This window comes from Rhinopithecus roxellana, chromosome 11, assembly GCF_007565055.1.
Source record: "Rhinopithecus roxellana isolate Shanxi Qingling chromosome 11, ASM756505v1, whole genome shotgun sequence".
NCBI lineage: Eukaryota > Metazoa > Chordata > Mammalia > Primates > Cercopithecidae > Rhinopithecus > Rhinopithecus roxellana.
In genome coordinates, this window is record NC_044559.1 from 85555217 (window position 1) to 85627305 (window position 72089).

A 72089-nucleotide genomic window follows, 5' to 3' on the forward strand; every position below is an offset into this window, starting at 1 on the left:
GTTGTAAAGACCTATAGTATCTGGAAAATTGTTGCCTAATATGATGAACCTGTCAAACAAATAATTTTAATCTAAATTTAGAGTTACAAAGTGTTACCTGCTTGAAAAATTATTCCAAAGCTATTAAAATACTCTAAGGTTGGATAACTGCAGTATTTGTATATACAATCCTTAAAATCCAAAAATTACTGTAGCATCATATTGTCGGGTAGTTCAGAGGAAAAACTTTTAGCTTATTGTAATATTATGTAGTCTCAGAAACAATACCATTATATAAATTAACACAAAGCAGATATTATTTTTACATAGGAACACATTTATCATGAGTTAGAGGGGTGTGGCTTTGTTTTTCTTAAGAATCCATATTTATAAACTATTGAGTCATCAAAGAAAAAAATACAACCATAAACTTTATATTATCCATGATTGCAATATCATTTTCTAAATCTGTAAAAATGTGTGTGCATATACCCCTGCAGTTGTATCGTACTTTACCTATGAAAAAAATGAATGTGCTAAAGATAACAAATCTATAAATAATTGTGCTTGTTTTCTAAGAATTTGGAAAGACTTTAAAAGGATTCTGTTAAAAGTTTAAAAAACGTCGAGGGTGGGTTGATCTGGTTCCTTCTTTTTCTTTCTAATGATTTCCCTTGCGGCATTTCAAAATCCTCCCATTAACATGGAGCAGCACTTTGAAAAATTGCCTGGAGTTTTTCACTTTTGCTTTTAGATGACAGAACTGTGCATCAATAAGCTGTTGAGTGATTGAATAAAGTCTCCAAAAGCTAAAATGGAAGACTAAATGTAGCCATATGGATCTCCTGTAAGGGTGAAATTCAAAGCTGCAAAAGGTAGAAACTGCCTCTGTTTGACAAGTGCTAGGTGAGCTTAAAGAAAGGCACATGTAGAGATATTGCATAATATGTGCATTCTCTCAGCTCTATATTTTTACTCTATGCTGACTGTGTTGCATGCTTGCCTATGGGAAAAACTGGAGCAAGTTATGCAGCATCTTCGACTAGGAGGTAATCTAAGAGGTTATTTAGTTTAACCTTTCTTTGAGTGCAGTAATATCATCTGTAGCAGTGATGCTTAAATGTTTATTTTAATAGCAGACACTTCCTTCAAAAAGAATTCCACTTATAAACAGTATGCTAAATTGAAAAAAAGTTGAGTTACTCTGGCTGGGAACAGCACCCATAAAATTCCTCTTTCCCACAACCTCTTCCATAGAGGTGCAGGGTCCTCAGGTCTCTGTTAAACATAGTCTGAATGACCCTGTTCTCTAACATCCTGGAGAGAGAGCTCATCACATAACGAGCCCACCCACTCTGATTAGGGGCAACTCTTAGTCCTAAATTGTGCTACTTACCTTGAGTCAAAAATATGTTTCCCATTAATTTCCCACTAGTTTTGCCCATCAATGCTATTTATATCAATTCTGTTGACTCTTCCCCACAAGAGCTCTTCAAACATTTAATGCCTGGTATTAAAGCTAATGTAAACTTTTTCTTCTTAGCAACTTTCAGAAAATATTGAAGAGTCTCTTATGTAAAGATGTTTATTTTCCTAACGCATGCCCGGCATATATGCTTTGTATGTGTTAACCTACAACAATCCAATGACTAGATTCTATTATCATTATTTACATCTTTCAGAGTTTACGGGGGTCCAGTAGGTTCCTCAGCATTATATGCCTACTAAGTGGTAAAGTCAGAATTTAAATATTATGTTATGCTTTGTAAATTGAATTATTATGAGTGAAAAAGTTCTTTATATCCAGTATTTTGGAAATAGTCCTTTATCATAAATATGTTCTGCAGATATGTTCTTCCATTTCGTAACCCGCATTTTCATTTTGTGTAGAGCAGATTTTCCTTACTGATATGTGACTCATCTTTTCTTTTATGGTTTTTACTTTTTATTTTAGTTTTTACACTAGAAGTTTTATAGGTTTGGCTCTTGTATTTAGAGCTCTAAGCTAGATTTCTGATATGAGATAAAGATAGAGGTTTTTTGTTTTTCCATATAGATTTTCATATATTCCACCACCATTTGTTGTGTAAAGGAAAGTTGAGTAAAGGAAAACTTATCCTTTACTCTCTGAAGGTCTGCTGAAAATCACTCCTTAGAGGCAGATTAATAGGAGAAAAGGCACATACATTTATGTGATTATGGTTTTACTTGGCACAGGAACCTTCAGAATGAAGATAAAAGATATGGAGGAAATTGTTGATTTCTATGCTTAGATTTAAGAAAATACGGGTAGCTGTGTAGCGATATGATTGGATAAAGAGGGCATAATCTAATGTTGATAGACTTAGTAGGGAAACTCAGCAAGGTTAGTCTGTCTGTATTTTGGGGGGCCTCTCTGAGTACGAATTTGTTTTCCTTTTTGTAGGAGTAGGACACTCTTTGGAATGCGGGATCTTATGATCTATAGTCAAACAGGGTTGGTCAGTTAATGTTTTTATGACCAGTTTTTATACAGAAAGGTGTGGGGAAAGAGTAATATTTTTAGGTTTTATGGCTCACTTTGGGGAAAAGGGTTTCTGGTTTCTTGGACTCACCTTGGGGAAGAAAGTTTCTAGTTTTTCTGGCTAGCCTTGGAGGACAGTGGGACTGAGACAGGAAGACAAGGAAATGTCAGACAAACAATGTGTTTCTCAGACTACTTCTGAGGGCTTAATTTTAGAGTATGACTTTCTGTTCAACAGTTGGCCAAAGTATCTTTTACCTGTCAAATTTTTTGGACACATGTTTTTAAAATAAATTTACCACATACCAATATCTGTGGGCATATTTTTTAGTCTGTTCTGCTCTACTTAATTATACCTACTCTTGTTTATGTATGCTTAACATTGTTTGTGAATTTTTTTATTTCTAATTGATACATAATAATTGTACGTATTAGTATGTTACAATGTGATGTTTCAATGCTGAATTATACCAGCTATTATGCCAATGTAGTAGAGTTCAATTATTTAATACTCATAAGTCTTGGATTCAGGCCATGCAAATCTTCTAACTTCTTTTTTTTTTTTCAAAGCTAGGAGATTTGGATTTTTATTTTAAAAGTTTAAATAAAGTTTTTAAATTCTAAAACTATCAGTTAGGGTATCAATTGCAATTGCGTTGAATCTACAGATACATTTTATTCTTTCAATCCTTGAAAATGGTATTTCTCTCCATTTATTATATCTTCTTTGGTTATTCTCTCCAATGTTTTATAGGTTTCTGTGTACTGATCTACCCCACATTTTGTAAAGTTCATTCCTATGTATTTCCTATTTCTGAAGCTACTTTAAACTACATTTTTGAAAATTCAATGTTCAATTTTTATTTATATTATATAGTAGTACAATTGGTCTGCTTGTATTAACACTGAATTTTGAAACATGCAAAGTCTCGTTATTTGTTTGGATTTTTTTTACATTCTTCAGGATTCCCAACAGTAAATAAAATGGCTTTAGTTCTTCCTTTCTTTTGGTTTGTGTGTGTGCCTTTCTTTTGCTTTGCCTTAAAACAAATCTAAGATCTTCAATGCAATGTTGAATAAGAGTGGTGAGATTAAAGATCCTTACTGTTTTATGATCTTAGGAGAAAAGCATTTAATCTTTCTTTATTAAGTGTGATATTAAGTGTATATTTTTTTCTAAGTGCTTTTTATGAGTTTTAGAAAGTTCCCTAGTTTGCTGAAGGTTTTTGTGATTTATTTTGCTGTTGGATTCAATTTGTTTTAATAGTTTTTAGGATTTTGATTTCTACAGGCTCAACATACAATGTTGGATCAGGAATAGAATAACCACCTGTATTAGTTCATTTCCACAAGGCTGATAAAGACATGGCCGAGACCGGAAGGAAAAAAAGATTTAATTGGACTTACAGCTCCACATGGCTGGGGAGGCCTTATAATCATGGCAGGAGGTGAAAGGCACTTTTTACATTGCAGTGGCAAGAGAAAACGAGGAAGAAGCAAAAGCAGAAACCCCGATAAACCCCTCAGATCTCACGAGACTTACTATTACAGGAATAGCAGGAGAAAGACCAGACCCCATGATTCAGTTACCTCCCCTTGGGTACCACCCACTACATGTGGGAATTCTAGGAAATACAATTCAAGATGAGATTCGGGTGGGGACACAGCCAAACCATATCATTTCAACCCTGGCCCCTCCAAATCTCATGTCCTCACATTTCAAAACCAATAATGCCTTCCCAGCAGTCCCCCAAAGTCTTAATTCATTTCAGCATTAACCGAAAAGTTCAGTTCAAAGTCTCATCTGAGTCAAGGCAAGTCCCTTCTGCCTATGAGCCTGTAAAATCAAAAGCAAGCTAGTTACTTCCTAGATACAATGGGGGTACAGGTATTGGGTAAATACAGCTGTTACAAATGGGAGAAATTGGAAAAAACAAAGGGGCTACAGGGGCCCATGGAAGTTCAAAATCCAGCAGGGCAGTCAAATTGTAAAGCTTCAAAATGATCTCTTTTGACTCCAGGTCTCACACCTAGGTCACACTAATGCAAGAGGTGGGTTCCCATGGTCTTGGGCAGCTCTACCCCTGTGGCTTTGCAGAGTGCAGCCTCCCTCCCCGTTGCTTTCATGGGCTGGTGTTGAGTGTCTGTAGCTTTTCTAGGCACATGGTGCAAGCTGTTAGTGGATCTACCATTACGTGGTCTGGAGCACAGTGGTCCTCTTCTCACAGCTCCACTAGGCAGTGCCCCAGTAGGGACTCTGTGTGGGGGCTCCAACTCCACATTTCCCTTCTGCACTGAAATAGCAGAGGTTCTCCATGAGGGTCCCACCCCTGCAACAAACATTTGCCTGGGCCTCCAGGTGTTTTAGTACATCTTCTGAAGTCTAGGCAGAGATTCCCAAACCTCAATTCTTGACTTCTGTGCACCTGCAGGCTCAACACCACATGGAAGCTGCTAAGGCTTGGGGCTTCCACTCTCTGAAGCCACAGCCCAAGCTGTACATTGGCCCCTTTCAGCCACAGCTGGAGTGGCTGGGACACAGGGCACCAAGTCCCTAGGCTGCACACAGCACAGGGACCCTGGCACTGATCCACAAAAGCACTTTTTCCTCCTGGGCATCTGGGCCTGTGATGGAAGGGGCTGCCATGAAGGTCTCTGACATGACCTGGAGGCATTTTCCCATGATTTTAGGGATTATCACTAGACTCCTTGCAACTTACACAAATTTCTGAAACCAGCTTGAATTTCTCCCCAGAAAATGACTTTTTCTTTTCTATTACATAGGCTGCAAATTTTCCAAACTTGTATGCTCTGCTTCCCTTATAAAATTGAATGCCTTTAACAGAACCCAAGTCATCACTTGAATGCTTTGATGCTTAGAAATTTTTTCTGCCAGATACCCTAAATCATCTCTTTTGAGTTCAAAGTTCCACAGATCTCTAGGGCAGCAGCAAAATGCTACCAGTCTCTTTGCTAAAACATAACAAGAGTCACCTTTGCACCAGTTCCCAACAAGTTCCTCAAATCCACTTGAGACCACCTCAGCCTGAATTTTATTGTCCACATCGTTATCAGCATTTTGGGGAAAGCCATTCAACAAGTGTCTAGGAAGTTCCAAACTTTCCCACATTTTCCTGTCTTCTTCTGAGCCCTTCAAACCTTTCCAATCTCTGCCTTCTACCCAGTTCCAAAGTCACTTCCACATTTTTGGGCATCTTTTCAGCAATGCTTCACTCTACTGGTACCAATTTACTATATTAGTCCGTTTTCATGCTGCTGATAAAGACACACCCAAGCCTGGAAAGAAAAAGAGGTTTAATTGGACTTACAGTTCCACATGGTTGGGGATGCCTCAGAATCATGGTGTGAGGTGAAAAGCACTTCTAACATGGCGGCAGTAAGAGAAAATGAGGAAGAAGCAAAAGCAGAAACTCCTGATAAACCCATCAGATCTCATGAGACTTACTATCCTATGAACAGCATGGGAAACATTGGCTCCCATGATTCAATTGCCTCCCCTGGTCCCACCCACAACATGTGAGAATTCTGGGAGATACAATTCAAGTTGAGATTTGAGTAGGGACACAGCCAAACTATATCACCACTATAGACATTCTTATGCAGAGTGGAAAAAAAATCAATGGAATAAGATATTGTGATCCACAGAATTCTGGATTCCACCTGTATAGATGTTGGACGTTGCTTGATTAGATCTCAGAATGTGTGAATAATTTTCCATGGCTTCCAAATCTTCTTTTGGGCTCCTGGTTCACCTTCTAAGTCATCCTTCCATTTTCACGGAGAGTAGCACTTTACATGCAGCTATTTCCTGGCTTCTTGATTTCAGTAGAATCTTAGAGTCCAAAACCTCTTTTATTTTGTACTCTCTGTGTCTCTTTCAGTCTAAGCTGTTAGAATTCTGCGGATAAAATTCCCACAAAAACTTGTGAGCCTCCTAGCAATCTCATTGGTTCACTTCACTGGACAAATACCACATCCACAGATCTCTTCTAGATAAGACTTCTCTACCTTGGGCTTCTACCAAGACTGCTGAGAGAAAATGGCTTTAATCTTCCTAGAGACACTGTTGTTTGAATGAGAGCAGACATAATATCTTTAAAGAGCCTTTTTTGTGACTGAATAGTACTCTGGAACACTTGATTCACTTTCTTAGATCTTAACAAAATGTTTATAATCACACTCTTTGCTTTATCATTAGACTACATTTTTTCTGGCAGTGACCTGGCTTTGATCTTTAGTCAGAAGCCATTTCTTAATTTTAACTATCTGGATAGGCTGAACATTTTTAAAACCAACGAGTCCACCTGGGATTCTTTCTGTATAAAGTCCTCTCAATGTATCTTTCTCCTCTCACATTTTACTATGAACAACAAAAAGAATCCAGTTGGGCAGGCGCAGTAGCTTATGCCTGTAATCTCAGCACTTTGAGAGGCTGAGGCAAGCAGATCACCTGAGGTCAGAAGTTTGAGACTAGCCTAGCCAACATGGTGAAACCCTGTCTCTACTAAACATACACAATTAGCCAGGTATGGTGGTGGGTGCCTATAATTCCAGCCACTCGGGAGGCTGAGGCAGGAGAATCACTTGAACCTGCGAGGCAGAGGTTGCAGTGAGCCAAGGTCTCGCTATTGTACTCCAGCCTGGGCAAAAAGAGCGAAACTCTGTCTCAAAACAAAACAAACAAACAAACAAAAAAGAACCCAGTTAGCATCTTGAACACTTTACACTGAAATCATAGCTAGATCACCAGTTCATTAGGCACATATCCTACTTTCCACATGATGGCCAATGACAATGTTCACAAGCTTTCTGCCTCTATAGGAAAATAACCCCTTGCTGCTAATTTTCAATAAGATTTTTCTCTCTTCCCTTTAAACTCTCAACAATAACCTCACCAAAGTCCAATATTCTATGTCTTTTCCAGATACTTAAAAGCTTTTACTAACATGCTCCTCAAAATTAATTGCCTGGATCCAAAGACTTTTCTGTAGTTTATAGTTTTATTACGGCAGCATCTACTTCCAAATATCAAAAAACAAAAACAAACAAAAAAATCCAGAAGCGTTTATTTTTCTCACAGTTTCTGTGGACTAGGAATCTTGATGTGTGTGTTTGGGTACCTCCAGTTTGAGTTCTCTAATGACGCTATTGTTTATTTCTCAGCTGGGGCTATGTAGTTCTTGTCTGGGGAGAATCCACCTCCAGGCTCACTCACATAGTTGTTAAGAAAAACAAACTATGTCCTTCCTGGTCTGTGGAACTAAGGGCATCTCTGATTTCTTGGCTACTGGCTGGAAGTCTCACTCATTTCCTTGCCACTTGGCCTCTTCACACGGCAGCTGGCTTCTCTCAGAATGAGCAATAGATAGTGAATAAAAAAGCTTCCTGAGATGGATGGTGCCATGTTTTCTTTTCTTTTCTTTCTTTTTTTTTTTTTTTTTTTTTTTTGTTGTTGTTGTTGATGGAGTCTTGCTCTGTTGCCAGGCTGGAATCCAGTGGCAGGATCTCAGCTCACTGCAACCTCTGCCTCCCTAGTGTAAACGATTCTCCTGCCTCAGCCTCCTGAGTAGCTAGGACTACAGCTGTGTGCCAGCATGCCTGGTTAATTTTTGTATTTATTAGAGGAGGGGTTTCCCCATGTGGGCCAGGATGGTCTCAATCTCCTGACCTCGTGATCCACCTGCCTGGCCCTCCCAAAGTGCTGGGATTACAGGCATAAGCCACCCAGCACAGACACCATGTTTTTGGTTTTGGTTTTTAACCCAGTATCAGAACTGCCATCCTATTGCTTATACCATGTTCTCTATTCTAAATGCAAGTCGCTACATTAAGCACATACCCAAGTGCATGGTATTATGAAAGAGCATAAATTCCAGGTCATAAGCATAAGTTGGGGCCATCTTGGAGGATGCTTTCTGCAATTATCATGGACTACTTGTGTCTGTTTCTGTTCCTGAATTCCATTTAAGTAAAAGCACATGTCGGTCATTATTTTGTGTGTGGTTTATTTTTCTCAACATTAGTTTGTGTTTGTTTGTCTATTGTTTTTAGTTTATCCATGTCACTGTGTGGAATTGATATTTGCTATTTTTAACTGGTATACAACATTCCATTGTATGATTACAAAGAAGCTATTTATCCATTCTACCGTGAATAGATACTTTAGAATTTTTTAAAAGTTTTCTTTCATTAAAAATAATGTTATAATGAACGTTTTAGAATATGTTTATTCTAGAATGTATTTAGAGGAAACAGACACTCATTTTTCTTGGGTATATGCTTAGAATATAGAACTGGAATCACATGTTTGTTAGACAAGTTTATGTTCAGAATTATTACACACTGCCAAAAAAATTTCTGAAATGCTTACATCAATTTGAAATTCCACCAAAATATGCTATTTCCAGTTGTTCAATATGGCTGTCAAAATGTAATATGTTGTTTTTCAAAATATAGCCTCTCCGATGGACATGTCTTCCGTCAACCAGCTCATCCTGAGGCTTTATCCAATGCAGGTAGGTAGGTGCTTGATTATATAAATTGACAAAACATACAAAATATAAAAAAATCATGGCTCATGAAGATTATATTTTTCTGGAGAAAGACAAAAATTTTTTAAATAACAAAAAAAAATGCATTGTCATATAATATGACAGGAGCAGGTCAATCTTACGGAAGAGAAAGGTCAGGGTAAATAAGAACAGGACTTCCAAAGGGGATGGATTTTAACACAGTGACACTTGAACAAAACTTGAAGGTAGTTAGAATTAGTCGGGTGGCTACTTGCAGGAACAACGCTTTATGTGGGGAATGGTGCAGCCAGGGCTAATGCTCTAAGGCAGGAGCCCGCCTATCCTTCTTGAAGATGATCAGAGGATCAGAGAGTATCCTGTAACCACAGCAGAGTAGGCAGCGGAGGGAACAGGGGAGAGATCAGTGAAGTAATGAAGGGCAGGCACATCAGTTTGAGGACATTTCTTTTCCTCTGAATGAAATGGAGGTCATTTGATGGTTTGGAGCTAAGGAATTCACATAACCTCATTCACATTTAAAAGTCATACTCTACAAGTGATGTTGAGAGAATTCAGTTCATAGGCAATAACTTAAAGTCACAGTACTAGATAAGATAGGGTTAAGGAGATCATGTAAATGGAAAAGAACAGATGCCGGGGCATTACTACAGTTAGAAGTCTTTAGTGGAGGAGGAGGAGTCAGCATGGAAGTTCGCAAGATAAACCAATAAGAAGAAAAGAAATCCATGGAGGTGTAATGTCACTAAAGCCTAGAGAAGAAAATATTTCATTCACATATGGTCGCCTTTGTCAAATCCTGCTGAAAGAGAAATACGACAAAGATGAAAATGAAATCTTTTTTGTGTGTATGTGTGTGTGGATGATTCAGGATACTGTAGAGTTTGATCAGAGCCATTTCAATGAAATAGTATTGGCGGAAAACACTACTGAAGTCAACGGAAGAGGCAAGTGAAAGAGAACAGAGACCGAGGCGTAGAGAATCATTTGAGGCGTTTCATTATGAAGAAGAGTGGGAAAACATGAATGTAAATCAAGGAGACAGAAGGACAAGGCTGGCTTAGTATTTTTTAGGGTAGGTAATATTAAGAAATATTTGTACACCGCCGGGCTCGGTGGCTCTCCCCTGTAATCCCAGCACTTTGGGAGGCCGAGATGGGCGGATCACGAGGTCAGGAGATCGAGACCATCCTGGCTAACACGGTGAAACCCCGTCTCTACTAAAAAATACAAAAAACTAGCCGGGCGAGGTGGCGGGCGCCTGTAGTCCCAGCTACTCGGGAGACTGAGGCAGGAGAATGGCGTGAACCCGGGAGGCGGAGCTTGCAGTGAGGTGAGATCCGGCCACTGCACTCCAGCCTGGGCGACAGAGCGAGACTCCGTCTCAAAAAAAAAAAAAAAAAAAAAAAAGAAATATTTGTACACCAATGGATTTAATCAAGTAAGAAAACGAGAAAGGAATCATACATACAGGAGAAAGAGGAAAATGTAAGGAAAAAGTCTGAAAAGATACACACATGCACAAAATTGAAATGAGTGGAGAGGAGAGACTGAAATTTAAACAAAAACATTTATTTGACCATAACAGAAGTGACCACAAAGTACGTGGGTAGTATTGCACTTAGGCTGTAGTTGTTGGTATTTTAAGGTAAGATAATTCTTCTCTGCTGACTCTGTTTTCTCTACGAAGTATGTAGAGAAGTCATTAGCTGTGAAGGATGGGGGATGTAGTGTTTGCAAAGAGAGAAGTGTGAGATGGGTATCCTAGAGGGTGGAGAAGGGAACTTGCTAGTATTATAACTATTTAGTGTGGTGTGCCAAAGTAATATTTGTGTCAGAAAACTTGACCACTTGAAATTTTTGTTCAGAGATTTATCTATTAACAATAGAAACAATATACTCTATAATATTTTTCTGCCATAGACTTCTGCTCATGCAAAGATAAGGTGCAGAGTTGAATTTAACCTGGGATAGAGTTTTGCCAGTGAGTAAGAAGAGTGACACCAGTACACTGAAGTATTGTTGAAGGAGTGTTTTGAATGTTAAGTAATAGATTGTTGTCTATACAACAGAATGCAAGAAGAGTAATGGAGAGTGAAATAGATTTTTGTCTCCATGAAGATGGAGAAATGCTGGCATGGGGGAAATGGAGTCAGTGAGCTAAAGGAAAGGAGATGGTAGATTGGGAGTTGATTATTTGAGACCATTGAATGGCTGAGTGGGGAATGGATGAAAAATCTAACATTGGACTCAAGGAGGGCAAGCAAATAGAAAATCAGAGTTTGGAGAGTTGATGGCTTCATGAATTATGACAGGACTAATACTGGAAGTAATGAGGTTATCAATTAATGAAGGAGTAGTCCTGGAAAACTGATAGATGACAGCAACAATGAATGATAAGAAAAGTCAAGTCTGGCATTGGGGAAGTCAAAGGAGCTGGGCATTTTAAAGAAGAAAAGGATCATTTGTAAGTGGCTTTGGGAAACCAAAAGGAAACATGTCTCATAGTGAAGTCCTGAGCCAGGTGTCATGCTTGAGAAAACAGGTCAATGGTCAGTGAGGGGTGAACATGGGGGGAGATATTTAAAGAAGAGCGAATGAAGAACTAGAGATTTTCAAAACACGGTGGAAGTCCTGAAATGGAGGTAAAGACGAGAAACGGAATCTGATTACAGAATATGCAGAAAAAATGTATGGGAATTAATTGTAATTTTCATGTGTTATCTGAGGGACCTGGATTCTGCCATTGATCAAGATTAGTAAGAATGAATGCAATCATGGCAGTGGTCCTGGAAGCCCAAGCATTCAATAATTGAAAGCTTCACATAGACTGTCTCACCAGTAACCAAGTACATGGTCACTCAGAGCACTGTGCAACTGAAAGCATCTGAGAGGCTGCTTATGTCCCTGAGAGTATTAATTTATTTGGCTCATCCTGGGGTATCTTCGTCCCACCTATGACTATCATGGCTGTGAGTGTTATACCCCTTATCATTCATATATATATATATATATATACACACACACACACACACACACATTTTTTCTTTTTGAGATGGAGTCTCGCTCTGCTGCTCAGGTTGGAGTGCAGTCGTGCCTCTTGCCTCACTGCAACCTCTGCATCTCAGGTTCAAGTGATTCGCTTGCCTCAGCCTCCCAAGTAGTTGGGATTACAGGCATGTGCCACCATGTCCTGCAATGTTTTTTGTTTTTTGTTTTTTTTTTTTTTTTTTTTTGTATTTTCAGTAGAGACATGGTTTCACTATGTTGGCCAGGCTGGTCTTGAACTCCTGGGCTCCAGTGATCCGCCTGCCTCTGCCTCCCAAAGTGCTGGGATTAAAGGCATGAGCCACAGTGCCCGGCCAGATTTTTTCTTTTTAAATACATCCCCTTGTTTTGCTTGCTTGTTCTCCTCTTTTTGCCTTGTACTCTCTCCATTTCTAATTCTCTCTTTGGTGAATTTAAGATCAAACCCAAACATCACCTCCTTGTATGACTTCCAGCCAAGGCTTTCTTGATGTTTATCCCTATCCTCAGAGTGAACTGTCCCATGGCCTGTACACTAAGCCTTTGTCCAAATTGCTCCTTCTTGTGTTGTGATTAGCTGCATATAAATGTTTACCTCACTTATTGTGACTTACCTTTCTATTGTCTTGTTAAGCCTAGGCACTTAAACAGGTACTTACACAGTACCTGTTTCATAAATTGTATAAATGAATAAAGTATACAAGAAGTATCACTGGACTCTATAGCTTACAAAGTGCACACCAGTATCTTTGAGACTCATTTTCTCCTTCTTCTCATTGCTTCTCTACATCCCATACATGCCTATGACTTAACCTAAGCTCCTGCAAAAGTAAAAAGTTCCTGGCACCCCTCCATATAAATAACTTCAAATAATATGGATGTGGAATTCATCAGCTACTTGATTCTGAGTCTACCATAGATCTTTAAGTTTCCACAAATTTATTTTATGTATCCACTGAGTGCTGTAAAAGCAATAGTTAGAATGGAATTAAGATCTGGAAGAAAAAAAATTAAAATATGGGCAATAAATATAATTGGGAATACATGCTTCACTGGAAAGATGCTGCAAATTTATTAATGTTTATTAAAAGTTAATCTACAGGCAAATCATCACTGTGGCATCATTGCACTTTAAAAGAGCTAATGGTTATGGACTAGTAAAAATGCAGTCTGAGCTATTAAATTATAACAAAAATCTAATCTCAGACCTGCTTTTGTGACTCAAAATCTCCATATTTCCCCCCACTCGTTTTTTTCTGTACTCTTCCCAGCAGCAGAGGAAATAACTTACATTACTTGCAAGAGCTAAACCTACATAACAAGATGTCTTAAAGCCAAAAAGCCATCTGGTCAGCACCCTTTACAGTTAGCAATAACTGAATGGTCAGTGCCCAAAGATAGCGCAAAATTCAACATCAATACACTTACTCTGCGCAGGTATTCAAGAAGAACATATGTCTATTGCATTGAGCAAATGCATTTAGAAGAAACTGCTTATGTACGTTTAAAGAGAGGTGAAAATGACTTTGGAGAACCAACATTCTGTTCCACCTCCCTCTCATGTCTATGGTTTCCATATCAACTCTTCAATTCAAAGACTCTATGGAATTCTGGAAGGCAGCAATCCCTCAAATTTTCTTTATGAAAAGGTGTATAGCATAGGGGATGAGAACAATAAAAACAACTGAATATGTTAGCCAATTAACACATTTTTTAAAATTTCGAAGTATTAGAATTTTAAACCATGTTAAGTATATTTGCAGTATGTGAACTATTAAAAGCCAATTATTTTTATTATGGTAATAAGGTGACCTTGCTGCCAAGAATCATCTATCTCTCATCTTGTAATTTCCCCATCATATTTCCTCAACTCCATCTATCAGCCATCATCATCATTCCGAACCCCATTACCACATTTCTTTGCTTTCTTTTATATGTAGTTGTATGCATCAGCATGCCTTCCTACACAGTTTTGTTTTTAATTATTTTTAATTTTACACAGATTGTATTTGTTTGTATAAGATCTTTTAGATCCCATTTTTTTCTTAATATCATATTACTAAGATCTGTCCCTTCTGGTTTTCATTGTAGTATATGTGAACCTACTACAGTTAATAAGTCCAATGTCTATTTTACAGATCTTGGGTTATTTATTTTTTTCTTGCACAATAGCCCATGTTCAATATTTGTCAGTGTTTTTCCTGGATGCATAGAAAGGGAGTGAAATTAGTACTGTCTAAAACATATGAGTATTCAATTAAATAAAAATGAAAGAAACCTACAAAGGAACAAAAGGTGAAAATAGCTTGATCCAAATATTAACATAACTACTACTGCATGCACCTAACTTCCATACAATTTCTGATTTAACCAGTAGCTTTCACTTCCTCTTCCAAAATTAAAATCTTGTTCAACTCCATGAAATATTTACTTGTGTAGAGAAAAAGGTAAAAATCTTTGAATCAGCTTAAGCTGGTTTAGAATCCTATTTTCTTATACGGGTGGAGTGATGGTCGATCTTACTGGATAATGACTTGGCCTCTGGAGTCAGAATTGTTGGGTTTATATCTCAATGTCAACATTTCCTAACTGGGGACTGTTAACAAGCATCTTAACTCCTCTTAATACAGTTACTTTCCCTGTGAAATGGAGATAGAAAATTGGGTTTGGTCCTCAAAAAGTCACTATAATTTTTATTGGTAAAAAACAGTTTAATAGAAGGATTAGATAATGTAAAAATGAGACAAGGTTGGGTAGGGAAGATTGAGATAAGAAGGTGGGAGCTGGAGGACCAGAGAAACAGCCCCAAAAGACTTCAGCTTTATGAACAGAGCAGTTAAAGCACACAAAAAGTCTGAGATTCTGGAGCATCTGGCCCCAAGAAGTGTGAAGAGGGAACTCACAGAAATCTGAGAAAATGCAATGTCTGGCTGCCACAATTGCAAGATAGAAGTTCAGTAGGATTTGATAGGCCAGAGCTTACAAAAATGTCTGAAATTAGACTGTGTTTGTCCACACTCTCTGCCAAGAATAATGGACTCTCTTCCTCTCCTCCTTCTAAGTCTTACTTTTCACTGGCTAACTCTGAGAACCATTTAGAGACAAATATTCCAGGAAATATAGTTCTTGGCTTCTCTTCTATAATGCTAATAAAACCTTAGACGCAGAAGGCAATGTTGCTAAATCACAATTCATTACTTATAATATCTACCTTATAAAGCCAAAAAGACTAAATAAAATAATTACGTGTTGGATTCAGAATAATAACTGGCTCAAATAATGTATTCAATGATATACCCATTATGTCACAAACTCTATTATTTAAAGTTACTTTACATCTCTAAATTTTTTTTTTGTCTTTCTCAACATACCATATGAATAGTGTGAAACTGTTATTTGTTGACAGGGAGTTCATGTCATGTTTATATTTTCAGACTTAGTTGGTATCTAGGACTTGACTGGTTATAGTAGGCCCTTCACATGCTAGTTATCTTCCCTCTCTGTGTTAGCTCGTTTTCTGTTGCTATAACTGAATACCTGAGACTGGATAATTTATACAGAAAAGAAATTTATATTTTACAGTTCTGGAGGCTGGGAAGTCCAAAGTCGAAGGGCTACTTCTGAAGATGATTGTTTTGCTGTTAGGAACTCCTGGCAGAGTCCTGAGGCAGGACAGGGTAGTACATGGTGAGGGGCTGGGAGTGCCAGCTCAGGTCTCTCTTTCTCCTTCTACAAAGCCACTATGCCCCACCCTTGTGACTTCATCTAATCCTAATCACCTCCCAATGGTTCTCACCTCTCAAATACCATAGACAGATTTCCTACCCTCCTAATACACTTACAATGGAGATGAAGTTTCAGCTTGAGTTTTAGCAAGGACAAACGTTTACACCATAGCATCTTCATTCCTCCATAAACTGTTTTCCTTAATTAGCTACATGCATAAGCCATGGTACTGGGCAAGTGGGTATGAAAACAATATAAAACATAGTTATTACCATCCAAGAATTTACAACACAGAAAGATTTTTTTTTTTTTTTTTCTGGAAATGTGTTGTGCCTGTCATGCGCCCAGTGCCATTCTGAGGAAAGCCAGCAGGAAATTAATTCAAGTGCCTCAGTTACAATACATTGTGTGATTTGAAGAGTAATATGTCTATACAGGTCTGAATCTTAAATCTTCATTTTACAGGGAAACAGAAAGATGTCCAGAGAAGCAGTGGTTCAAAGTTAAAACCTGGAGGCAGAACACTGAGCCAACACCCAGGTTTGTCACGTGTTAGTTATGTAAATATGGACAATTTATTTATGCTACCTCTGACTCTGAGAGCTAAATGTATCAATAGCAACCACTCAGTAGCATTATAGTGCAAATTAAATTAAGTAATGTATGTAAAAATCCCTAAAAAGCTCCGGCACATGATATTCTCCAAAAAGCTCTGTTATCGTTATTACTAATTTCCAGAATGAATAATTGGTATAAAAATAAGTACCCTTGTCACAGATTACACAGACTGTGCTACAAAATAGTTATATTCAATAAGGATGATCTATTTTGGAAGCTTTTAATGGTCATTTATTTGTTAAAGAATCTGAATGTAAAGCAAAGAGAAAGATTTGAACAGATGGTACAGGAGGATAAGTAACAAAAGTAGAGAAAAAGGGTAACAGAGATAAAGGGATCGACGGTTGAGTTAGTAAAGTGAAATTGTTCACCCTTCATGGTGGGAAGGGTGGCAGGATGGACAGCTCTGCAGAGCTTTTCATGCGTCACTGATCTTGCCACTTAGTGTTCAATGACAATGACCTCAACCATCAGTGAGGTCTAGATGAGTAATTGATGAAATAATTTCCAATTGTTCCTTATTCCTTATCATCATGAGAATTTCCAATTATTAGTCATCAACTAAGTTCCTAACAACATACCGTATATAAATCATATTAAAAGGGAAAAATACTGCACATTATTTGAAGTACAATGAATAATAGAATAATATAGGAAGAGGGCAGACACAATATATGGAAATAGTTATAATCACAGATGCATATCATTATTCTTCTTCTGCCAGTCCCTTCGTATCACCACCACTCCCTCAACAATAGTTTCATCCAACATATGTTCTGGGACTTTTCCAAGTGTAAAATTTGGCTAGTGGGTGCTATTTTCTGTGATATCTGAATATGCTCAGGAAATGAACACTATCACTAAATGTGCCACATGAAGGCAGAAGAAGAATGGGCAAACAGAGCTTGAGAAAAAGAATGATGATATTTCATGTGTCCAGGACTTCTGTGATTTTATATTAATTACTGTTGAGCTGGTATTAATTATTTGTCTTCATTATTTGTCTAGGCTCTCCATTCTTCAGATCTCAGTGATTATTACAAGATGTTGTAATTGTAAATTATAATCAAGTAGTCATAAACTATAATTATATAAATACAAATATAAAATAAACAAGTCTTTCAGGGATAGCATCTATTTTGGAAAAATAGTGAGAGAAGTGTGGAACTTGGATATCAGATTTAGAATATATTCTGAAGAGGAAACAAAGCCTGTCTTCTTAAACTGAGTTCTTTGAAAAACTAGAGATTTCATCAATAGGAAAAAAATAACACACTAGAGCATAATATACAATTAATAAAGGTAATATTGTTTACAGCTTAAAGTATTTAGCATCCTTCAGGCAATAATGCACTCCTACAAGTCACACATTAGATATAAATTGCAGGCTAACCATTTAAGGTATATGGAGATTTGCATAATTGCAAAGCTATGTTCAAATTATCTTTAAGAATATTTTTGAGTTCTCAGAATTGTAAGTTCCTTCCTAACCGGCCACTTAATGCATTTTCTCTTCTCTGAGTGATTTTAAATGTCAAATTTAAGAAAGAATTATTTGCTCTTATGCTAGTATGCCATTTTTTCCCATATATCTAATCAAAATCTCTCTTTAAGGCAAGTATAAATAAAATAACATGTCACTACTTCCTCTGTGGTGATAAAGGAGAATTATTGGTACTCATGCAGAAGAAAATTAGAGTTACCATTAACACAGCTGGGGTATGAGGAATCAGGTTTCTTCTTCAATGCCTAATAGTTGTGTATGATATTACAGTGCTAATTTATCAGCAATAACAAACTTTTGTTTGTAACTATACCTGAATCAAGTGCTTTTTTTCTATCGTTTATAAATTTTTATACCACTTTAACCATTTTAAATGCACAGTTTAGTGGCATTAAGTATACTCACATTATTGTGCAGAAATACCCTCCATTTCCAGAACATTTTCACATTCTCAAGCTGAAAGTCTCTACCCATTAATTAGTTATTCATTCTGCCCTTCCCCCAGCATTTCATTCATGATTAATAATACAGAATATCTCATCATGTGCTTATTGACCATTTGTATATTGTCTTTGAAAAAATGCCTATGCAAGTTTGAGTGTTGTTTTAAGTGGAACATATACACAACCTTTGATTCCAAACCAAGTCAGTATATTTTACATAAGCAATAAGACTGTAAACATTTCAAAGAAACTTAAAGCTAAAGCAACTATATACCCAAAAGCTTAAATATTTTTTTGTTTTTAAAAACTATACTTTTTTGGTTACTTTTATTTAAAATTACATTTGAAATAAAATATTTTGAAATAAAATTACATTTGAAATAAAATATTTTAATTAAAGCTATTTTGATAAATATTTAGTGGCATGGGAAAATAATCACGTATATTAATAAGAAAAGAACTCATATATAACATATAAGATTCAAATTTTGTAAAAGAGCATTCACAAAAATTAAATGCTCTTAATGCACATAAATTAAAATTAAATCACAAAATAAATTACAAATCATTTTGAACTAAACAATAATGAAAATGGCAAGCGTTAAAATCACGTAATACAAATGAAGTTTAGGTAGAGGAAAATGTGTAGCTTTTAAGGCATTTCTTTTGTAAAATAAAAATGAGCATTGTTTAATTTATCTCTTTTATTTATTAATTGCTACATAACAAGCCACCTACAATTTAGTATCTTAGAAGTGTTTCAGCTTCATCTTAGTTTAGCTGGAAAGTTTTTCTACCTGTTCCTCAGAAAGTGGCAGGTAATCTTCATAATCAATGCCTTTCCATCATAGAACTGAAATGCCGAAGCAACAAAATAATTCCCAATGTAAGGAAAGATTCACCCTCAGTGATACACTGGATGCACGCACCTGCTTACCTGGGGCAGACGCTGGACCCCATACAAGCTTGTGAGAAGAAATCAGTAAAATTTGAAAATCTGTAATGAATTGCTAAGGCCAAGGACCTTCTTGAGTGTGGTACTCGGTGGAGTTAAAGACACGGGAGGAATGTGAACTCACAAATCATTCTACACACAGCTCAAAAGGCTTTCCTGAGAAAGTCTGGCAGCAAGGTTGGCAAGGTTAGGGGAGGGGAGCAGCAGTAACTATAAGAAAGGTACAAAGCTCTGCTTGGGTCCAGATCCTGTCTCTCCCTTACAGAGCAATGACTTCATCACCAGGAAAACAGTAGCACCCCTTGCATCTGATATAGCAATTTAAGACAAAACAAAACTCTAACATGGAAGGAGAAAGAAAACATCATAAGCCTAGACCATGAAAGATTCCCTTCCATTGAGCAAAGAAAAAGTTCAATGGGAAGACTTTACCTCCAAGACCCAGTGACACAGCACCTATGAAGTCTGAGGCGGAATCGGAAAAACAGAAAATCTTCCATCTCTACCATGAGGTTAGCAAGCATTGAGTAGTAACTAACAACAATATACTGTATGGAGAGGAGCAAGAAGATTGGTGGAGACCTTCTCTGAGGTGTAGAAAGAAAAGGAAAACCTAACACAAAGGTGAAACAGATATTAAGAAAAGTCTTTTGTCAAAAGAATCCCACCCTAAAAGCAAGATAATGCTACAGGAACTGAGAATCATTGTTACCTATGGTGCAGGAGAGTAACTACACACAACAATCCCGAAACCCAGCTCAAAAACAGACCATGTTAATTCAATAGTCCAACAAAGGCCTATAAAAAATCAAGGCATGCTCAATCTCAGGTATACATTATTTAAATCAGTCTCTACTGTCATATACAATATATCCAGCTTCAACAAAAAAAATTATGAGACCCACAATAAAGCAAGAAAAAATTTAAAAACTTATGCTCAAGAGACAAAGTATTCAATGAAACCTGTTTTAGAGATGACTCAGATGTTACAACTATCTGACAGGGAGTTTTAAAATAGCGATGAATAAAGTGCAAGAGTCTCTTGACTAAGAAGATAACAATACAGATGCACAGATGGAAAATTGCAGCAGAGAGATAGAAACATAACTAAAAAATTCAATTGAAATGCTAAAATTAAAAACATGATTAAAAAATATATGTTTGACAAACTCCTGGACAGCTTAAGAGAAGAATTAGTAAACTAAAATTAGGTCAGTGGAAACCACCCACAAAAAAAAAAAAAAAAAAAAAAAAAAAAAAAAAAAAAAACAAAAAAAAAAAAAAACCCAGAAAATAAAAGATTTCTGTAACTTTTTTAAAGAATAGAGCAACAACAAGAGATGTGAAGAACACTAAACAGTGCAACATGTGTGTAACTGAAATCCCAAAGGAGAAGAGAGAATGGGACAAAAAAAATTTGACGGGATAGTGTCCAATAGCTTTTCAAAATTAATGAAAGATACTAAATCATATGTCAACAAAGCTCAGAGGACATGAGGCAGGCTAAGTAAAAACAAAGCACACAAAACCCTTTTGACACACCATATCAAAAATGCTGATTATTAGAGAAAAAGTGAGTCTTGAGGTTAGCCAGACAAAAACAAACAACAACAAAAAGATACTTTACATAGGCACAAAGGGAAGATTTTAGCAGACTTATTATCAGAAACTATGCAAGTCATAAGACAATGGAGTAATGTCTTCAAAGCACACACACACCCACATCCACATCCCCCTACACACACACACACACCCCTAAAGTCTTTATGTGCAGATCCATAATCATCCAAAGAATAGAGAAAGATCCATAAGGATTTTTGAGCCATTGTCTCGGGATAACTTTCTGCTTATCAATAATCTGCCTCGTATATCATAGGCACTTAAGTATCCCTGATATCTGATTTCTCCATTCTCAACTAAGCAAGATGGTTGGGCTCTATCTGGGTTCTCTCTGCATTGCACTTCTAGAATAGACCCCAGGCAGAAAGATTTATGAAGCTGGGACTTCATTCGTCTCCCTTTTCTAAGATAGTAGTGCAGTCTAAAAGCCAATGTCTGAAAATACTTGTTTTCTTATTTTTTTCCTATGTTTCTACTTATTTACATCAGGAGGGCAATTTGTTTTTTGTTTTTGACTAGATTTAATTTCCTTTGATTTACTCATCCATGGTAGAAGGGGCTGTCTGCTGATCCTTTCATAATTTATCCTCATTATCAAAATTATTGTCATAATTTAAAATCAATTAAAATAAAAAACACTGTTTTCTACTTTTATCTCATTTTTTTTCTCTAATTTACATGAGTAGTAGTGTTGAAAATATGAGTTTTGGTTGCAAATATGTATAAGAAACTCTTACATCTTTTTTGCTTCTCACAGTTAGGCAACCATGACTTCTCTGCATAGGCAAAGAATGGTGATTTATTAGTCTCCATTATTTCAATGAGAGAGAATATGAAAATTATCTTGGACTTTTCATTGTTCTGTGCATGTTTTACTCTAACCCTTTTTAATTTTTCTACCCTCATCACCTCATCCCATGTGGAAGACATCAACCTCAGTCACTCATCCTGTAATCAGAGTTGTCCTCATAGAGAAACTAATGGGAGGTTAAGTGGGATTTGGGAATTAGTAGATCATAGTACAATGACCAGGTTGGGATTTCTGGTAATCATCCAAAGAGTGGTTTCTTATCAACTTATGTAATTACAGTAGCTTCAATATTTGGAGATTCTAATGAGGCGCTTAGGTTGATTTTTGATGGTATAACGGTTTGCAATGGGAATAGCATAAGATTGATGGCAGACAGACATCGGTCCAACACCAGCTGACATTCATTCGTTCTTCAATTTTTTTTTTTTTTTTACCAGACTATGCATGTTACATTAAAGTCTCTGTCAACAAGCATCTTCATCCAATTGGAGTAATAATTCTATCATGACCATATATTCATATATTTATTAGAAAAACACCTAGCATAATGTCTGGCCCATAATAAGCCAATAAATTAGTTCAAGTCCTTTCACACCCTAAGCAGAAGGTTTATGTTGTCTTGATATAATTCATTCTTGAGATGAATTTTTGTTGAGCAAAAACTCATATATATGAAACAACAATTAAAAAAAAAAGAACTACTAGGTAATCTAGTATGTCCAGCTCTATTGCAAGATTGTACACATGGCATGTTCTCTGTCCAGTTTGGATTTAAGTAACTCAGGTGAAGAAGCATCCCATGGAGACCCATCCACATTCTAACAGATCTCACTACTACACAAGAGCTGCTAACATTCTGCCTGGGTTTCTCTTTGCTCTATTTTGTCTCATCACTTTTCATTAAAACAACAAAATACAAACTATAATAAGAAGGAGAAGGCTGCCTGGTAGTTACTCACCTTAGTTTAGAAATTTCCACATTGTCACCGGTTTCATTTTTATTTTGAATAACACTTTAAAAGACCTTCAAATATTTCACTGATAGAAAATATAAAGGCTTCCAGTGGTTACTTGACCCCAAATTAATTTCCCTCTTCTTCTTTAATAAAAGGAAAAGATTGCCTGAAGCATAATTCTTGGATGCTGACAAATATTATGAACGCTTACCTCAGACTCAGAAACACTGATTTTCTTAGATCCAATAAAAGGTGATCTTCATTTGTGATTTGGCAGATAATATACTATAATTTTATAACTGCTCTGTGTGATCTACATCAGTCATACTATTCAGACTTATTTTGCCAAGCATTTACAAGGTGAAGGTCATTGCTGTCTCTAGGACACAAAGCCCTTGATTCGTGGCTTAGAAACATCAAGGTTTTATTTGTTGCAATCAATTGTTTGCTGCCTTTAGCCTATTCACAACAGCTTCTTTAGTTTATATTGAGGTTGGCATCTTGAATGATGGTTCTTATCAATAGACCAGCCTACTGTGAAAATGTCACATGGTGCTATCGTCAGTTACCTAATTGCTTTAAACATATTTGCATATACACAACTTGATTTTCATCTCTCCTTGCAGAGGGATTATGTATCACAGAAAGAAGAAAAAGCAAAAGGAAAAAAAAGGATTTGAAGGGTTTGTAACTCTGGTCTGCTTTTCATTAAGAATTCCATCTTTTCTCCATACAACGACTCCCATTGGAGCAATAAAAGGATTTACACCTCTAAGCGTTTTTGTAACACTTCTTTTCCACAGCAGTAGTTCTATGCTTAATTGTCATGTACTTTAAGAACAACAAGCTTTCTCTATTACATAAGAGGCTGTATAATGCAAATTAGTTAATTTATGACTATAAGGTTTCTAATGACATTTCAGTGGCTTCCCTGTGCCAAGTGACCAGTTAAAAGAATGGGTTATCAATTGGTAACTAAATCATCAGAAAGTCTTTCCCCAAAGTTCCACAGTGAACTTCCACTAATATTTAATCATTTCCTTTTCTGCTTAGGGTGTATTTTGCTCCTGTTCCTGCAAGTTTTTTGAGAGCCAAAATCCTAATTCTGTATTTCATCCATCTTCATATTCAAAGCCTAAACACAGTATCTACCGCGTGGCAGATGCTCAATAAAATGAATGAATTTAAACTCCATCTTGATAACATTAGCAAAATCCATATACCAAGAAAATTTCCAGGGAATTCAAATCACTTGGTTACAATGAGACATTATTAAAATAAATACACTCCCCAATAAAACAAGAATTTCTATCATTCTAGGTTTCTCACCTTTGTGTAATACCTTATGAAGTCTAAGATCAATCAAGTATTTTCTTGTTTCTGCCCTCATATTCCAGGTTGCTCCATTTTCCTGCTCATTCTTAGATCTATTTTCTGAGGCTAGGCTTATTGAGTGGTTTGTTAATTTGTATGAATTTTAGCTTATTGACGTTTGGGATAAAGATTAATTAATTCAGCATACATTTTAACTATATATTAAAATTCTAATGTCAGTGAGAGAGGTGAAGCATAATTGCTGGTAATATTGGACAGTATGACCAAAAATAGCTTAGAATTAAGCTACATACCATGTGTACTTAACTGAAATTCGATCCATGAATGGGTTTCACATAATCCATAAATCCCTGAAATTGTGTTTAAAATTGAGTGATACGGTTTTCAGCAGATTATTCAAAAATTTCAAGAACTACTGCCACAAATCAGATACTCATTGATATTTCCCTTATAAATTCATCCACAGCTACCTGAGAACAATTTGGTTATTTTCAATATCCACATAATCTCTTGATTACATCTGTTAAACAGAGGAGGCCAGGCAAAACATTTCTGTAGAAGAATTTGGTGTGTTGAATTTATTATAATCAAGTTAACAGAGTCTCGGTCTGTCAGAAATGGGCTGGAACAGGAAAATAGTTATTGTATAGTTTTTTTTTAAATAATACTTTTGTATATAGCATAAGAAAATGGCAAGGGTGGATACAGATACAGATACAGAGAAGTATTCTGTTGTTTACTGTGCCATCTGTAAAAAGACAAACAGACATACACATACACACACAAACACACACACACACACACACACACACACACACACACACCCCGCGTTTCCATTGAAAATTTTGGCACTACTGTCCAAAGTCAACTGAGACTTTATTATGTCCCAATAATCTAGATGTTTATTTTTATACCAATATCACACACTGTCCTGAATAGTGTAGCTTTATAGCAAATCTCAAAATCCAACGTTTTTTTCTTTTGCAGTATTATTTTGGATGGTCTATATCCTCTGCATTTTTATATGCATATTAGATTCAGCACGATAATTTCCACAAAAAAAGCTGCTGAGGCTTTGATCAAGGATTTATACATTGGATTTAAATGTCTGTTTGGAGAGAATATTGTGAAAATATCATAGCCTGAAATGAGTGATGTATTTTGAATCTTTGTAATATCTTACAACAATTCTTCAAAATTGTTTTTTCTACAAGTCTTGCATCATATTTTGTTTTATATTCACCGAAGTATTTTACGAAATTGAATGCTGTAAATAATGTTATGTTTTAAAATTTATTTCCAGTTATTTGTTGCTAATGTACAGGAAAACAGTAAATTTTGTATACTAATCTTGTCGCCCTGTTAAATATTAGGTATAGAGTACATTTTTGGAGAAAACTTGTACATTTTTTGCAAACATTTTGTCTGTGAACAAAGACGTTTACTTCTTTTTATCCAATATGCATTCATATGATTTCCTTTTTTACTCTACTGTTTTCATTAGGGCATCCAGTACCTATTGAACAAAAGCTATGAGAGTGGACATCTGAGCCTTATGCCTGACCTTAAAATGTTACCTGTCTTATTGTGCATTCCTTCAATCAGGTTTAAAAATTCCCATCTATTTCTAGTTTTCTGTAATTTTTATAATAAATAAATGCTGAATTTAGTCTGCTTTTTTCCACCATTGAGATGATCATATGCCCTGTCTCCGTTATGTTGTTAAAATGAAGAATTAATATATTGATTGATTTTCAAGTGTTACACAAACTTTTCATTGCTGATGTAATCTCCACTTAAGTCTGTGATGTGGTTCAAGGCATGCTTCCCCCAAATATGGCACATTGGCATTTGAGAAAATAGTCGAAGCAAAAAAGTCTCTCTCACCTTCCCTTCACCTTTCTTTCTTAAAGCAGGTCATAAAACATAGAAAGAATTTTCTGGCCATTTTCACGATATTGATTCTTCCTATCCATGAGCATGGAATGTTCTTCCATTTGTTTGTGTTCTCTTTTATTTTGTTGAGGAGTGGTTTGTCGTTGTCCTTGAAGAGGTCCTTCGCATCCCTTGTAAGTTGGATTCCTAGGTATTTTATTCTCTTTGAAGCAATTGTGAACGGGAGTTCACTCATGATTTGGCTCTCTGTCATTGGTGTATAAGAATGCTTGTGATTTTTGCACATTGATTTTGTATCCTGAGACTTTGCTGAAGTTGCTTATCAGCTTAAGGAGATTTTGGGCTGAGATGATGGGGTTTTCTAAATATATAAACATGTCATAGATTCAATGCCATCCCCATCAAGCTACCAATGAGTTTCTTCACAGGATCGGAAGAAACTACTTTAAAGTTCATATGGAACCAAAAAAGAGCCCGCATTGCCAAGACAATCCTAACCCAAAGAAACAAAGCTAGAGGCATCACACTACCTGACTTCAAACTACACTACAAGGCTACAGTAACCAAAACAGCATGGTACTGGTACCAAAACAGATGTAGACTAATGGAACAGAAGAGAGCCCTCAGAAATAATACCACACATCTACAACCATCTGATCTTTGACAAACCTGACAAAAACAAGAAATGGGGAAAGGATTCCCTATTTAATAAATGGTGCTGGGAAAACTGGCTAGCCATATGTAGAAAGCTGAAACTGGATCCCTTCCTTACACCTTATACAAAAGTTAATTCAAGATGGATTAAAGACTTAAATGTTAGACCTAAAACCATAAAAAGCCTAGAAGAAAACCTAGGCAATACCATTCAGGACATAGGCATGGGCAAGGACTTCATGTCTAAAACACCAAAAGCAATGGCAACAAAAGCCAAAATTGACAAATGGGATCTAATTAAACTAAAGAGTTTCTGCACAACAAAATAAACTACCATCAGAGTGAACAGGCAACCTACAGAATGGAAGAAAATTTTTGCAATCTACTTATCTGACAAAGGGCTAATATCCAGAATTTACAAAGAACTCAAACAAATTTACAAGCAAAAAACAAACAACCCCATCAAAAAGTGGGTGAAGGATATGAACAGACACTTCTCAAAAGAAGACATTTATGCAGCCAACAGACATGAAAAAATGCTCATCATCACTTGACCATCAGAGAAATGCAAATCAAAACCACAATGAGATACCATCTCACACCAGTTAGAATGGCAGTCATTAAAACGTCAGGAAACAACAGGTGCTGGAGAGGATGTGGAGAAATAGGAACACTTTTACACTGTTGGTGGGAGTGTAAACTAGTTCAACCATTGTGGAAGACAGTGTGGCAATTCCTCAAGGATCTAGAACTAGAAATACTATTTGACCCAACCATCCCATTACTGGGTATATACCCAAAGGATTATAAATCATGCTGCTATAAAGACACATTCACACGTATGTTTATTGCGGCACTATTCACAATAGCAAAGAATTGGAATCAACCCAAATGTCCATCAAGATAGACTGGATTAAGAAAATGTGGCACATATACACCATGGAATACTATGCAGCCATTAAAAAGGATGAGTTCATGTCCTTTGTAGGGACATGGATGAAGCTGGAAACCATCATTCTGAGCAAACCATCGCAAGGACAGAAAACCAAACACCACATGTTATCATTCATAGGTGGGAATTGAACAATGAGATCACTTGGACACAGGGTGGGGAACATCACACACCGGGGCCTGTCATGGGGTGGGGGGAGGGATAGCATTAGGAGATATACCTAATGTAAATGACCCGAGTTAATGGGTGCAGCACACCAACATGGCACTTGCATACATAAGTAACAAACCTGCACATTGTGCACATGTACCCTAGAACTTAAAGTATAATAAAAAATTAAAAATAAATAAATAATTTTCTGGCATTCTCTTGAAGTAGGTCATAAGACCCTTGTCCAGCAGTTGTCACTCTATATGCAGAAGAAAGGAACTCCTTATCTTTGAAGAGAATAATCTGAAGAAACAGACTTTGTCAAGTTTCCCCAGTTTATCATCATGAATAAACTCTGTCCTCCCATCACCTCTCTCCATGACTTTCTACCCTTCATCTAACCTAAGCATAAAAAACACGGGAGTTTCACTTTTTCTTGTGGTCCTCATTTCCTTAAGGAGATTGCTTTGTCATGCAAAACTCCTATTAAATAAAATTATATACTTTTCTCCTCTTAACCCGTCTTCGTTGTTGGTGCCTTACCCATGAAACTGGCAGTGGGTGAGAAATTTTTCCTGAATCATGATATATCATCTTTTTTAGCAGATGATTGATTACTATTTCCTCATATTTATTCAAAGAAATGTACATCTTTGTTCACACGGAATACTGATCTGTAGGGCTTTTTAAAAGTTTTCTATAATATCTGATCTAGTAAGAACTGAGAATACTGCTGATCTAATAAAATAAATGTTCCCTTATCCTCTATTTTCCTTAAGTTTAAATTGAGTTCGTAGTAATTTTTTCTTAACTGTTTGATATAATTTACCAGTAAAACCATCTATCTGGTCATGAAATTTTATTTATGGGAAGATTGTCAATTACCAATACAGTTTCTTTCCTACATATTTCACTATTCAGATTACCTGTTTCTTCAGTGAGTTTGGGTCTTTCAAGACATTTGCCCGTTTTACTTAAGTTTTAAATTGGTTGGCATAAAGTGGTTCATAAAATTTACTTTCCCTAATACCGTACAAGTTCCTACAGTAGCTGTCATGAGTCCTGTTTTTATTACTTCTTAATTTATGTCTTTTATCCTGATCGGTCTGACTAGAATTTTATTAATTTCATTGATTTTTTAAAAGGCAAGCTTCCGATTCAGTTGCCTTTATTACTCATTTCTATTTCTTTGATTCCTATTTACCTTAATTTCTTTTTGTCTTTTTACAGTAGTTTAATTGTTCTTCTTTTTCCACCTTCTAACAATAATCATTGATTTAAACTTTTTGGGATGTTTTTTAAATGAACTTTAAAAGTTAAAGATTTCTCTCTAATCAGTGTTTTAACCAAATCCCATAAATTTGATGGGTTTTGCTTTTGTTTTCATTCAGTTCAAAATATTTTCTAGTTTTCCTTTAACTCCTTCTTTAATCCATTATTTATTGAGGAGTATGTTAGAAACATTTCTAATACCTTTATTATTCCTTTTAAATTTATTTCTATTATGATATTAGAGCATAATATATATTATTTCAGTAACTTCAAATGTATTGAGCTTTCTTCTATGGTCAAACGTAGAGTCTAGTTTTGTGAATGTATCATTTATACTCTGTTTTGGTTAGGTAGAATCCTGTGAATGTCAGTCAGTTGGTGTGTTGTGTATGGCTTTCATGTCTGCTGTATTGTTACTGATTTCTATCTACTTTTCCTGTTACTTGCTGAGAGGAGAGTATTACAATTTCATATATATATAAAACTATATATATCATACATATATGCTGTCATATATATATAGTAGAAATTTTAATACTCCACTCTCAGCAAGTGACAGAAAAAGGAGATAGAAATCAGTAAGAATACAGCAGACATGAAAGCCAGTATACAACACAAAAATGAACTATATACAGTGTACAAAAACTATATATAATGTTCAACATGCAGTGTATATTATACACTTTCTGTATATATATGTGTGTGTGTGTGTGTGTTTATATATATATGAGAGAGAGAGAATCATTATTTTCTTTGTCAATAAATTTCATAAGAGATTAGTACTTATATCCTAAGGTTAGAAGAGTTATAAATAGGACAATGTATACAAAGCAATTTAAGCACTGTCCTGCTAACCTAGCATTAAAAGTAATAATGACAAATACTATGTTTATTATTTAGTACACCCCTTTCTCAAGCTGCCCATTTACTCTAGAGCATTAGAAAATTAAAATCATGTATAATATTGGTTTGATAAGGCATGTATGTGGAAATAAAAATGTTAACAATACCATTATTATTGCACAGAGACTTTTCAAGGAGCTGAGACTCAGACATTAAAAAATGTTGAATTCAATAGAGTAAATACAGACTAGTATAAGATGAATTTTACGGCTGGGAACAAATAATACAAGTGAATCAAGATAGATTATGTAAATGCAATGACAGGAGGATATGTCATCATTTGCTCCAGCTAAACCCAAATAAATACACACATAAATGCATAATAACTTCATGCATTTTATACAAGGACAGACACCAGGCAGCCAGAAATTTGTAAAGCCAGAATCCAAAAGATGAACACAATGTATGAAGTTACCTCTGTGTAAGTGTGTTTCAAAATGTTATACACAAGGAGCTCTCAGGATTTTTCTTGTTTTTACTGCCCTATGGTGCAGATGTTTCTACCACAGGCCTTAAAATCACTGATTACCACTTTAGAGAGCACCATTATCATAAAACATCACTCAAAGTCGGAGAGGAATGTTTTGCATATTGTCTAATCTCTTACGTGTCCCATACCACTCTAATTACCTAAATATTCTTGGCAAGAATATTCAACCTTCTACAACAGTAACTTTTCTACACTTTATAACATTTCTAACACTCTAGGAGATATTCCCACTATATTAAATTCTTCTTTTAACTAAACCAAGACTAATTAATTTCATGATATATTTTATAGTATACAACCAGAAATAATTTGATATAATTTTATGGTATATTACATAAGCATATATAGTAATTCTGGATTATCTAAGCTTTCCATTTAGAATTATTCAGTGGCTATTTAAAAGAAGAAAATAGGTCAGGCGCGGTGGCTCGTGCCTGTAATCCCAGTACTTTGAGAGGCCAAGGTGGGTGGATCACGAGGTCAGGAGTTCGAGACCAGCCTGACCAACATGGTGAAACCTCGTCTCTACTAAAAATACAAAACTTAGCCAGGTGTGGTGGTGTGTGCCTGTAATCTCAGCTACTCAGGATGCTGACGCAGGAGAATCACTTGAACCTGGTAGGCAGAGGTTGCAGTGAGCCAAGATCGCGCCACTGCACTCCAGCCTGGGCGACAAAGTGAGACTCAGTCTCCAAAAAAAAAAAAAAAAGAAAAGAAAAAAAGAAGAAGAAGAAGAAGAAAACAAATCATGCTATTTTTCAAGTCATTGAACATATATTTTATTATTTGTTTATCACTGACAAATATTTGATACCAAAAAGAAATGCAATAAGATTTGGCCATTTAGAATTCTGCTGTTATCTTATCTGAGTGGCAGTATATTTTAAGTTACACCACAAGAGCCATTGTCTGATTACTTGATTATATTCTCTGCCTTCTTGGTCTGTTGATCATTTGTGCTACTGACATACTATGTGTGCTTTTGAGGAGATTCCTAGCTTTCAGCAGCTAAGTGTACTTGGTACTCTACGTGGAGAGTTTCTTTTTGCTAAACATGCATAGGAGACACCAATGAACAACAGGATATTCCTGAGTTTACCTAGGAGAAAACCAAACATAATCTGAACAAAGGGAATATGGAAAATTTGGAGAAATTAGTTTCTATTTTAGCAAATGACTCACATATCTGTATGATAGGAACATGCCTCTTTATTGATAAGATAAAATGAGGCATCATCTTAAAGAAACAAATGTAAAAGTTATTCCAAGTTTTGTTATTTGTCATTCACGTAGTAGGAATAGATGGAATTGCTCTTAAATTAGAGAAATCACAGACTGGCCCTAACATTAAATGTTCTTAAAGCACAAAGCTAAATGCATATTAAAATGAAAGATGGCAGAAGTGGAATTTACTTCTATAATGTAAAGAAAATGGAACAAAGAAAAACAAAAGTTTCCACAACTGGAAAAAAGATAAAAGTAAAGTAAAAAGTGTAAGGATTTCTAAAGCATCATCAATATAATCTAGACAGGTGGGATCTAGTCATAAGAATAAGAAACAAAAACACACCAACTAATTGACAGGTAAGTAAATTCGCTTTTGTTTGTGAATTTTAGAAGAAATAATAAGAACGAATTAACAAAAGGATATTAGGGGTTTTATTTGTAGTTGTTTTTTGAGACAGAGTCTCCCTCCCTCACCCAGTCTGGAGTGCAGTGACGCAATCTCACCTCACTGCACCTTGCACCTCCTGGGTTCAAGAGATTCTCAAGCCTCAGCCTCCCGAGTAGCTGGAATTACAGACGTGTGCCACCACGCCTGCCTAATTTTTGTATTTTTAGTGGAGACAGGGTTTCGCCATATTGACCAGGCTGGTCTCAAACTCCTGGCCTCAAGTGATCCGCCCGCCTAGGCCTCCCAAAGACTGGGATTAAAGGTATGAGCTACCATGCCTGGCCAGATCTTGGGTTTTTAAAGATAATGTAATCCAATTGTGTGCAAGAATAGCTATTAAAATCCTTGGGTTACATCTTTTTAGTGTCTGTGTGTGTGTGTGTTCATACTATAATATTTTATGTGACCTTTGAGAACTGGAATGTGCTTTATATAGTTTGGCTGTGTCCCCACCCAAGTCTCATCTGGATTTGTAGCTCCCATAATCTCCACGTGTCATGGTAGGGACCTGGTGGGGAGGTATCTGAATCACAGGGGCAGGCTTTTCCCATGGTGTTGTTGTGTTCTCCTGATAGTGATTAAGTCTCACGAGATCTGTTGGTTTTATAAAGGGGAATTCCTCTGCACACACTCTCTGACCTGCCTCCATGTAAGATGTGCCTTTGCTCCTCCTTCACCTTCCACCATGATTGTGAGGCCTCCCCAGCCAGGTGCAACTATGAATCCATTAAACCTCTTTCTCTTTTTAAATTACCCAGTCTCGGGTATTTCTTCATAGCAGTATGAAAACTGAGCAATACAGTACTTCTTAGAGGTCTACTGGCTCATCTCTTCTGAGAAGAATTTGATGAGGAATGGAGCCACTGAGCAGACACAGAGCATCAAAGATGTAAAGGTTCAAATGCAGTAGCTCAGTGTCAGTGGCAGGAGAATAACAAATTCCAGGGGAGTCCTGTGTGACATTTTTAGATTGCACAGATTTGTATTCAGAATGTTCTATCTTGGCTATTATCCAGGTAAGGCCATTGTTTATAATAAAACAGGTAGACAAGGTGCATCTGAGCCCTGAACTGTGAACGTTACTCCTTATCAGTGGGGCAGGAGTCTAGGAGATCTGCTTCTGCTGCAATTATAGATGGGATGGGCCATGCAGGTCTTCTGGCTTTGAAGGGACTGCATGGCTACATAAGCTGCAAGAATATGTAAGGATCAAGGATGATATCCTGCTGTTAAAACTGGATTAGATGGGGGAGATCTGGCTACCAACTGAAGGTCCAATATGTCACTTTGGGGTACAGTTTCCAGGTCAGGAAAAGTTCTAAGATGCTGCTGCTGAATTCCCTTTGGTTAGTTGCTTCTTCCACATGACTAGAATTAGTTCTGAGAAGGAAGTACTGAGAGGTACTAGAAAAAAACTAATATAAACGAGCAGCCCTGGCTGGGTAATTTTCTGTCCTGTGGGGTGTGGCAAACAAACTGCTAACAAGAGGTGAGAACACAGGGAATACATTACAGCATCACAGGATTTACTCCTCTCCTTTCTTTTTGAGGTAGCCTTTACATTACAAATGAAATTGTATTTAGAAGATCTCTGTATTAGGGTTCTCTAGAGGGACAGAATTAATAGGATTTTTAAATTAAATATATATATTTATATTTTTATTTTATTAAATTATATATAAATATATAATACATAAAAATATAAATATACATTTATTATTTATATTATTATATTTTAATATTTAAATATTTATATTATTATATAATATATAAATATAAATATATATATTTATATTTTATTAAATATATATATTTTAAAACACATATATTTTAGCATATGGAACCAGAAGATTAAAAGTAATTCACATAAGAAATGCCATTTTTACCAGGTTTCACTATAGCTAAACATTTTCAGGGCCTATAATAATTGCCAGGTACCCCAAATTGCAAAACCGCTAGAAAAATCAGTTCATATTCTAGAATTTGCAATAGACTTAAAGGTCGGTAGGCCATTTTATTGTCATAAAATTAAAGGAATTGTAGAATTAAACCAAAACAAGTTTCCTGGGAAGTAACAGAATATTTTCAGTGATAAAAGGATGCAGTTTTATTGGACTGAAAATAAAGAAAAATAGTAAGTATGTATGGGCTTCCCATTGGACATTTTCTCATTGAAGAGTTAATAGAAATACATATACAAAAAGGAGTTTATTAAGTAGTATTAACTCACACAATCACAAGGTCCCACAGTAGGCTGTCTGCTAGCTGAGGAGCAAGGAAGCCAGTCCGAGTCCCAAAGCTGAAGAACATGGAGTCCAATGTTCAAGGGCAGGAAGCATCCAGCATGGGAGAAATATGTAGGCTGGGAGGCTAAGCCAGTCTAGTCTTTTCATGTTTTCCTGCCTGCTTTATATCGTGACTATGCTGGCAGCTGATTAGATGGTGCTCACTCAGATTAAGGGTGGGTCTGCCTTTCCCAGCCCACTGACTCAAACGTTCATCTCCTTTGGCAACACCCTCAGGCACACCCAGGATCAGTACTTTGCACACTTCAATCCAATCAAGCTGACACTCGGTATCAACCATCACAATCTCCTTGCCCAAAATGTCTTTCATATTTTGATGTTCTTTTATGGGTCAAAAATGATAAATACAGAATGCATATGCCACCACATCACCTATTCATACACCATCAGCACTTCTGCCCCTGAAAGTCTTCCAGTTAACTTCTGGGTTCAAATTTGTGTTCTTTCTACGTGTCTTTATTTAAACACTGGTTATAAAGCTTAACTGATCATTAAGATCACCTAGAGAACTTCTGAAAATACCAGTGTCTAGGACCTACCCCAGAAATTCAATTCTGATGTAATTCAACTGAGGAAGGTGGGTGAGAGAGCCTAAGTATTCGCTATTTTTAAAAGGAACACACAGATTCTAACCTGTGGCCAGATGCAACTCTGCCTGGGGAGGAAGCAATAAGGAGACTCTAAGTGATCTCAGTAAGAAGGAGCTTATCAGGTTTTTTCATGAGTTTCATGAGAAGAATGCGGGCCAAGGCCTGCTAGAAAAACAGCACAGTATGGGACAAGAGAATGTAGGAGACCAGAGGATATCTTAGTCTATTCTGGCTGCTATAATAAAATACCATAGACTTCGCAGCTTATAAACAACCAACATTTATTTCTCAGCGTTCTGGAGGCTGCAAAGGCCAAAATCAAGGCACCAGCAGATTTCACAGCTTGTGAAGACTCACTTTCTGGTTGTCAGATGACAGCCCTCTCACCGTGTGCTCACAGAGTGGAAGGGGCAAGGGGGCTCTCTATGGCTTTCTCGTAAGGACACTGCTCTCATTCATGAGGGCTCCACCCTCAGGAGCTAATCACCTCCCCAAACCCCACCTCCTACCATCACCTTGAGAGGTTAGGTTTCAATGTCTGGATTTTGGAGAAGTGCAAACATTCAGACCATTGCAAAGGATATTATTTCAAAGTTGCTCAGGCCCCTACTGTTCGTAAGTTGCTCCAGATTACAAAGAACATAAGCAGTCAGACTTTTCATTTTAAAGCAAAGCTATTTTTCTTTGCAAGCTGTGGTTTTTTTGCCTTTGAATCTGTGTCAGATAACACTGAAATCATTTTTAATGTCATACTTCCTTTTATGGTTTGAAGAATATATTAGTGTTTCTTCAAGTATATATTAGAAACTAGTGCTATATTTTCATAGGGCATCATGGTATATTTCACAATGTTCCTACTTACTCAATAATTAAATCAGACAGTACTTCTGATTGTAAGATGTGAAGGTTTGAATTTACCCATCTTTAAAATATAACAGGTTATATATACTTTCTTCAAGCTTACTTATCCTGAGATACCACTTATATTTCCATGCACATTTCCACATTCACAAAAGGGATTCTAGTATGAGCAACTGTTACATTACGGGCAAAAGGACTGGCCAATTTTTTTCTAATTCTTGCTACTCAAACTTTGATCCCAAACCAGCAATAACCTGGTTGTTTGCTAGTAAAGCAGAATCTCAAAGTCCACCAGGTGTTTTATTTCTAGGTTAAGGTTTGGGAAGCCCTGCTCTAGTTCCAAGATGTGTTTCTTGGTTTGCTTTATCTTGTCACCAGTGGGACAGAATATTCCTTAAGCTAATTTATTGACCAAACAAGAGTTTCAGGAACCAAATACTTCACATTTCATTCTTAATTCAATTATTCACTTAAGGCCTGATCTGTTGCATGTGATTTCTCTTGACTTAATTCTTCATGAGTAAGCGAAAGAACTGAACTAACCTCATAGATCCGCCATTCTCTGGATCTCTGATAAAATCAGTTTTAAGGAGAACCAAAGATCAGTATGGAAGGCTGTTGAAGAAAACAGGGGTGAGTTTCTGCTGAAGAGCTTGCGATCCTGAGCTTTTGGAGTTTCGTCCTCCTCAGTATAGAATAAGCCTGCCAAGTAAATAACAAATAGAAGATTCTTGATGAAAAAATGAGACACAAACAGTCACACGTTCATAAGCTCACACAATTCTTGCAAAAATGCTCACACAAACACTTTTTCCCAATGACAAAAGCTAATGAAGGTGAACTAATAACCAGTGTGTTCTTCCTGAACTATCAGAGAGCTGGCATGTTTAAAAAGCATTATAGATTCAACATATGTACATGCATTTATTCATGTGCATTAAACAGTGGCAGCTCATCAAGTGTTCTCTTCTAAATCTAATGGACTGATTTAAAAAAAATAAGTTTAAGAAGAAGGATTGTAAAAATAATCCTGTGCCCCTTATGTTCAGGTTCTGATTGCTTTCTCTTTTGGGAATTCTTGAGATATAGCCCTGATTAACCGGTTTTCACAGAAAACTCTCTGGAACTCACGTTGAGATTCTTTCACCTCATAGCCTTCAACATTTTCCTGGGTGGGTAATAAGAAAAGCATGGTGTGAGCCTGACCCCAGTATGGGTGCAATATCAAATTTAATCTCTTTAGGGCCAAGTGTGGTGGCTCATTCCTGTAGCCTGTAATCCGAGCACTTGGGAGGTGGAGGCAGGCGGATCACCTGAGGTCAGGAGTTCGAGACCAGCTTGGCCAACATGGTGAAAACCCATCTCTACTAAAAATACAAAAGTTAGCCGGGCATGGTGGCAGATGCCTGTAATCCCAGTTACTCAGGAGACTAAGGCAGGAGTATTGCTTGAACCAGGGAGGTGGAGGTTGCAGTGAGCCTAGATCACGCCACAGTACTCCCTCCTGGGTGACAAGAGCGAGACACTGTCTTAAAACAAAAACAAAAACAAATTCAATCTCTTTAGATCATGGGAATTATCAGAGGTGAGAAGTGTAATGGATGGTCACAGTACCCCCATCACCATGGCCAGTATTTGCCATAATTGTAAATAAGTTTTTCTTCAGAAATGTGTCAGGCAAAAATGATTGTTCAAAAGGCCGAGAAGCAATATTGTTATGTACAAAGGTGCAAATTCCAAGATTACTTACAAAGCAAGGATTCAAACACATTTCATATGTACAAAATAGAAGAGGCAAAAAAAGCATATTTGCAATATCAAATAGTACACACTCAATAAAAATGGCATGTTAAGGTCGTGCACTGTGGCTCACACCTGTAAGCCCAGCACTTTGGGAGGGTGAGGTGGGTGGATCACCTGGCGTCAGGAGTTTTGAGACCAGCCTGGCCAACATGGTGAAACCCCATCTCTACTAAAACTACAAGAATTCGCTGGGTGTGGGTGGGCACCTGTAATCCCAGCTACTTAGGAGGCTGAAGCAGGAGAATTTGTTGAACCTGGAAGGTGGAGGTTGCACTGAGCCAAGATTGCACCATTGCACTCCAGCTTGGGCAACAAGAGTGAAACTCCGTCTCAAAAAAAAAAAAAAAAAAAAAAAAAAAAAAAGCCTGTTAAAGACCATTTAATGATATGAAAATACTCACAATATCATCCAAAATGTACTACTATCATCCAAAATGTACTACTTCAGAAAGCTAACTCCTTTTCAATTATTTGTCTCACCACCAACCAATAATGTGGTATTAAAAAAAAACATACATTTTAGTATATTGAACTAGAAGATTAAAAGTAATGTAAATAAGAAATGCCATTTTTACCAGGTTTCACTATAGCTAAACATTTTCAGGGCCTATAGGAATTGCCAGATACACCAAATTGCAAAACCACTAGAAAAATATCAGTTCATATTCTAGAATTTGCAATAGACTTAAAGGACAGTAGGCCATTTTACCATCATAAAATTGAAGGAATTGTAAAATTAAACCAAACCAAGGCTCCTGGGAAGTAACAGAATATTTTCAATGATAAAATGATGCAGTTTTATTGGACTGAAAATAAAGAAAAATAATAAGTATGTATGGGCTTCCCATTGGACATTTTCTCATTGAAGAGTTAACAGAAAACTGGCCTAGAAAGGATTCATGACTTTCACCAGTATCCTTGGCCTCTCTTTATCCCCTACACTAGGACCATCGGGAAGTTATAGGAGAGTATTACAGGAGAATATTGAGCTACAATATTTAGTCGCTGACAACCTGTGCCATAAAGTTTCTCCCAGAGAAATGTGCTTAACGTGGCATGCAGGTGTCCTAGTTTGATGCTTAGTTCTTCTTCTAAAAGAAGTCATCTTTCCTCTTTTACTACTTTAGAGCAAACTTTCAGATACATTTGTATGCAATACATATAAACCAAAGGATCATATTCATATTAAATTATCATAGAAGTTTGAAATTTAATAAATTCAGCTCTTTTTTTTTTTTTCATTCTAGAGACCTGGTAGGCAGTAGCACTGGTCTCTTTCTTCTCTGGGGTACCTTTTGGATGCTTTCGAATAATATAATGTGCATTAGATCAGTTACAACATGAATTACAAAATTTGGACTTGTTATACCTTTTGGGGGAAAGTTAAAACAATAAAGGATGTTTCATGAAATCTCGTGAAACAATGATCCTACAGCCAACTCAATGGTTCTGGAGCAAAGAGAAATGTATAGAAACCAAACTTTCTCCTTGTCCTCATTGCTCTTTAGGGTCACCCACCGTGTCTGGGGTGTTCATGCAGTGATATGACTGATGGGCTCTCCTGAGAGGGTATGTGCTGGAGTTAAGAAAGGTAATACTTATCTGATGATTAGACTCCTGTGAGCAAGCATTTCTCGTTTTCTGTGTAATTTTTAGAGATGGGACTCATAGCAAGGGGAGGAATAGCTTAAGGCCCTAAAGGTGATTTCAAGAGTCTGATTGTGAACAAGTGACAGAGCTGTGCAAAGCTACTGGGTTTTGCAAAGATCTTTTCACAGGAAATTTTGGCAAGACATTGTTTTTTCCTCCTGCCACCACCCCCCTTTCCCATTAATGTGTGAATTTGTCAAAGTGAAATCTTACTCTTCCCTTTATGGAACATATACATATACTCCTCCTATGGTGAAATCTCTTTCTGTAGAGAAAATCCTTACTGATTGCTTTCTTTGCTCTCCAGGTATAAACATTCTCTCACAAAATTTAAGGTATTATTTTAAAATACAGTGTTCAAATACCTCTTCCTCATTTTCATTTATCTTATTCAAGATATCAACCACTTCCTGACCCACTCCTGCCTTGCTTCTAAAAGGATCTGTCAGTGTTTGTGGAAATCTGCATTGTTATCTCATATAATGTTATGTGTGCATGTGTGTCATCTCAAAAACACTTTTTTGGTATTATTCATGTTGTTTCCTGTGTAGACTCCTAGTTGCTTAAGCATACATTGCTGTTTCTATTTTGTTAGTACTTCTATTCTTGAGTCCTTCTCATAGGAACATTCTATACTATAATTCACAGGATTATTCCCAGTTTCTCTTTTTTTTCTCTCTACTCTTTTTAGCCACTTAGTCCATCTTCAGAGTGACCAATAGTTGCTCACACTCAACTATTCATTTCTCTATTACTTTTTCCACTGTCTACCCTTTTTCTGTTTATTTTTTTCATTTCCTCTATGAACAATAAATCTTATACAAGTATTATCCTGTGTAAACTGTTTCCTATAAGAAATACTTTCTGCTAACATTCTATAAATTCTAGAACCTTATTTGGTCTGAGAACTCTCTTACTCTGATGACTTATTGACTCTGTTCCAAAACTAAATTCAAGTCCACAGCTGATCTAAGACTATTGTATTTAACCATAACAAGGTTGTAAGAAAGCAATTGCTCCTACTCTGCTGGAGTCAGAAGCCAGCCGTACTGCACTGCACAAAGGGGTGAGTGAAGCTGAGCAAGTGGAAGCAGTTAAAAATAGTTTGGAAAGAGATATGGAGTAAGTAGGAGAGTGTGTGTGTGTGTGTTAAGAAAAAAAATCTCTAAATCTTGTTGGAGAAGAATCAATTTAAAAGAAAATATTAAAAATACAAAAGAGAATTGGAGTTTTCCATTTCTGGCTCAGATGCAGAAAAAAGAAAACTATTGCTCACATCCTAACAAAAATAAAAAGTAGGATAAACTATAAAATCAGGACTTTCAGACAGCTGAGGTCACAGGGCAACTACGTAGCTCGAAGCCCAAGGAAGAGGAGCTCCCCACTCCCCATGGATAAATAACATGCAGAATGTCTTAGCTGTCGAAAAACATGGGAAGACCATGCCATAGGCATGAGGGCCAGAACATAACATATCAACTCATTGCAAAATGATGAGTATCTGTTGACATAGGAAAACAGAACCCCTGGAAGTCTCAGGCACAAGGGGAACATGTACCCACTTGCAGGAAGATTTCCATGAACCCCCACCGGGTGCTCATAAGAAACATTGGTGGAACAAAGATTGGCGAGAGGCTTTCCTGTTGGTATAAACATGGAACAGGAGAAAGGCATAAACATCTACCCACCTGCGGGGATTATTCTCTCAAAAAACTTAAGGCTCTGAGAGAACAACAGCAAACAGAGCCTTGAGGTCCTAGCCCTTTCTGAAGGGGTTAAGACAGAGCCTTGAGGTCCTAGCCCTTTCTGAAGGGGTTAAGACAGAGCAACAGAATCTTCTGAAACTGGGAAAGGTTCAAAAGGGCAGAAAAAAAGTGTGGGTACTAGTATCTTCTATGAACACTCTCAGTGGTCTCCTATCTCTGGATGAGAAGCGGGAAGAAACTTGGCACACAGAGGAAGAGGAGAAATGATGAGAAAAATTCACCCCAAAGTCTTTGGCACACACAGCTGACCTGAGACTACGTCTGGACCAGGGATGCGGAGAGCCCACCCTGTGTCATGCTACATCAACCTTGGAACACTGAGTAATAAGCAACCGTGCTGTACTGTGGGGAGAAGAGCAAGAGCTTGCACCCTTCTGTGGCACAATGTAAGGGGTGGCTCAAACCTTAGAGCAGAGCACACTGGACACACCCTCAGCACTGCAGTCCCTCACACAGCCTCAATCATTCTTGGAGTAATTTGAAACCAGCAGTGCAAAGAATGTGGCCATAGATCAGTTCTGGATTAGGTGGATTTGATCCCCAACACTAAATGCCAATTGCAGTTGGAAGAACTTTTTACCTCAGTTTCCTTTGCTCTACATAAGATATTTGGCTTGAGTAAAGCACTATGAGACATTTAGCAGCATAGATACAAAATTTAAAAAAGAAAAAAAAGAAATTCATCATGACTTTTGTTGCCATTGCTTTTGGTGTTTTAGACATGAAGTCCTTGCCCATGCCTATGTCCTGAATGGTATTGCCTAGATTTTTTTCTAGGGTTTTTATGGTTTTAGGTCTAACATGTAAGTCTCTAATCCATCTTGAATTAATTTTTGTATAAGGAGTAAGGAAGGGATCCAGTTTCAGCTTCAACTTATGGCAATCCAGTTTTCCCAGCACCATTTATTAAATAGGGAATCCTTTCCCCATTTCTTGTTTTTCTCAGGTTTGTCAAAGATCAGATAGTGGTAGATGTGTGGTATTATTTCTGAGGGCTCCGTTCTGTTCCATTGGTCTATATCTCTGTTTTGGTACCAGTACCATGCTGTTTTGGTTACTGTAGCCTTGTAGTATAGTTTGAAGTCAGGTAGCGTGATGCCTCCAATTTTGTTCTTTTGACTTAGGATTGTCTTGGCAATGAGGGCTCTTTTTTGGTTCCATATGAACTTTAAAGTAGTTTTTTTCCAATTCTGTGAATAAAGACATTGGTAGCATATACACCATGGAATACTATGCAGCCATAAGAAAGGACGAGTTCATGTCCTTTGTAGGGACATGGATGCAGCTGGAAACCAACATTCTCAGCAAACTATTGCAAGAACAGAAACCAGATACCACATGTTCTCACGCATAGGTGGGAATTGAACAATGAGATCACTTGGACACAGGAAGGGGAACCTCACACACCGGGGCCTATTGTGGTGTGGGGGGAGGGGGGAGAGATAGCATTAGGAGATATGCCTAATGTATATGACGAGTTAATGGGTGCAGCACACCAACATGGCACAGGTATACATATGTAACAAACCTGCATGTTGTGCACATGTACTCTAGAATTTAAAGTATAGTAATAAAAAAAAAATTCACCATGACACATGGCAATACAGAGAACAGATTCACAGATCACCATATGTTGAAACTATTATATAGGGAATGTAAATCGATTAACATGTTGAAGGCTCCATTTAAAATATGGAAAATATGTACAAAAAGGGGAGGGATATCAGTAGAGAGATGGAAACTAAGAAATGTTCCAATGAGGAAACTATTTTCAACAACCTAAATGAAATGAACAAATTCCTTGAAAGACACAAAATCTCACAGGAAAAGAAGTAGAACCTGGATAGTCCTATATCTTTTAATGAAACTGAATTCCTTGTAAAAACCCTCTGACATATGCAGGTCCAGATGGCGTCATTGACAAATTCTACCAAATATATAAATAAGAATTAATCCCAATTCTATACAAACTCCAAGTACATAGGAGGAAGGAACCCTTTCTAACTCACTTTACAATGTTAAAGAGAGTGGTTTCATTTTAGACAAATATTCATGAGCCTTAATTTGAAGAATTAAAAATGTCTTCAACATAGCAAAACAAGCCGGAAAAAAAATAGTCATTTTGACAGGTATTATCATGGACACATTATTATAAATTTCAGGGGTTGGTTTTATCAAACTCTATACAGTCAGTCAATGTCACGTGCTAAGAGTAAGGTGAACACAGTGGTTCGAAAGAATACGGTCTTTTTAACCCAGTGGAGACAACGAGTTCCATAAACATGCCAGGATTCACGGATAACGTTGAAGTGAAATTGGGAGGCTGGAAACCAAAAATGCTGCTTCTCCTTTCATTTTCACTGGTTCTCAGGTATTTTGTTTCTGCACTTAACCCCACATGCTTGTGGGCCAATTTGGACATAAATCTCCAGAGCAAGCCCAGGCACTCTCTCATTAATGACTTTAATCCGAACCCCAAAATGTTTCATCAAAGAAAAAACATGAACTTAGGGGGTTAGCTTTTTAGCAGCTGTTGAACCCTGGACAACATTCTTTCCTTCTTGAACTTCCATTTCCTCATCTCTAACATGGGAACAGTTTCTTCGTAAATGTTATGAGAAGGCCAGGGCACAGTGGATCACGCCTGTAATCTCAGGACTTTGGGAGGCCGAGGTAGGGAGATTTCCAGACCATCCTGAGCAATCTGGAGAAACCTCTTCTCGAGAAAAAATACAAAAATTAGCCAGGCAGGGTGGTATGCACTTACTAGAGTCCCAGCTACTTGGGAGACTGAGGCGATGGCTTGAGACTGGGAGGGCTAAGTTGCATTGAGCTGTGATCATACCACTGCATCCAGCCTGGGTAACAGAGCAAGACTCTATCTCAAAAAATAAAAAATAAAAAAAATTAAAAAAAAAAAAAAAAAAAAGGCCCGGTGCAGTGGCTCACACCTGTAATCCTAGCACTTTGAGAGGCTGAGTTGGGCGGATCACCTGAGGTCTGGAGTTCAAGATCAGACTGATCAATATGGAGAAACCCCGTCTCTATTGAAAATACAAAATTAGCCAGGCATGGTGGCGCATGCCTGTAATCCCAGCTACTTGGGAAGCTGAGGCAGGAGAATCGCTTGAACCTGGAGGCGGAGGTTGCAGTGAGCCGAGATCGCGCCATTGCACTCCAGCCTGGGCAACAAGAGCGAAACTCCGTCTCAAAAATTAACATAAAATAAAATAAAATAAAATAAAATAAAATAAAATAAAATAAAATAGTTATGAGAAGCTGTCTCTCTCTCTCTCTCACACTCACACACACACACACACACATTTAGTCATGTGTCATTTAATGATGAGGTTTTGTTCTGAGAAATGCCTTGTGAGACAATTTTGTCACTGGGCAAACATCATAGAGTGTACTTACACGAACATAGATGGTAGAGCCTAATACACCCCTAGACTATATGGTAGAGCCTTGTGTATCTAGACTAGAAATGTGTACAGCACGTGACTGCTGAATGCTGTAGGCAACTGTAACACAATGATATTTTGTATCTAAACACAAAAAGGAAGAGTAAAAATATGATATAAAAGATAACAATTTTATACCTGTGTAGGGCCCTTACCATGAATGGAGTGTGTCAGACTAGAAGTGGCCCTGGAAGACTCATGTATGTGGTTCATTGTTGACCAGAGTGTTATTATGCCACGCATAACTACATATATACATTAATATACATACACACACACATATATACACAGGTGTGTGTGTGTGTGTGTGTAATCTCCCCCTAAACACTTCATTTAGCTCCATGCCTCTGTACAACCTGGGTTACGCACTATGCAGAGACAAATGAGGCTTTGACAATCATGCATTTACAGAATCAAATTTCTCTTGTTTAAACATATGAACAGACCTTATTTTTAAGAGAAGTTTTAGAGTACCAGAAAACTGAACAGAAAGTAGAGTTTCCCATACACACTCTCATCCTGTTTCTACACACCTAGTGTCTTCTCTTTATTATCTTGCATTGGTGTGGTACATTTGTTACAACTGACAAGCCAATAGTGATATATTCTTATTAACTGAAGTTCATAGCTCTAATTAGCATTGCCTCTTCATGTTGTACCCTTCTACTGGCTTTGGTAAGTGCCCAACGTCATGTATTCATTACAGTACCATACAGAATACTTTCTAACCTTAAACCCCTCCCTGCCCTCGCCGGAAGCCCTGACAGCCTCTAACCTTTTTATTGTCTAATCGAGTATAATTTTGCCTTTTCTGGAATGTCTTATGGTTGGAATCATATATAGTCTTTTCAGATTGGCTTCTTTCATTTAGTGATAAGCATGGCAGTTTCCTTTATGTCTTTCATTGTGACTTGGTAGTTCATTTCCTTTTATCACTGAAAAATATTTCATTCTATGTATGCACTACAATTGATTTATTCATTCATCTATTGAAAAACATCTCGATTGCTTCCAAATTTGAAATAATGAAGAAACTCATAAGGTTTTTTTTAAATTTTTTGGATATAAGTTTTTAATTCTTTTGGGTAAATACAAGGGAGTATGACTATAGCCCTGTATGGTCACATGATACTGAGCTTTGTCTGAAGTTGCCCTACTGGCTTCCAAAGTGACTGTTCCGTTTTGCATTCCCACCAGCAATGAATGACAGCTCCTGTTGCTCCATATGTGTGCCAGCATTTTGTGTTGTAAGTATTTCAGATTTTAGCCTTTCCTGTGGGTGTGTAGTGGTATCTCATTGTTTTAATGTGCAATTCCATAATCACATATGATCTTGAACATCTTTTCATAGCATATTTGCTATCTGTGTATCTTTAAAATTTTTTATCAGAATTTTATAGTTTTTTTCACATCAACTAGTATGTATTTTGTTATATATACATACCTATTTTGATATTTTTCCAGAGATAATGTAAGTGGATTATATTTTAATTTAAAATTCAAACTATTCATCTCTAGTACATAGACAATAATTGACTTGTGTGTGTTAACCTTGTATCCTGCAACTTCGCTATAATTACTTATCAGTTATAGGAGTTTTATTTGTTGAGTCTTTGAGACATTCTCAAATTCTCAAATTTCTATTTCGTGGCTGGCACGAAATAGAAAATCATGGCATGCCACTGGAGAATAAAGTTTTATTCTTTCTTTCCCAATCTGCATACATTTTATTTCTCTTTCTTGTCTTATTGCATTAGCTAGGACTCCTAGTAAGAAGTTATATTACCGTGGTGACAGGAGACATCCTTTCCTTGCTCCTGATCTTAAGGGGAAATCTACTTTCTCACGATTCAGTATGCTGATTGCTGTAGGTTTATGTAGATGTTCTTTATCAGGTGGAGCAAGTTCCTCTGTATTCCAAGTTTGCTGAAAGGTTTTATTATAAATCAGCATTGCATTTTGTCATTTTTTTGGTATCTATCAATATGATCACTTCATTTGTCTTCTTTTTTTTTTTTTTTTTTTTTTTTAGCCTGTTGATGTGATGGATTACTTAACTGTATTTTGAATGTTGAACCAGCCTTGCATACGTTGGATAAATCACACTTTGTTGTGGTAATTCATTTTATAAATTATTACATAAAATCACTAATATTTTGTTGAAGATTTTTGCATGTATATCTGTAAGAGATACTGGTCTTTTACTTCTTTTCCTTGTGTTTTTTTTTTCTGATTTTGCTATTAAGGTAATGCTATCATCATCAAATGAGTTAGAAAGTTTTCTTCGGCTTCTCTTTTTTGGAAGAGATTATTGAGCATTGGTATTCTTTCTTTCTTACATATCTGGGAGAATTCAGTAGGGAAGCCATCTGGTCCTGGTGTTTCCTTTTTTGGAAGACTATTAATTATTAATCAGTTTCTTCAAAAGATAAAGGCCAATTCAAATTATCTGTTTCTACTTGTGAGAGTTTTAGTAGGTATTTCCTTTCAGGAAATTAGTGAATTTCTTCTAAGGTATCAGATTTATGAGTACAGAATTATTCATAATATTCCCTTACTATCCTTTTCATATCTATGGAGTCAATATTTACCATCTCTTTTTGTTTGTGACATTAGCAAGCTGTATTTTCTCTTTTGTTCTTGTTAGGCTGACTAGAAGTTTATTAATTTTTTGGTCTTTTCAAATAATTAGCTTTTGGCTTCGCCGATTTCTCTATTAATTTTCTGTTTTCACTGCTATTGATTTCTACACTAATTTTTATTCATTTTGTTCTGCTTACTTTGGATTAAATTTGTTGTTGTTGTTCTTCTAGTTTCCTAAATTAGAAGCTTCTTTTATTGATTTTAGCTCTTTTTTATTTTCTAAAATATTCAATCAATGCTACAAATTTCCCTCTAATCTCTGTTTTTGCTGCATCATACAGATTTTAACAACTTGCATTTTTGTATTTATTTCATCAAAATGTTTAATTTTGATTGAATTTTTTTGATTAATGTCTTATTAGAAGTATGTTGTTTAATATCCATATATTTTAAAATTTACCAACTATCTCTCTGTTATTGGTTAATACTTTAATACAATGTGGTCTGTGAGCATAGTTGGTATGATTTCAATTCTTTTGAAATTTGTTAAGAAATGCTTTATGGTTCAGAATGTGGACTAACTTGGTGAATAATCCATGTGATATTCAGAAGAAAATGGTTTCTGCTGTTGTTGGAAGAAATGTTCTATAAATGTCAATTAGATACATATGATTGATGGTACTGTTCAGTTCAACCATGTCCTTACTGGTTTTCTGCCTGCTGGGTATTTTATTTATTAATAGAGAGGTATTGAGCTTTCCAACTGTAACTGTGGAATTGTCTACTTCATCTTGTAATTGCATCAGTTTTTGCCTTACATCTTCTGGCATTCTGTTGTTAGGCATACACAAGTTAATGCTTGCTATTTATTCTTGGGAACTGACCTTTATCATTATGTAATGCACCTGTTTGTTCCTGATAATTTTTCTGACTCTGAATTTGTTTAGTTTAAAATTAATACAGCTACTTTAGCTTTGTTTGGAGAAGTGTCAGCCTGGTATATCTTTCTATATCTTAATCTACCTGTATCTTCATATTTGAAGTAGGTTTTTTGTAGACAATGTAGAATTGAATCTTTTTTCTTCTTTGTTAATCCACTCAGTCTTTGTCTTTTGATTGGATGCATCTAATCCACTTGCACTTAAAGTTATTATTGATATAGTTAGACTAATATTTACCATATATGTTAGGTTTTCTACTCACTGCCCTTGTTCTGTGTTCCCTTTTTTGTCTTCCAGTCTTTTTTTGCCCTCTCTGGCTATAAATAAGAATTTCACATTATTCAATTTTTTCTCTTCTTTTAGCATATCCGTTATATTTCTTTAAAACAAATTTTTTAGAGGTTGGCCGAAAGTTTTCAATGTACATTTATAACTACTCTAAATCCACTTTCAAATAGCACTATACTGTTTCACGAGTAGTGCAAGCACATCTTAACAGAGTATTCCCAATTCTTCTCTCCTGCGCCTCTCTGTATTATGGTCATTCATTTCACCGATCCACAAACTATAATGACCCAATACATTGTTATTATTTTGAAAAAAAATTGTATCTGTTAGATCAATTAAGAATAGAAAAGTAGATATTTTATTTTACCTTTATTCCTTCTCTAATGCTCTTTCTTTATATAGATCCAAATTTTTGACCTATATAATTTCCCTTCTTTCTGAAGAATGTCTAACATTTCTTGCAAGGCAGGTGTACTCAATCTTTGTTTGAGAAAACATTTTTCTCTTCTTTGTTTTAGAAGGATAATTTTGCTGTATATAGAATGTTAGGTGGGTGATTTTTTCCTTTGAGTGTTTTAAGTATTTCATGACATTTTCTTCTTGGAAGGATCTGTAGGGTTTCTTAAGAGAAGTCTGTTGCAATTCTTATCCTTTGTGTTTTTATTCCCTCTGATGTCTTTCAAGATTTTTCTGCCTTTGATTTTCTGCAAGTTTGCAGTTTATTATGTATATGGAATCAGTAGTTATGGTCTTTTACATTCTGATATTAGCAATTTTAATTTCTGTATTTAAAAATCTAGGTGCAGATTTTTTGGTATTTATTCTGCTTAGTGTCTGAGTTTCCTGGATCTGTGGTTTGGTGTCTCATTAATTTTAGCAAATTATCAGCCATTATTATTTTAAATATTCTTTGTTTCTCCTTCTTGTGTTCCCAATAGAGGCAGGCTCCATCTTTTATAATGCCCCTCAGTTCTTGGATATTGTGTTCCATACTTTTTTTTTTTTGAGGCGGAGTCTCGCTCTGTCTCCTGGGCTGGAGTGCAGTGGCCGGATCTCAGCTCACTGCAAGCTCCGCCTCCCGGGTTCACGCCATTCTCCTGCCTCAGCCTCCCAAGTAGCTGGGACTACAGGCGCCGCCACCTCGCCCGGCTAGTTTTTGTATTTTTAGTAGAGACGAGGTTTCATCGTGTTAGCCAGGATGGTCTCGATCTCCTGACCTCGCGATCCGCCCGACTCGGCCTCCCAAAGTGCTGGGACTACAGGCTTGAGCCACCGCGCCCGGTCTGTTCCATACTTTTTATTCTTTTATAGCTTTGCATTTCAGTTTGGAAAGTTTCTGTTGACATAACTTTAAGTTCATTAAGTCTTTCCTTGGTCATGCCGAATCTACTGATGAGCCCATTAAAGTCACGTTTTATTTTTGTTATAGTGTTTTTGATGTCTAGCATTTCCTTTGGATTCTTAGAGTTTCTGTCTCCTGGCTTAATTGCCCATCTGTTCCTGAATGTTTTTCCATTAGACTCCTTAGCATATTAATTATAGCTATTCTAAATTACCGTTCTGATAACTCTGAAACCACTGCCATATCTGAGTGTGGTTCTGATATTACTTTGATTTTTCAAACTATGTTTTTGCCTCTTTGCATGTTTTTAAATTTCTTGTTGAAAGCCAGACATGACGTATCAGGTAAAAGAATCGGAGAATAGGCCTTTCATTTGAGGTTTTATGTTTGTCTGGCTAGGGTTGATATGCTGCTTATTGTTTGCTGTAGTTGTGTGTCAGAGACTAAAATTTCTTCTAATATCCTTGGTTTTGTCTCCTCTGTTATCTCTGGGCTTTCTTAGAGGCTCCTTCTTAAGTAGTGTCTGAGGTTTGCAGTTCTGTAAGCCTTGTTATTATTTAGGAGCCCCACTGATGTGGTGGGAAGGTGTGGGCAGTGGAAAGTGCTCTGTAATCCTATGGTTAGAGCTCTGTCATTCAGGGAGGCTGTGCCCTTCTGACTATGACCTTCACAAGTGCTTCCTAGGTCCTTCTTCCCTTAGGTGAAGCAGGAAGTCTAGTGTGAGCAGAAGTCGGGTACCTCAGTTTCCCCCTTATCTACAGTTTCTCTTTCTGCAGTTTCAGTTGCCCAGAGTCAACTGAGGTCAGAAAACAGCTGTGTAGAGTACAATAAGATATTTTGAGACCCAGAGAGAAAGATCATATTTCCATAGTTTATGCTATACTATTGTAATTATCTTTTATTATTACTAATATCCTATTGTCCTTGATTTACAAATTACACTTTATCATAGGTATGTATGTATAGGAAAACACATAGTATATATAGTGTTTGGTACTATCCCTGGTTTTAGGCATGTAGCAGGGGTCTTGGAAGCTATTCCCAGTGAATAAGGGGGGAACTACAGCATTTTTCTTCCCTCAGAGAAGCCAGGTTCTGATAAAACCCAAATGGGCTGGGCTCTGGCATAATTGCTTCTTTTGACGGCAGTCCTTTCTTAAGGAGAACAATATGTTCCAGGCATATTTCAAAATGGTTTTTTCTCCGTTCACTGCCTGAACTAAAAGAGGATTTTTCTTTGGTCTTCACCCTGGGAATCTGGTGGGGTTCTTGGTGGTAAAACTCAGGAAAGCATAAAGACACTCCGAAGATTGTCCTCTTCTTTGGAGGTTTTAACTCAAACCCATCGAGTCTGAGCCTCTGGTAATTTGTCAATTATAGTCACAGTGCTCCTGTCAGTTCAGCTGCTGGCTTCTGGCTTCTGCTCCTTTTATGCCGTGGTTCTTGAATTTCCCAGTCTTGCCACTTTTAGTGGCCGTAGTTTGCCATGGGATCTTAATTTCTTGATGGATCTAAGAGGAGTTGTTAATTTTCAGGGTTTGATTGGTCTTTCTGGTGCTGTGAGAATGTGATTGATGATTCAATGCTCTTTATATGCTGCACCAGAAACTGGTGGTTGAGAACTGAAGTTTTAGAGCTAAAGGAGAACAATAGATTATAACAATCTCATTTTAAGAATGAGAAAACTTGAATGCTGGTTAGATACATAACATTCCAAATCCTAACTTTAGTAAATTTCTATGTGAATGTCATGTGATCAATCCTCTCTCATTTCTAAATGGCTGCTGTACCAGCTCCTCCTTTATCTTCCCCACCAATCTTTAGGAATAAATTTTATTCAAAATGGCACAACGTGATATCAGCGTATTACAGATGCATGTAGAGTTGAGAGATTAATGAGAGATGTTCCATTTGAGGGAGTAAAAAAATGCTAAAATTTCAATCCTGATTTATTTCAATTTCATTTTCTTTATATTCTTTATATGTGCGTGGGGGCATACTTAGAAATATTTATTGGTGAGAAATGCAAAGCGAAGAATTTGGAAACCACTGTAAATGATTCTTAAGTTACTGCTAAGAGCAAATCGCATCTGAATGTGTAATTATCAACACATCCCAGGGATTCATGTGATTGCTCTCTCATTTAAATACATACATCTACAGACATAGCACTTGTTTAGATGTGAATTGAGTGCATCCTGTCCATTATCTCACATACTACCTCAAGGACTTTTTTTCGTGCTTATTCTCACCACATTGATACCTCTTATTTTCAAGTTCTTCTGTGTCTCAATATCTTCGAAAGGTGTCAATTCCTAAGAGTTTCACTGGAGTGATAATAAGATTGTATGCAAGATAGGGGAAGGAGGTAAGTAACAGCTCAAAAACTGTATGGATTTATTTGAGTATAAATGCATTGTTTCATTTTTACTGAACTTTTTTCTTCATTTTCCTGCTAATTTCCCCAAGGTGTCCTTGGTCCTATTTGTGATAATTTATTTAAAGTCTTCTTCAGATTGCACAATTGAAGTTAAAGATTAATAGAAGAACAAGGTATTGGTGTTTCTGACCTAATGATAATAAATATTTTTGGCAGATTTTCTACTACGGATTCTCTTGTGTATTTGACCATGGGACGTTAAATGAATATTGCTAAATTGGCTGTACCTGCATAAGAATACATTTTAGAATGAATAAGAATCTTATAATTTATGTTACTCAATCTCTTCATTTTTAGGTAATAAAATTAGGTCCATAAAGGTTAAGTGACTGGCAAGGTTTAATTGCTAGGTAGCAGCAGAACCAGAAAATAACCTAGGTGTGATGATTAATTTTATGAGTCAACATGACGAGGCCATGAGTTGCCCAGATATTTGGGCACACATTATTCTGGGTGCTTTTATGAGGGTGTCTGGATGACAGCAATGTTTAAATTGGCAGGCTGAGTAAAGCAGATGCTCCCTCTAATGTGGGTGAGCCTCACCCATTAAGCAGAACATCTGAGTAAAACATAAAGGCTGACCTCCCCAGAGAAAGAGGGGATTCTTCTCTGATGGCCTTCAGAATGACGTTGGATCTTCCTGGGTCTCGAGCCTGCAGGCTTTGGACTGGAACCACACCACTGGCTCCTCTGGGTCTCCAGCTTGCTGACTCACCCTGAAGATCTTAGGTCTCATCAACTTCCAGAATCACACAAGCCAATCTCTTAGAATAAATCTCTTTATATTATCCTATTGCTGCTGTTTCTCTGGCTATCCTTGACTAATATACTACGTATTACATTACAGAAGGGGCTATTTCTCCTTTTCCACCCTGGGTTACTCTTTAAAATTTAGCATTGGCTATGTGAGAAAAGTCACACTGTGTATGTACTCAAGAATCCACAAGTCCTGTAGGCCATGTGCCCTAGGGTCCTACAGCAGAAATGGGAAGAGGCGAGGTAGTGTGCTACAGGGAATAAGATTCATTTTACCTCTATGATTGGCCTGAAAGAAAATGCAGGGTCTTTCTTTAGCAAACTAAGCCCTCAACTGCATCCTAAATCTTCAGGTTGCCTGTCAGGACTCTAGTCATTGTGTTAGTTCGTATTCTCTGATTCATTCTGGGGACAGGAGAATGTGATGAGGACTTTACTCTCAATAAAATAGATCTTGGTTTGCTGTTATAAACATTAATCACAATATTTGGATTCCAGATTTCTGGGCATGTTTCATACTGTGCACAATATATACACACAAATATACCTTATAAAACACACACGTACTTATATATTTATACCTATTACATATAAAAATATATAAAATATATACATGTAATGAAGATTTTGGAAGGCTATATTTTACTGATTCCCTACGCATATTTGAAGATAATATTTTCAAGACCTATGTGAGAATACAATAACAGTGTTTAATATAACATAAGTAAAATGATAGTATATATGTAAGAATATCAATATCATCTATTTCATCCTCTTATAAAAATAGTACTTAACACTTATGATTGATTAAAAATTTAATTTTGCATATATTTTGAGGTCTATGTTTTGAAGGACATATGAACACAAATCCAGAACTTTATATTAATAAGCTATGTTGCATTTAGATCTTTCTGTGTCCTTGGCAGTAATTTTTTTTTTTTTTTTTTAGACGGAGTCTTGCTCTGTCACCCAGGTTGGAGTGCAATGGTGCACTCTTGGCTCACTACAACCTCCGCCTCCCAGGTTCAGGAGATTCTCCTGCTTCAGCTTCCTGAGTAGCTGGGATTACAGGCACGTGCCACCATGCCCCGTTAATTTTTGTATTTTTAGTCGTGACTGTGTTTCACCATGTTGCACAGGCTGGTCTTGAACTTCTGACCTCAGGTGATCCACCCGCCTTGGCCTCCCAGAGTGCTGGGATTACAGGCATGAGCCACCGCACCTGGCCGACAGGAATTTTAAAATAAAAACTACCATAATACTGACAAGTTCATTCATCACAATAAAATAAACGTTATTAATTAAAGATCATGATTAAAGGCTGGGTGCGGTGGCTCACGCCTGTAATTCCAGCATTTTCAGAGGCCAAAGTGGGCAGATCACTTGAGGTCAGGAGTTCAAGACTCGCCTGGACAACATTATAAAACTCCATCTCTACTAAAAATACAAAAATTAGATGGGTATGGTGGTGCACACCTGTAATCACAGCTACTCAGGAGGTTGAAGCAGGAGAATCCTTGACACCTGGGAGGTGGAAGTTGCAGTGAGCTGAGATCATACCACTGCACTCCAGCCTGGGTGACAGAGTGAAACATGGTCTCAAAAAATAATAATGATAATAATAATTAATTTAAAAAATAAAGATCATGATTGTAGGATAAACTGTTAAGTACTTTATGATTTATTTCACAAGCAGTTATAAAAGGAACAGTGGAGAGGATATCAGATTTCTCTATGCTATTTTATGACATGGGTCAAAGTGTACTTTACTTGCTTTCACATTAGAGATTTGGTAGTCCAAACTTCATTTCAATTACAAAGAAATTAAAATGCACTCAAGTCTATTTTGATCTTCATTTGTATTCAGATGACCATTACAAAGACTGAGGTAGAGAACTGTGGTCAAACATTTCAAACCAGAGTTCTGTAGGAAGAGTAGAGGTGGAGTTAATACATTAAGTCAAGAAATCTGATAGGTTAATGAGAAATAAAGTCAACCCATTTTTTGCATTAACAGAGATAAACTGGAAAACTTGGCCTTTTCTTCATATTTAATTCGAAATCTCTAATGAATCTAATCCTTATTGCATTCCACAGCTAACCAAGTGGAGTGAATAAGAGTTATCTGTGAATAAGCATCAAATAAGAATCTAGAGGTGGGGGAGGCTGGGCGGGGGAGTAGGGTTTGAGAGCTGAGCTCTGGTGAGGCAGCAATTTACTCCTCAGCAGGGAAGGGTTTTGCTCAGGTTTAAGAGCCAGTTCAAACTGTTATTTAAAAAAGGAATGAGTTATAGTTACCATAGCAACTGACATACCACATGACATTGATATTTTCCCTCCTGAGAAGAAAGCCCATTGTTAAAGCAACTGTCACACAAACAAAATTCTCCCTGATAAAGTCACCAAAGTTTTAAACTGCTTCCTCAAGGGGAAAAAATTGAATTTTAATAGACACATACATTTAAAATTATAAGGGAACCAACCAACAAATTCAGAAATATTGTACTATTACATGCAAAATAATCCAAACTTTTCTCATTGTCATACCCATCATTATGTGACATCTCATGAAATGCAATAATTTACTACACGTTATTTACGCTTATGTCAGAGAAGAGTGGAGAGATAACTGTTTCTTAATAAAGTAATCGAACTTGGGCCCATATTCTTCAACAGATGACTGGCCGATTTACTTGAAAGTCTTCAAATTCTATGCCATTTAATTCTGCCTTGAAGACTTATTTATTTTCTTTCTAAATGCTTTGATGTTATGACCTTTGGGCAACTCGTTATTAGCAAAGTGTCCCATTTATCAAAAGCTTCCTCAAGAAAATAGTTTTCAATTTGACTTGAAAGAAGGATATCAATAATTCAAAATTGAATCAAAATCATTTATACATTCTTGTGTTGACTCCCATTGCTCCAGGAATATTTTTCAAAATATTATGGCAATCATAGAAAATATTGGAAGAGATTGTTAGAGAAGAGATGAGAAGATGACCACGGAATGGGAACCTTCAATATTAAGGTGGTCACAGATAAGAAAAGAGGCCAGCCAAGGAGAAGCAGTAGGAACAACCAGGGAGATGGGAGAAAGAAAATGAATAGTAGGCTTTTGGAATCCAAGTAAAGACTGTTCTTCAAAAGGTGAGTGGTTCACTCTGTCCAGTTCTGCTGAAAGGACTGGGCATTGTCCATTGACATCAGCAAGAGAGAAGTCAACAGCCCCAGTGACTGCTGAGGGCGAAATCCTGACTGTAGTCATTAATTTAACAGACAATGAGAGGAAAAAAAAAAATTGAAGAGCAATTGTGTAGACATTTTCAAGCTTTTCTGCAAAGAGGATAAAAAGTGGAACAGAGTTGGTGGATCCAAGAGAGGGCTTTTAAAAACTGAGAGACATAAAAGCAGGTTTTTATACTACAGGGAATGATTGAAGGGATGGGATGTAGCTATGAATTGAGTGACTAGTTTCAGAGATGATGAAAATTTCATCTATGATGAAATGCTAGAAGGCAGAGAAAATGAATGCTGGAAGTGAGTGTATGTGCTGGTGGAAGTCTGTGGGTCTACGAAGTTTTTCTCCATTTGTTGTATTTTCTCCTTGAAATAAGAAATTAAGCTACTATCTAAAAGTCAGCTGTCAGGAGGATGCAATAGAGGTTTAGAAGAGAGCAAGATGTGAAACTATTAAGGAAATTTAAAATTATTTCCAGGTAGCCTTAAGAACTCATCAAGGTATGTGTTGTAAATTTCAAATACACATGTTTTTGTTTGTTTGTTTTTGTGTGTGTGCATGTTTTGTTCCAGTCATTTTCAGCTAAATGGTAGCAGGTGTGGAACAGGCAAAGTTAGATTTAACAAAGGCTCTGATTTTTGTAGGTTAGTGCAATGGAGTTAGAGAAGTGTGTGAAAGTCAATGAAATGCAGGAAGTAATTATAAAGGTTAACTATGGAATCTAAGCTGTAAAGCGAGAGAAAACCCATCTTTCCCTTTACAAAGTGAAGGACAGTGAAAGCTGGAAGGACCAATAGAATGAAGGTCCCAGTGAAGAAAATTTTACAATTTTGGGACCAGAGAGAATGAGCTGGAAACATAGAAAATCACAGAGCGAGACACGCGGATCTGAGAGTATGGAGGGATTGCAGTAAATGGTATGACATAAGATCTAGGCTAAAACCTGATACACTTTACTGAAGCATAGAATATACTTACACAGAGTGTAGCTAACTATTCAAAATGTTGCTAAATGATGCCAATGATTTTGCTTATTGTCTTTTCTGATAGTTACTCATCAAACACTGCACATGACATGTAGGAGAATTTGAATGATATTGCTTGAATAAATGGATGGAAAGGCACGTGGATGGGTGGATGACTGGATGAAAATGTTACTGTACTCCTCAATCACAGAAAAATGCATCATAAGTTAAAATTGTACATCACTGAACTGATGCTCAGAATCCTTGTGTGGTGCATCTGACTTTGAAATATCAACATGCACCAAAGATACAAGAACTCATCCCATTCTGGATTTTTTCATCTCAACTTCTCTACTTGTATGCACTACTGAGATGTAAGTATCAGTATCTCCCTTATCAAAAGCTCAGTTCATGGACTCTTTTAATTTTGTTTTGCTACAAAAATTCTCTACAGTCAGGACAGATGTAAGGTCAGGTGTACTTACAAGTAAATCTTAAATCACAGATGAACATTAAGAATAAATAAATAACATTCAAATTTATTCTATCATTTATGGAATCTAACAGCCAGCATCTCTTTCTGTAGTTGTTACCCAAACTAGAGAAGACAATAAAAAGAAAATATAAAAGATATTTAATTTATCATCCACATACTAACAGTGTGTCTCAAAAATGAAAAGGATATTTTAGCAATTTGACCATGTAATGTAGTTAATACATATTGGAACAAGCCATAGTTTGTTTAAATGTAAGTGTGATGAGACAGCACAAAATAAGAAGAACATTTACTCTGTAGGATAGAAATGTTCTTATCAGGCTGTAGGTCAAGTAGTGATGTAGCTTCTCCACCTCAACTCACCTCCAGCCTAATGGTATGTAAGGTAAATAGACCAAGCTTCTAGTTCCTCTAACCCAGTGGGATCCTCTCTCCTTGGAGGCTACACTGATTACCAAGTCCATTCAGATCTTTAAGGGCCTAAGGAGGCATAGGAAGCAAGTCCACTCACTGGCATTCTTATTTGGCCTAAACATTTGTCTTTGTTTGCTTGTTAGTTTCTTGACTGAATGCAATCTTACCATCCTCAAATGTCTTCCAAACTTGAGCAACTCTCTGTGCTCTCAAGTATATCAGGCATAGTTCAATGTTGCAGGTCTGATATAGAAAAAATACTTTGTGAAGAAAATAATGAAATGATAGATTATGAAATCAAAACAGAATAACTTGAGAAGCTCAAAATGGGTTCCTTTATAAATGAAATTTCTTTCCAAAACTTCTATTTGCTCTGATACAATATTGTGACTGGTGTGCATCGGTATAATATACTTTGAATATACATTTAAAAATACCTTTGGATCCCTGAAAATCTTGCTATATTGTCTTCTAGCTACAAAAACTGCTGTGAAGAGGTCTGAGGTCTGAGGGACATTTGCCTTCTTGTAAATACTTTAATGCCTGATTATTTTCTGTAATATTTCATTTTAAACAGCAAATGTAGAATCTTTACTTCAGAAAAAATATGTCCTCATTTTCTACTTTAAACAGCATTTATCGTCATGTATTGGCTTCTCTACCTCAAAGTACCAATAATCCCTAATTATTTTCAATATCTACTAGCTTTAGATTCCATTAATACATTTATCCTTTCCCTTTACATTTTCTCAGAATTTTTTCCTATCCTTTTAAACAAAAACTACTAATGAGAACAGTTTAACGTTGCTCTCCAGAGAAATTATTTTGGTCCTTTATGCCCTTAGATCAGTAATTTCTCTTTTTGTATCATATATCCATTTTATTTTTTGAAATTTTGTTATTGAATTAATTTTTAGTAAGATGCTAAAGTAGGGAATAAAACAAATACAGAAAATGTCTTCCTGTTCACTGAGTTCTGTTTTCCTTTAGGTAGAGCCCTTTGTCTGTTGTATACCTCCTCCTTCCCTCCCTCCCCTTTTCTTTCTTCCTCTTCTTCCTTCCTTTTCTCCTTCTCTTTCCGTTTTTATTTCTTACTGAATTCTTTTCTGTACTTTATTTATACAAAAACTTCATCATTTATTTTCATCTTGCTCATGCTTGGGGATTTCTTTCCAAAACTTCTGTTTGCTCTCATACAATACTGTGACAATTTACACGTGTAATATTTACAACTCTATCTGAGACTTGCTGGTTTTCCTCCCTGAACGACAGATTAACAGTGATTATTTATGTTCTATCTACACAGCTCTTCTGTGTTAAGAAAAGGCCCATATAATTGTTAATGTGGTACAATTTTTGTTGCTGTTGTTGGAATATTTGCTTCTGTTCTTACTTGGGAAATAGTTAAATATTCTGTACCCAGATTCACTTTATATAATTGGAGGGTGTATATGATTCCAGGGAGGAATATCTTCCAAGTTTCCATTTCATTCAACAGTGTATTGGGCAGCCATGAAATCCGCTGTGTGACAGAATTACTGCTTTATTTTTCTTTTCTTAATTTATCCCAACCTTACTCCCAATACTCATTCCCTTACTACTCAGTGGAAAAAAAGGAAGAGAAACAATGCCCAGATGGTTTAAGTTGTTCCAAATTTGGAAATATTTTTACTTCATTAAAATTCTTCCCAGGAAATACAAAAATGGTTAACAACCAATTCTTACCAGAATATTCCATTTCTTTCCTTGTTTTGTTTCTTAATTGGTTGGTTGATTTAGTTTGCTTTTTGTTTTTTTCTTGTTTGTTATTGTTGTTGGGATTTATCATGTTTTTCATTCGCCATTGTGGAAAAGAGGTTCTATGATACAGCTTGAATCAGCCATTTCAAACTGAACATCTCTCTTTATCGCTGTTTGAAATGCACCTCAAAAAATGAAACCTCATATTGCATAAACCCAGTAAAATTTCTCAGCCTTCTCTTCAAGGCAACCTGATATTTTATATGAAATATTTAAATAGGATTATAGCTAAGGGTGACTTTTTTATATAACAGTAAGCAAAGGAAATAACTTTTTCCATTATTTTTCTCTTGTGGTAATTTTGATGTCTCATTTCATTGCATTATAGTTGCCCTTGCAAAGGAGTTTTTGTTGTGTTTTGTTTAAATAAAAAAAATTATTATGTAATTCACATATCTCTTCAAGAGAGCAATTTTCAGGATTTTTTTATAGCCTTACAGCCTAAATTTTTTGTTTGATATTATTTTCACTCAAATCTAAGAAACGGGAATTAAAACTCAGTCAGAGATATGAGGACTTCTAGATTTCTTCTGCACAAACCAATCAGAGAAAGTAAAACATCATTCTCCTTACTTTTCAAAAGGATTTTTTAAAGTCGCCCCTATGTGCAAAGATTATTCTCCCTTCACTTTCCTGTTGAAATTTATTAAAACTATTTTGAACACAGCTCTTGATATTTTACTACAGGACACATCCCTACATTAATTCTAAGGAAACAGGAAAGAGGCTCTAACAGCTGTTCCCCTTCCTTACCTCAATCTCAGCTCAGTAGGACATGCTGTTGCTTTTCTTCCTACAGTGTACACGCTAAAGAGTTTCACGTGATTTTAGAAAACCTAACAGCATCTGAAGGTGTCAGTGTTCTTGGTAGCAATTTGGTTTGAAAGGGAATATATACTGAGATTTGAACCCACTCAAACTTCAGGGAATCCAAGGTTAGAATTAAGTACAATTCTGTTCAGTAGAAAGGTCTGGGTAATGAGAGAACAGCAATTCACTTTTTCAATTCACTAAAAAGAAATCTTCAAGATACTTTAAAATCAAGGGTCAGGTAAGCTTTTAAAACTCAAATGATTAATCCAAAGTAACTCTCAAACTCCCCAGTTTAGCTAGACTGCAAAAACTGGGCCAGGTCCTTAAGTATAGAAATAATAGATCAAAAGAAGTCAAGAAAAGAGCCTACTGGTCTCAAGGAGTAGACAACTGATGACAAAGTAAGACAAAAGTTCACTACAGAAGATGTGAAATGGCTACCTTTATAAAGCATACTTAGAACTTTGCAGAATAAAAGCTATTAAAATATATTAAATAATTTAAAAAGTATATATCAAATTTATTTCTGATTCCAAGGAAAGGTTCTGAAAACTCACAATGGCCTGCCACAGGGAATAATAGTTCTCAGGGTATATGTGTCACTGAAATGGTCTCCATGATTGACCTGCCAGTTCCTGTAGCCACAAAACTCTGAACTTGTGGACAGATCTATGGCAAAGCAGTGATGTTTTTCTATCCTAGCATCAATACACTTTGGTTAAATGTCAAGCAACTGTGCACTTTTGATGGATTAAGTCATTCCTGAGGTTATGGTAAGCAATGCATTAAAAAAAGTAGTTATTTCATTATTCACAACTGGCAAATGATGAGTACTTCAAAGGAAAGTTCAGTTGGAGTCACAGTATATATAGTATTGATTTTGAATAAGAATTCCAAAGAGTGCAGATGACATGCAAATGTGCAAAGTATATCGCACAGGGCAAATGAGGAGAGAATGGATGAAAGTGAAAATGAGAACAGGGAGCACTGATCCAAAAATTGCATTTGAAGTCTATGTGATGTAAATAGCAAGGCTGCTGTCTTTACATGTTCTGCAGCAGAGAGATGTAACATCTAATTCCCTATTCAATGTGTCTTCAGTTTACCCAGCAACATTATCAGTAATTACAAGGAGAAAGAATCACTGACATTATGAAAACCCAGGCTCTGGCAAAGAAGCCTCTGTTAGGATCCAACCTGGTTCGTCCTGATGAAGGACGTGCTCCAGAACAGGAAGGGCTCTTTGTATTTGAATCAGGGCTTTCCCCTCTTGCTGCTACGTGATGGAGAGTGTTCTGCCTAATGCAAATTCACCAGGGCAGCCCAAGAATTAGCACAAATTCTACATTTATATTGGAACAATCTCTCCAATTGTGCTTTTGAAAAAGCACTACTCATATAGATTATTGTTGCTTCTAATGTATTCATTTCTTCAGATATTATGAGTTAAAAATGTTCCAACTGAAGCTGTTACTGACATGTAGATAGTTTTTCACTTTTTAAAGCAGAGTTCTGCTTTTTAATGCCTGGTTATAGATTAAACGCAATTCAATAGTGAGTGCAACTCAACATATCTGCAGACCCAGTGGGTTTCCTATTACCCTTTGCTTTTCCCGTGTGACAAAACCTCGAAGGCTGTAGGTTATTTCTCCGAGTTTCAAAATTGTGCAAATGCTGGTTCTAGTAACATTTCTCAATCTCATTTTTGCTGCCTTTTATCTCCCCAAACTGGGCCCCAATTGCTGCACACACATCATAACGCACAGAACTCTTCTGTCTGTGCAATTAGTAGCAGACAGATGCTCTAGACTCAGAAGTCTCCAAGTAAAAGATGTGCCATTCACTTCTATGTCACTAGCTTCTAGATTAGGATCTGTGTTGTGGTAGGTATCCTTCCCATCCCCCAAAACATACATACTCAACAGAAGAAAACAAAACCCAAAACTAATAATGTATTGAATGAGTGAATGAAGACATGGAAGAGGAGGAAATGAGACTAATTCAGGAAGTCGGGAAAGACATTCTTGAGAGGGTGAAGCTTGAACTAAGGTATGAAAGAAAGTAGGAATTAACTAGGTGAAGGAAAATGGGGAAAAATCAAAAGATTTTTCCAGTCCATTAAATTAAGACCCCAAAATCCTATTGACAACCTCATAGGGTTTAAAGTAGAGCCATTCATCATAGTAGAATGGACCAGGTCATGGTGCCTCCATGCTAACCTGTGGCTGAGGCTGCTGACTTTCAGCCTTCCATTCATGAGTACTGGGTCTCTCTTCTTACAACATCACTTTTGTATATTCAATTTCTGATACAGATAGGGTTCTTTCTTCTGCCCTCGAAAAGCCCCGTTGTAACACCACACTTGTCTTTGTGTTACTATCATGAAGTCCTGTTCCATCAAAGTGTCTTCAGTAATCTCAACTTGATTCCCTTTTGGTTTAACCATTTTCTTCATCTTGATGGTAGTTTCCTGTGGATAGATTCTGTTATTTGCAGGAAGAACTGCAGATATAACTTGGTACCTACTTCTATATATTTTCCCATTTTCTGTCATACAACTCCAGATATTCCATCATTCTTCTCTGATTACTAGTTTCTTCACTAAACTGTTTTGTGCATTTTCTGGTGAATAATTTTATTGCTTGAACACAATTCAGTAATTTCTTTTTGTGAAGGCTTTGCCTGGCCTGTTTGGTGGGGCTTGGGTTATTTGATAGGTTGTGGATCCTGAACACATATTCTTCCTCCATGGGTAAAACTAGAGTTTGCAGGGACACCTTGCTTTTTCTGTCCTCTTGCTAAGAATAAGCTACCATTGCCTTTGAGGAGCCGCCATACATGATAACCATCACCAAAGACTGCAGGGCACCAGATGTTCATATTCACTTCTGGAGTTCTGGGAGGATGGAGGTTCTACTAAAATGGCACACTCATGTGGAAATATAATCCCACAGATAAAGAATAAAAGAGGCAGAAGGAAGAACAGGTCAGCATGTTTCTTTGACCAGGGAAATTTAAATTCCTAACTTCAGAGACCAGGCTAGCCCAAGGTTCATTGCTGGACCTCTTTTACAATGGAAATTCTTCATAACAAGAAAAACTAAAAATCAAATATTTACTATTCAAAAGTGGCCCCTTTTGTATTTATTGTGATTATATTAATATTTATGTTTACTTCAGTATATTCAATATATACATATGTATTAAGTGTTTAGAGTGCTGGGGATAACAAACATGTATAAAAAGATACATTATCTGACTTCAGTGAATTTACAATCTAGATAAGGAGATATAAATCAAATCATTACACGCACATATGAAATTTTAATATGTAATTATGACTGTGTATAAATAGTAGCTTGGTGAGAGAAGAGATAATGATTAACTCAGGAAGAGAGGAAGTAATTCTTGAGAAAAGGAAGTTGGAATTAAGATCTGAAGGAAAATGAAAGTGAACTAAGTGATGTGGTATGTTTTGCAGTGTCACTACCCAATTCCCATCTTGAATTGTAGCTCCCACAATTCCAATGTGCAACGGAAGGGATCTAGTGGGAGGTAATTGAATCATGGGGATGGGTCTTTCCCATGCTGGTCTCATGACAGTGAATAAGTCTCAAGATCTCTGATAGTTTCATAAAGAGGAGTTCCCCTGAGCAAGTTCTCTGTCTTTGCCTGCTGCCATCTATGTAAGACGTGACTTGCTCCTCCTTGTCTTCCGTCATGATTGTGAGGCCTGTCCAGCCATATGGAAGTGCGAGTTCATTAAACCTCTTTCCTTTATAAATTACCTGGTCTTGGGTACATCTTTATTAGCAGCATGAGAACAGACTAATATAGTAAATTGGTGCTGGTAGAATAGGTGCCAATTTACGGTTGCTGTAAAGATACCCAAAAATGTGGAGGTGACTTTGGAAGTGGGTAACAGGCAAAGCTTGGAACAGTTTGGACAGCTCAGGAGAATATAAGAAAATGTGGGAAAGTTTGGAATTTCCTAGACACTTATTGAATGGCTTTGACCAAAATGCTGATAATGATATGGACAATGAAATTCAGGCTGAGGTGGTCTCAGATAGAGATGAGGAACTTATTGGTAACTGGAGTAAAGGTGACTCTTGCTATGTTTTAGCAAAGAGACTGGTGACTCTTTCCCCTGCCCTAGAAATTTGTGGAACTTTGAACTTGAGGGAAATGATTTAGGGTATCTGGTAGAAGAAATTTCTAAGCAACAAAGCATTCAAAAATGATTTGGGTGCTGTTAAAAGCATTCAGTTTTAGAAGGGAAACAGAACATAAAAGTTCAGAAAATTTGCAGCCCGATGATGTGATAGAAAAAAAAAAAAAAAAAAAAAACCTATTTTCTGAGAATTCAAGGGGGCTGCAGAAATTTGCATAAGAAGGAGTCAAATGTTAATCACCAAGACAAAGGGAAAAATGTCTCCAGGGCATGTCACAGGGCTTCACAGTAGCCCCTCCCATCACAGGCCAGGAGGCCTAGGGGGAAAAAATGGTTTCATGGGCTGGGCCCAGGGCCCCCCTGCTTTGTACAGCCTAGGGACTTGGTGCCCTGCATCCCAGCCACTTCAGCCATGACTAAAAGGAGCTAAGGTATAGCTCAGGCTGTTGCTTCAGAGGGTGTGAGCCCCAAGCCTTGGTAACTTCCACATAGTGTTGAGACTGCAGGTGCACAGAAGTCAAGAACTGAGGCTTGGGAATCTCTGCCTAGATTTCAGAGGATGTATGGAAATGCCTAGATGCACAGGCAGAAGTTTGCTGTAGGGGTGGGGTCCTCATGGAGAACCTCTGCTAGGGCAGTACTGAAAGGAAATGTGGAGTTGGAGCCCCCACACAGAGTCCCTACTGGGGCACCACCTAGTGGAGCTGTGAGAAGAGGGCCTCTGTCTTCCAGACCCCAGAATGATAGATCCACCAACCGCTTCCACTGTGCACCTGGAAAAGTGCAGACATTCAATGCCGCCTGTGAAAGCAGCTGGGAGGGAGGCTATACCCTTCAAAGTCACATGGGTAGAGATGCCCAAGGCCATAGGAGCCCATCTCCCACATCAGTGTGACATGGATATGAAACATGGAGTCAAAGAACATCACTTTGGAGCTTTGAGATTTGACTGTCTCACTGAATTTCAGACTTTCATAGGACCTTCAGCCCCTTCATTTTGGCCAATTTCCCCTATTTGAAATGGGTATATTTATCCAATGCCTGTACTTCCATTGGATCTAGGTAGTAACTAGCTTGATTTTGATTTTACAGGCTCATATGTGGACAGGACTTGCCTTGTCTCAGATGAAACTTTGGACTGTGGACTTTTGAGTTAATATTGAAATGAGTTAAGACTTTGGGGGACTGTTGGAAAGGCATAATTGGTTTTGAAATGTGATAACATCAGATTTGGGAAGGACCAGGGGAAGAATGATATGATCTGACTGTGTCCCCACCCAAATCTCATCTTGAATTGTAGCTCCCACAATTCTCACATGTCAAGGGAGAGAACCAGTGGTGGGTAATTGAATCATGGAGGCGGGACTCTCCCATGCTGTTCTCATGAGAGTGATTAAGTCTCCCAAGATCTGATGGTTTCATAAAGAGGTGTTCCCCTGCACAAATTCTCTCTCTTTGCCTGCCACCATCCATGTAAGATGTGACTTGCTCCTCCTTGCCTTCTGCCATGATTGTGAGGCCTCCCCAGTCATGTGGAACTGTGAGTTCACTAAACCTCTTTCCTTTATAAATTACACAGTCTTGGGTATGTCTTTATCAGCAGCATGAGAACAGCCTAATACGTGAAGGAAAGATGGAAGAGCATTCAAAGACAGTAGCATGTAGAAAAGCCCTTTGACATCACTGAACATTGCAATGGAAGGCTGTAATTCCCGGAGAATAAATTGTCACATAAAACACAGTACTAAATAAAGCCACAACACAAACAGAAATACACATGCAGGGCCTGGCTGTCCCTGTTTAGAAACTTTATCTTAATCCTACAATCACCAGAATGACATTAAAGGGATTTTAAGCCTGTGGTTTCCCTTTTGGAAAGATACATTGGCTACTCCCTGTAGAGTGAGTTAATACTTCCCTATATGCAACATTGTGGACTAGATATTGTAAATACCCTCTAAAGTATGCATAACATTAAAACATAGCTAAATTTACAGAAAGAAATACAAACTCCAGGTTTTAAAAAAGTGACAAGGGAAACTGAAAATCAGTGTAACAAGCTCACACTGATGATACACCTTCCTAGAAAGATTTACTGTTACGTGTAACCTATAGGTTGAATTTTAATGACTTATTGGGAGAGGGAGATAGGAAATTAATTATCATGTCTTTGCATGATTCAAATAAGAAATTTAAAAGTAACTAGAAAATATGTAAATAAATAATGAAATGCTCCTTATCAAATTGCTCTAAACTTCAAATTTTTTATCTTTTAGCTAACCTCCTGCTAAAATCAAATGGTGAAGTTATATAAAATAAACACACAAACACACTCTCACACTCACACTCATTCACACACACACACACACACACACACAAATATATTCCTTAGAAATTTACCAAGGATTCACATTGTGAGTGTCCAAGGTTCTGAAAAGAAAGAAGACTCTTTGATGGATGCCCAATATCCCAGGCTGATTCTTCCCTGAAGGCATTTGGTGATTCTTAAGCAGTGCTTAGGGAGCAGCTCAGCACCCTTTATGAGGCAGCATTTCTTACCCCCTCACACTAACGCCAGCTCCATCTTACAGAAGCTGTATTCCAGGAAAGAATGGCTCCCTTTCTTCTCTCAGCCTACACTCATAAGGTGAAGCTCTACCGCAGGAGTAGAAGGCAGAGAACGCTGGATCACAATTACCCTTGCCTCAGCTAACTTAAAGAATGGAGGCCCCATGCCATGAGTGGTGAACCATGAAGCCCAGAGGTTTCAGTAACCTGCTTGTACGGCACAGATGTCATTCTGAAAGAAGATATTATCTTAAATATCCAATTTTCAACAAAAATTATGAAACATGCAATTAAATGACAAAGTGTAACTTATATAGTGAAATAAAGAATGATAGGCAATAGGAACTGCCTTTGAGCAGCTATTATAAATATGTTAAAAGAACTAAAGAAGCCAGGTTTAAAGAAGTAAAGAAGATATAATGATAATGTCTCCTCAAATAAAGAATATTAATAAAGAGATAGTTTTTTTTTTTTAAAAAAGGGGAAATATATAGAACCTCAGAGAAATATGAGACACCATTAAGTACATATGCATGTCATGGGAATACCAGCAGTAGAGAAGTGAGAGAAAGTAGAACAAAATTATTCAAATACACAATGGATAAGAAAATTAATATATAAAATTGTATTAAAATAATTGTTAAATATTCATTAGTTTTAAAATTGTTTTTTAAAATAAATTTGTATATTAATTATGCATTAATTATTTATTTATTGAGTTAAGAAACTCAACTAATTAACTGTAAGCAGAAAAAATCCAAAGATACTCACATACAGATACATCCTGATAAAAATGTTGAAGGCCAATGATGAGAAAATCTGAAAAAGAGCAGGAGAAAAATGACATGAAAAAGTCAGTCCCAGCAAGATTAGTAAATTTCTCATAAGAAACTATGAAGAACAAAATGCAGTGGGATGACATCTCCAAAGGGCTTTAGGAAGAAGGAGTAGAGAGTGGGGAAGAATTGTCACCTCAGCCCAGAATCTCATATGCAGCAAATTCTCTTTAAAATGTGAAAAAATAAACAGAGATTTCATTTTTAACAGACTAACTTTACAATAAATACTAAATGAAGTTCTTCAGGCTGAACAAGTGACCCTAGAAAGTAATTTGCCTCTGACCAGCTATTATAAATATGTTAAATATTTAAATGTTTATATATAGACTTATATACACATACATGCCCACATACACAGACATACACACACATACACAGAGTGCTGGCAACAGTAATTGCGTAGGTAATTTAAAACACTGTTAGCTACGTATTTCTTACCCTTTCTTCTCTTAGCTGATTTAAAAAGCAATTATATAGCATGATATGTATATCATTGTATCGTTGGGCCTAAAACCTACAGCTATCTAATACATTTGCCAAGAACAGAACAAAGGAAGTAGTTACCAGCAAAGTTGTATTTGAGTAAGGAAATGACATGATATCATAACTAGAATTCACAGGAACAAATACATAGAACTGGTAACCTTTTTCTAATATAAACTCTATAAATACATGCTTTCTCTCCTTTCTTCTCTCAACCTCTTTAAAGACCTATAATTATCTAAAGTAAAATTACAATAATGTACTTTATTTATAATATACAGACATAGTATGCATTAAAAAATAGCACAGAAAAGGTTAAAAGAAAATAGAAATAATGCTTATCGGCCTCACTGGAATTAAGTTGGTATAACTCTGAAGTAGATTTTGATAAGAAAGTAGAATAAGTCCTAAGAGAAGGAACCTTAGAAAAAGAAAATTTTAAAAATATGGTGAACAAATTAAATACAAGTTAAAATGCTATTTACACTTAATACAAAAAACCCAGTAATGCAGACAGAGGAACATAAAAAGACATGTGATATGTAAAAAAACAGAGTAAAACGACAGATATAAATCCAAATCTATCAATAATAACACTATATTAGATTAAAATATGATTATAGATTATGTAGATTAGATTATAATTATCTCTACAATAGATAATTCTGTGAAAATGTCAAAAATTCATAAAACTTTAGCTAGATTGTCCAATAAAGATGGATAAAAGGCCCAGCTACTAGAATCAAAAATAACAGAGAAAATAAAACTCCTGGCCGGGCGCGATGGCTCAAGCCTGTAATCCCAGCACTTTGGGAGACCGAGACGGGCGGATCACGAGGTCAGGAGATCGAGACCATCCTGGCTAACACGGTGAAACCCCGTCTCTACTAAAAAATACAAAAACTAGCCGGGCGAGGTGGCGGGCGCCTGTAGTCCCAGCTACTCGGAGGCTGAGGCAGGAGAATGGCGTGAACCCGGGAGGCGGAGCTTGCAGTGAGCTGAGATCCGGCCACTGCACTCCAGTCCGGGCGACAGAGCGAGACTCCGCCTCAAAAAAAAAAAAAAAAAGAAAAAGAAAATAAAACTCCTGACGATGCAAAAATAAAAATGATCATAAGAGAATACAATGGACATGAAATGAAATAAAAGATGAAAATTATAGAAATAAAAACTACTAACTAACTCAAAATGAAATAGAAAATCTGAACACAAACAAAGATTGAACAGTAATTTTTAAAACTTTCACAATGAAAAATTCAGTGGCAAATTATACAACACATTTAAAAAATAGATTCGGAGGTGACTGGGTGTGGTGGCTCACACCAGTAATCCCTGCACTATGGGAGGCTGAGGAGGGCGGATCGCTTGAGGTCAGGAGTTCAAGACCAGCTTGGCCAATACGGTGAAACTCCATCTCTACTGAAAATACAAAAATTAGCTGGGTGTGATGGCGCATGCCTGTAATCCCAGCTACTTGGGAGGCTGAGGCATGAGAATTGCTTGAACCCAGGAGATGGAGGCTGCAGCGAGCAGACACTGCACCACTGCACTCCAGCCTGAGCAACAGAGCAAGACACTGTATTTAAACAAACAAAAAACTCTTAAAAAATAGATTTGGGGGTACTGTGCAGGTTTTTTACATGGACATACTGCATAATGGTGGGGTTTGGGCTCCTAATATACCCATAACCCAAATAGTGAACATCATACCCATGTTGTGCCCAATAGGTAATAATTCAGCCCTTACCCCTCTTCTACTCTGTCCTTTTTTGGAGTTCCCAGTGTTTATTATTTTTCTCTGAATGTTCGAAATTTTTTGAAATATTTAAGGAATTATTAATATCAATTCTTCAAAAACTGTTCTAGAAACTAGACGAGGAGATACTTCCCAATTTATTCTATGAGGCCAGTACTTCCTGGCACCCAAACCAGTACCCCCTTGTTTTTCCTTCTCCTTACAAGAAAAGGAAACTGCAGAGCAGTATTTCATTTGAATATAGGTAGGAAAATCCTCAACAAGATCCTAGTAAACTGAATGCACAAATATGTAGAAGATGAATTACACATCATGAGCAACTGAGATTTCTTCCACGATCACAAGGTTGGTTTAATAACCAAAATCAGTTAACATAATAAACCATATCAATAGAATTAGAGAAAAAACTACATCATCATCCATCTTAACATACGCAGAAAAAGCAACTTGAAAAATCCAATATCCTTATGATTAAAAATAATCTCAACAAATTAAATATAAAATGGATTTTTTAAAATTTTAAACTCCATCTATAACAAATCCACATGGAACTTCATACTTGGTGGTGAAAGACTTAAGGCTTTGCCCCTAAATCAGGCATAAGACAAGGATGTATGCCCTTGTCATTTATTTTCAATATTTTATTGGCGGTATTAGCCAGGACTATTGGAAAAGAAAAATAAATAAAATTCACCCATCTCGGAAAAATTAAAATTAAAAGTATTTCTATTTGCAGAGAATATGATCTTTTATACAGAAAATCTTAAATAATCTACTACTATACACTAATATTATATAATATATGATAATAAATTAATTTAGCAAGGTTGCAGGGTACAAGGCCAATATACAAAATAATCAGTAGTATTTCCATATACTAGCAATGAATAATCTGAAAATGATAGTAAGAAAATAATTTCATTTACAATAACATCAAAAACTTAAATATTTAGGAAAAGATGTAATAAAAGAAGCAGAAACTTGTACTCCGAAAACTATGAAACACCACTGAAAGAAATCAATGACATCTAGACAAATCTAAATCTAAATAAAATGAGTTATTTTATATAATATACAGGAATACAATATACTGAACTGATACAAGAAAATAGATCTGTAATTGTTAAACTATTTACATCTATAATTGAACATATTCCAATGAAAAATGGTCTAGAAATTTTAAATGTTAGTTCAGTTAAACGTCTCAACATTAGAAAAAATATAAGGCCAATTTCATGAAAAATAAAAAAGGGACTCTTCCATAAAACATGTTATGACACTAATATAGGTTTTATTCCATGAGCAGAAAGGAAAATTTTAAGTCAATTTTAATTATGCGGTTAAATATTAATATCAATTGTAGAAAAACTAAAAATTAGCCAATCCAAAGCAGTTAATATAGAGAAAACATCTAATTAAATGTGGTCTATCAAAGTGATTCATTAATTGGTTTCCATTGGAAAATATTTACATATTATTCACCACCATATAAACACATAAAATAATGTTTAACCTCAAAAGTAATGAGAGAATTTTAAGCCAGTGATATACCTTCATAAGCAAGAGTCAGTAAGACTGAAAACTGACAAATTTAAGTTGTGAAAAAATGAGAATCCATATACTTACAGTGGAAGTATAAATTAGTACAAACTCAATAATCTTTTAGTTAAATACGGTTTAAAGATATGCATATTTTGTGGCCCAAGCAATTTTTCCCCCAAATCTCTGCTACC